The sequence below is a fragment of the Eumetopias jubatus genome, unplaced genomic scaffold (genome assembly GCF_037043125.1).
Source record: "Eumetopias jubatus isolate StellerSeaLion01/CBP00866 unplaced genomic scaffold, mEumJub1_p1.0 scaffold_10, whole genome shotgun sequence".
NCBI classification, from domain to species: Eukaryota; Metazoa; Chordata; class Mammalia; order Carnivora; family Otariidae; genus Eumetopias; species Eumetopias jubatus.
In genome coordinates, this window is record NW_028274816.1 from 57,464,101 (window position 1) to 57,530,035 (window position 65,935).

A 65,935-nucleotide genomic window follows, 5' to 3' on the forward strand; every position below is an offset into this window, starting at 1 on the left:
ACCCTTTATCTAGGGGTCGCGAGTTCAAGCCCCATGTTGAGCGTAGAGCTTATGTCGAAACAAACAAAAAAAAATTTAATGAATTAATGAATAAATGCTCTGCTCCCTGCCTGTCCACCCATCCATTACGTGGTTGACAGTTTATGTGTGACCTTTGATTTCATAGGTGTTTTTCTTACGCTTGAATGTGACTCTATTCATCACTCTGTTGCCTTCACCTCGCTGTTGGCAGGGTGAGCTCCTTGACCCTTCCCAGATGGTCCAGTTGATCCCTCTAGGCTTTTTTTTTTAAAGATTCTATTTATTTATTTGACAGAGAGAGAGAGCACAAGCAGGGGGGTTGTGGGAGAGGGAGAAGCAGGTTTCCTGCTGAGCAGGGAGCCTGAGATGGGGCTCCATCCCAGGACCCTTGGATCATGACCTGAGCCGAAGGCAGACACTTAACGACTGAGCCACCCAGGGGCGCCCCCTCTAGGTTTATCTTTCACATTCCCCGCCTCTCCCAAGCTGGGTTCCAGACTTTGACTTCTTTTCTTTTTTTAAGTAAGCTCTATCTGTGCCCAACATGGGGCTGGAACTCAGGACCCTGGAGGTTCGAGGAGAAAATCTGTTTCCTTGTTTTTCCAGCTTCTGGAAGCGCCCGCATTCCTAGGCTAAGGGCCCCTTCCTCCAGCTTCAAAACCAGCAGCACAGCATTTTCAAATCCCCCACTCTCCTTTGTTGAACCATCTGCTTGGATTGAGTTTCCTGCTTTCCTCCCCTAAGGACTTTTGTAATTGCAACGAGCCCACCACAAAATCCAGGATAATCTCTCCATCTCAAGGGCCTTAGCAATCATATCTGCAAAGTCCCTTTGACCATGGAAGGTCGCATAGTCACGAGTTCTGGTGATGAGAGCGTGGACGTCTTTCGGAGGGGGGCATTACTGTGCCTACCACAGCTTGTGTCTCTTTCGCTCACTAGAGGGTGGCAGGGAGTGGAGTGAGGTTCGTCTCTGGGCATTACCCAGCACATGACCAAGTCAAAAGTAAAAATCTTTGCTCAATGAATATGCGAGTCATGCCAGTGGTGGGTGCTGAAACCAGAAGCTGCCCAAATTAGATCTTTGTTGTTCCCGCTGTGCCTGCTGAAAACCCTTCCGTGTCTTCCCCAAACCCTTCATGACTCCTCCCCTGCCTGCCTCCCCAGCCCCATCTTCCATCCTACTGGCCCACCATCTTTTTCCTTCAACCATGCTGGCCTGTTTTCAGTTCTTAGAACATAACTAAGCACTGAGAGCTGATATGAGGGCACAGAAAGTGTCTGTCTCATTTCTGATGTGTCCTCAGGACCTAGAACAAATTAGATGCTCAATAAATATCTGTGTTCCGTCTAGGAGGACTATCTGTGGAATGACCCTGGAGGCTCTTTCTGGAATTCCTGGCGAGGAGCTGGCTGCACAGCGTCTTCCCCTCTTGCCATGATTTCAGTGTCCTCCAAGGTCTGCACATGATGTTTCCTGCAAGTCCTGGAGAAAGTGCTGGTGCCCAAGCTCAGACTGGATTTGCCACACTTCCAACACCATTGTTTTGCTTGTCTCCATAAAGACAGTAAGAGCTAAGAAGTGGGTCTCTTTCTCAGGTTACAGACCCACAGTGTGGCCACCTGAGCCCAGCCAAGCACCCCTTGCCAGCAGACATCAAGAGAATGGGTTCCTGTATATTCACTGTTGCCCTACCTGTACATTCTACATCATCTTATGCCCTCCGTTAATCCCTTGGCTCTCACTCCACGTCCCAGAAATGCTATCATGTGCTTAACACTGGTGATCCACCTCTAGTTCAGTGTCAGACCTTCTGCACACAGGCTTCTCGTCCCAGGTCAGTGATTTTCCTAACTTGATTACGAATTAAATTAAACACAGCCATCACAGTTCAGTGTGTGTACTATATACCGGTGGTGTCACTTGAGTTGTTTTGTTTTTTTTTTCCCACTGAAGTTTAAGTTTTTGAGATTCCGTGTATAAACAGTGTGGAATTAGTTCATCCATTTTCCTTGCTATGTGGTATCCCATTGCTAGAATTTGCCACTGTTTGTTCACGAGTTTTTCTACTGATGGCTCTTCCCGATTTTGAGCTATCACAGCCAATGTTGCAATAAATGTTCTTACATATGTCCTCCCAGGCACACATCTGAGAGTTTCTCAAGGGTATGTATCTTCTACCCACAATAGAAATCGCTGGATCATGAGACACCCTCCTTTTCTACTTTATCGGATATTGCAAAATGATTTCTCTGGGTACACGTACTCGCTGCCAACAATTTTAAGTCATAACATTTTATCCTGAAACCGTTTAAGAACTTACATAAGTAGTACAGCGAGGTCCTTTGTACCCTACACCTAGCTTCCCCCTGCCCCCCGCCAGCCCACCCCGTGACGATATCTTAGGTAAATATAGTGCATAGTCAAAACCAGGAATTGACATTGCTACATTATTTAATCCGGTACAGACCTGATTTGGATTTCACCAGCATTTACTCAGATTTTCATGCACCTTAAAAATTTCTAGTATACAGTTCTGTGAGACTTTATCCAATGTGAAGATTTGAGTATCCATCGCCACATTCAGGATACAGAACTGTTTCAACCATCCACGGAAACTCATGCCTGTTACCCCTTAATAACAGCACTCTGCCAAACCTTAACTCCTGGACACTGCTGGTTTGTTCTTTATCACTACTCTTACCCGGCAGAGAACCTGCTACTTGCCATTGGAAAATCAATACTCGGTAGACAAATGATGGTGGGAAAGGGAAAGTTGCTTTTTTCAGGAAGGTGGCAACCTGGGAAGATGGTGAACTAATGTTTCAAAGACTATCTTCCCCATCTTTTTTTCTTTTCCTTCACAGCAGTGATATTGTGTCCTCATCGCAACCCCTTAATATTTTTATTCAGCAGTTTGTGTGAACCTGGAAGCTCTGTGAGTGAAACTCAGACCTTTTTTATAAAGATTTTATTTATTTGAGAGAGCGCACAAGCAAGGTGTAGGGGCAGAGGGAGAGGGAGAAGCGGGTTCCCTGCTGCCCCAATGCTGGGCTGGATCCCAGGACTCTGAGATCATGACCTGAGTGAAAGGCAGCCATTTAGCCAACTGAGCCACCCAGGTGCCCCTGAAAATCAGATCTTAACTGAATGTCTACATGGGAAGAGAAGTGCACAGATTTGCTGTGGGTAAAGTTGGCCAGCCCTTTGCCAACTGACTTAGAGAACAGTCATTTGCTATATTTTACATCATAGGCTCTGGACCTCAGTTAATCCTCTTAAACAGGTAGATGCCATGTGACCTCGGTTTTCTAGAATAGGAAGGTGAGGGAGGCTCTGACAGGGAAACCCTTTGTGCAAAGCAATACAGCCAGGCAGTGGCAAGGAGGGACTGGGAACCAGTCAGCCTGGCACCAGCACTTTTAAGAAGCAGAACAGTCTGGTTTCTAAAACCATGCTCTTTGGAAGCAGCCAATTTGCAAGTCTTCACATCCTGGCTGTGAGATGACCATGGTGGCTCTCTGGGATGGTTTCTCCCTCTGTAAACAGGGAGCAAGAGAACCTAGTTCGCAGATCTGTGGTGAGAAATTAGAAATGAGGAAAGTCAAGCACGGAGCTGGGGGCCTGGCCACGACAGGCATTCTAGAAATATTAGTAATTATTATGTTTGCTATTACTATCTTGTCCCTCCCTCCGGACAATTCCTAAGGGTGGGCGGCTTTCGGAGGAAAGGAGTTGGGGGAAGGAGGAAGGGGGTCAGCTCCGAAGGTGACACGAAAGCAAGCCTCCCCACCCCCTCCTGGGCGGCCTGGCTGGCTACTGGGTAGAGCATGCAACTCTTGAGGTCCGGTGGGAACTTCAACCCCTCCGTTGGGCGTAAAGATTCAAAAAGATTTAAAAAAAAAAGAAAAGTGACGTGGTTAGAAGTCGCCGTTGGCGCCTAATGAAGTATTTCTGGTCCCATCCCCCACCCACCCTCCCAAAAAGCGGAGCCAACTGCGCGCCTTTCCGATGGGGATGCTAGATTTAAATAACCTTCTCCTTTGCATTGGGACTGAACTGAAGGGACAAGCAGGCCTACTGGCCAATGAGAAGTGGCGTAGCTGCAATGGGGGCGGAGAAATGACCACGCCCCCGGCTGGGCGGGGCGTCAGATCTTTAATTTCCAGGCGCAGGTGGCAAGACTTTGGGATCCCAGGTTTTGGCGATGGCGCTTCGCTGGGGCATCGTGTCAGTCGGCCTTATCTCCAGCGACTTCACGACCGTGCTGCGAACGCTGCCTCGCTCCGAGCACCAGGTCTACCCTCCCTCCGGAATCCTGTGGAAGAGCAGTCCCGGGAGCCGGGACTCCTGGGTCTGAGGGAGGAGGGAGCCTTTCTCCACACTTGTGTCCTGTGAACTCGGGTTTCGTTAAAGTTTGGGAGGGTTTTGTTCTGAACTACCGCGAAGAGAAGAAATTTAGGTATTAGGGGATTTAATAATCGCTTGCCCCAGATCTCTCTTTTTCAGGACCCGTGTCGGGCCCCCGTCACGCCCTCCCCCAGGACCCCTTCCCTTCGCCTCCGTCCTGGGGGACATAATTTTTCTTATCCTGGGGCTTTCTCCATCAACGTCCCTCCCATCCACCTGCCCCAGCCCCACAAGTCTGACCCTAGCGTCCCTCCAGGTGGTGGCGGTAGCGGCTCGAGACCTGAGCCGGGCGAAGGAGTTTGCGAGGAAACATGACGTCCCCAAGGCCTATGGGTCCTATGAGGAGCTGGCCAAAGACCCGAATGTGGGTGAGTGGCAAGGGCAGCCGAGGCCACCGCGGCGCTGCCTCTAGCCTGCTCCGTAGGATAAACAAGGCTCTGCCGGATGGCCCAATCCCTGTGTGCTTCTGGAAGGATCGGCGGCTGGAAAGCAGAATTGTAGGAACGGCTTTGGTCTGGGATTCACAGTCTAGTATGAAATTGCGTTTAGAAACAAGGCCTCCGCGGTTTGGGAGGGGCCTGAATTTGTAAGCGAGCCCGTTTAGGCTTTTTTTTTTAAGATTTTTATTTATTTATTTATTCATTTATTTGAGAGAGAGAGAGCACGAGAGCACAAGCAGCGGGACCTGCAGAGGGAAAGGGAGAAACAGGCTCCCCACGACTGTCCTTGGTTGGTGGGACCTGAGTTCCTAGGATGCTGGGGGCGGGGTCTCTAGGTTGTGGGCGGGTCCCGGAGGTCTGGGGTGGGCGGGGCTTCTGATCTCTCGACCTCCTACCTTCCAATCTAGAGGTGGCCTACATTGGCACCCAGCACCCCCAGCACAAGGCCGCAGTGTTGCTATGCCTGGCAGCGGGCAAGGCCGTCCTGTGCGAGAAGCCCATGGGCGTGAACGCTGCGGAAGTTCGCGAAATGGTTGCCGAAGCCCGATCCCGAGGCCTCTTTCTTATGGAGGTGAGGGAGGAGGGGACCTTCCAACCTCCAACGTAGCGCTTCTTGCCATTACTAAACATGGTTGCCAGTGGACGTTTTTTGGGGGGGAACACAACAGAAGGGTTTGTCAAGAACAAAGATGGCCACAGAGTGAACTGGGTGGGGTTGGTGTGTTTTCCAGGATGTAGTTGAGCTATGCCATGAAATCTGCTAGCAACATCGAGAGGCATTGCTTTAGCAAACGTGACTGCCTGAAAGATACTTTGTCAGCTTTTCAGAGTGAAAGTGGCACAGAATAGCAATAGGCAGAGTTTGGGTGGATTTCCAAGGATAGTGGTCAGAAGGACCGGGGCAATTTTCAAGGTCATCCTGCCTTTGCTTTTGCCCTTATCAGACATGGCTACCTATAGGGGAACTCTGACAGACAGCTGGCAGAGTGCCAGTAATTAAAATGGCTGCCCAGGCGCCTGCATGGCTCATCGTTAAGCGTCCGCCTTCGGCTCAGGTCATGATCCCAGGGTGCTGGGATCGAGCCCCGCGTAGGGCGCCCTGCTCAGCGGGAAGCCTGCTTCTCCCTCTCCCACTCCCTCTGTTTGTGTTCCCTCTCTTGCTGTGTCTCTCTCTGTCCATAAATAAAATCTTTAAAAAAAATAAATAAATAAAAATCAAAACAAAATGGCTGCCAAATGACCCCCTAGAAGCTATTTTCACGTTAAGGAGTATTGTGGTTCTTAAGTGCTACCTTGCTGTAGGTTCTGCCAGTAGTTCAACAGCTGCCTCTTACTTCCCCATGTCCTAGCTAGCTGTCCTGTGCCAAATATTGCTCCCAGTCTGCAAAGTTCTCTATGCCCAGGGAGTAGATAGTCAAGATTTACTATGGTTACTCAGTGCTTCTGGTTCTCACTGTGCTTCGGCAGTGCCAAAGTTCTGAATTTATTGCTTCCTTGTTTTTTATTGGCACCAGTTGTGTTCCAGATCCAATCCTAGGAACTGGGGATTCATAATGGGTAAGACACAGGCTCAGTTTTCAACAAGCTCAAGGTCTGCTACAGTCACAGAAATGGGCTATCACAGTGCCCAGTTGCACAAACTTTCATAGATATAGTACTGGGCAGTTGACGGAACACAGAGGCATCAGCCCAGTGAGGGGGATAGTCAAGGAAGTTTCCCACAGGTAGGGACTGATCTGAGCCTTAAAGGGAAAGTACATCGCACAGGTAAATGGACCTGAGGGGGAAAGCAGAGTTAAGACTTAAAACAAGACTGGGCAGGTCTCATGTATTTAGTGTGAACTTGACCTTGGACAGGCTTTAGAATCAGAGGACTCTAGACTCCATCTCACCAGTTCCTAGCTCTGTGATCTTGGACAAGTAATTTGAGACAGGGTCAACTCTAGGAGAAGGAAAGTTGCCTCTGGGGCCACGTGGAGGGTGGTCTGGAGTGGGGAGACCGCATGTATTAGTTTGCCAGGGATGCCATAACAAAGTACCGCCACAGACTGGGTGACTTAAACAACAGATATTTATTTTCTCCTACATCTGGAAGCTAGAAGTCTGCGATCAAGGTGTCAGCAGTGCTGGTTTCTCCTAAGGCCTCCCTCCTTGGCTCCTAGATCACTGTCTTCTCCCTGTGTCTTCAGGTGGTCCTTCCTCTGTGTCACTGTCCTCATCTCTTCCTGTTGGATTAGAGCCCGCTATAATGACTTCATTTTAACCTAACTACCTCTTTAAAAACCCCATCTCCACACTGGGAGGTACTGGGGTTGGGGGGCGAATGGGTGGTTAGGACCTCAACCTGAATTTGGTGGAAACACAATTGAGCCCATAAACATTGGGAGACTGGGGGACTAGTCCAGAGAAGAAAGGACTAAGGCCAGAGTTGGGGCCATGGGAATGGAGAGGAGAGGAGAGGGCAGAGGGACTCAGGGGCAGGACACAACCTGGGGACTGAGCGGGGCTGTGGAAGGGAGGGGGAGGGCTCCTGTGTGGAGAGTGGAGAGCAGCAGTACTCCCTCCCCAGAAGGGAGAGGAACGGATTGGTTAACTCCTGGGTCCTGACGTCTTTCCTTTTCCACTGTCCTTTCTCCCCTCTGTGGTGTGCAGGCCATCTGGACCTGCTTCTTTCCTGCTGTACAGGCTCTGAGGTCGGCTGTGTCTCAGGGAATTCTGGGGGATCTCCGGGTGGCTCGGGCAGAATTTGGGAAGGACCTCACCCATGTACCCCGGGCCATAGACAGAGCCCAGGCTGGTGGTGCCCTGCTGGACATTGGCATCTACTGTGTCCAGTTCATCTCTATGGTCTTTGGTGGGCAGAAGCCAGAGAAGATTTCAGCCGTGGGAAGACTCCATGAAACAGGTATTGTCTATCCTGGACTATACGATGATGATAAGAGTGATCCTTCCTCACTGGGAGCCCTGAGCTGGGGATAAGTCTCCTAGCCCATGAGAATCAGGTTAGACAGCTATAGGAACTTCCTGCCTGAAGTCAAAGAGGATCAGAGTTGAGAGTGTGGGCAGGCTCTGTCCTGGGATTTGCTGTGTGATTTTAGCCAAGGGACTCAACATCTCTGAGTCTTAGTTACTGGTAAAATGTTAATAACAGGGTTGTCATAGGGGCACGTGGCTGGCTTAGTCAGTAGAGCCTGTGACCCTTGATCTCGGGGTTGTGAGTTCGAGCCCCACATTGAGAGAAGAGAGAAAGAAAAAGGAAGGAAGGAAGGAAGGAAGGAAGGAAGAAAGAAGTACTGGAGTTGTCATAAAGAGTTAATGAAGTCAGTTTTGGTTTTGTTTTTTTTCATCTGGCTAGTTTGGCCTCATTCACACTGTGGGCTAAGTTTTAGGTGCAGCAAAAAGCAGGCCGTAGGGTGCAAGCATTTTTCAAACTTTTGCCTCTACCTTGTTTGCTACTGTTCTAAAGCCGGCTCAGATTTCAGAGGTGGGCAAGTAGCCGTACCTCTTGATGGAAGGAGCTGCAAACACATATTGCCAAGGGGTGCTCACAGCGGGATGAGAGGAATTCCCGTGGCCATCTCCGCAAATGGCCCCACAGAAGGCAGTGAATCACCAGGAAAATATACACGGGTGGATGTCACACTTTAGGAAAATCTTCTCAGTCTAACATCTGGCCAACTTTTAGGCTAAATAGTAGCTCCAAAAACAGATTTTCTTTATCAAGTGCTTTCTCTGTGTTAGGGTTATTAGAGGGATGATTCCCCTGAGCTGGATATATTGTAGATGAGGAAACTGGGAGAGAGAGTGACTTACCCAGGCTCACAGAGCAGATCCAGGATAAGAACTTGGGGCACCTGGGCCCATGTTCTCAGAGTCATGGGATCGAGCCCTGCATCAGGTTCTCTCTCCCTCTCCCTCTGCCTCTCTAGCTCATGCTCTCTCTCTTTTTTTCTCCCCCCTCCTTCTCTTTGAAATAAATTAATCTTAAAAAAAAAAAAAAAAAAGGAACTCGGGCTTATCTGAAAGCAAAAGAATTAGGTCAGTAGGTTCTTCCATCGAGGGCATGCACGGTGTGTTCCGGAACCAGGCCAGTACTGTATGTGCTATATTTAACTTAATGTTTAACTAGTGCTTATATAGCCTTTATTGTCATCTAAATAGCCTTCCAAGTGCTTTGTGCATTTTACATCACTAGGTGTAATCCTGTAACAACTGTATGAGACAGGTTCTATTATCCCCATTTTTAGAGCTGAGGAAACTGATTCTCACAAACCGATGCAACAGTCAAAGAGGGATGAAACGGAGGCTCTGAAAGGTTAAGTCTCTCTCTCTCTCTCTCTCTCTCTTTTTTTAAAGATTTATTTATTTATTTGAGAGAGAATGAGAGAGAGCTCATGAGTGGGGGGAAGGGGTGAGGGAGAGAATCTTCAAGTAGACGCCCCACTACATGGAGCCCTATGCGGGGCTCAAAGCCTCACCCCCTGACATCACGACCTGAGCCAAAATCGAGTCAGACACTTAACCGACTGAGCCCCCCAGGTGCCCCTACATATATGTTTTGTTTTGTTTTTCAAAGATTTTATTTATTTATTTGACAGAGAGAGACACAGAGAGAGGGAACACATGCAGAGGGAGGGCGAGAGGGAGCAGCAGGCTTCTGCGGAGCAGGGAGCCCGATGCGGGACTCGATCCCAGGACCCTGGGATCATGACCTGAGCCGAAGGCAGACACTTAACCGACTGAGCCACCCAGGCGCCCCATGCACACATGTTTTTAGTGCTTCATTCTTTTTTCACTGCTGTGTTAGAGACGAGGTCTCTTGCCCAACATTCCATAGTCAATATTTGACACCAGGCATTCTCCTGTCCTGTGCCTTCTCCAGGTGTGGATGACACTGTCACCGTGCTCCTCCAGTACCCAGGAGAGATCCACGCCAGCTTTACCTGCAGCATCTCTGCTCAGCTCTCCAATATGGCCTTTGTGAGCGGTACCAAGGGCATGGCCCAGGTGAGGCACGACTGGCCAAGCTGGGAACCGTGGCCCCTCACAACAGGAGTGGACCAGTTGTGGTTGTTGGAGCTGGCTATGGGCTAAAGCAGCCTTTTCCCCCAGCATTGCTAAGGAATCCATCATCGACCACCAGGCCACGGGATGGGTTCGGACCTCCAGGCTCCTTCCTGAGGGTGAACTTCCTGGTCTGTCAAAAATCTTTAGGCCTGAGGAGAAACTGGTTCTTATCAACCATTCCCAGAGGGCAGCTGTGGCCTTTGGAATTGCTTCCAGGACTGGATCCTGGCATTACCAAAGAGTGGCTTCACTGGGCTTCATGGGGCCCTGTTGCTAGAAAGAAATCCTGTTCTTAGCACTTCTGCTAACTTTAGACCTTGTCCCAGGCTTGGACTGCAGAATTTGGACCTTGCCTGGGCACATCTCTGTTTCCAGTTTGGCCTAGACTTGGGTATGGGAATATTGTAGGCTTCCCAGGGCTCTGGGGCCAAAAAAAGAATCAGGTCTCCGACCAGATAAGAAGGTACTGGATTGTCTAAGTCTCCTCCTTGCAAGGGAGATTCACACACATGGGAAGATAAGCTGTCCTCATGAGGCCTAAGCATCAGGTCAGAGAGGGTTTTGCCCCTGGGGAGATGCACAGGCTTCTACTGTGACAGTCCTGCTGCTGAGAAGTGAATCCTCAGCAATGGGGGTTGTCTTCCTAGTCTTCCTACCAGCCCCTAGCCACCAGGTGTGAGAGGGAGGCTCCCAAATATCATTAGGCTGGAGACCCCGGTAGCCACCTTTTCTCTCCCCCCAGATTCTCAACCCCTTCTGGTGCCCAACAGAGCTGGTAGTGAAGGGAGAGTATGAGGAGTTCCCGCTGCCCCAAACCCCAAGCAAGGAGTTCAATTTTACAAATGGAGCAGGCATGGTTTATGAGGCCAAGCATGTCCGGGAGTGCCTGCAAAAGGGTAAGGATGTGGAGGATGGGTGAGAGGGTGGCAGGGTGGAGGGGCAAACCCGGTAGTGGAGGTGGGCCACTCCCCAACCCTCAGCCACGCTAAGTAGCTGTCTAGAACTACAATTCCCAGGACGCCCTGGGGCATCCATCTGCCTAAACCACTCATTACTCTGCCTCATGGGATTCTGGGAATGGTAGTTCTTTTGATCTTGGAGGTATGAGTAGGAGGGGTCCCTAACTGTACTCTCCCCCAGGCCTGAAGGAAAGTCCTGTGATTCCCCTGGCGGAAACCGAACTCCTGGCTGACATCCTTGAAGAAGTAAGGAAGGCCATCGGAGTCACCTTCCCCCAAGACAAACGCTGATGCATGCCGTGAATAAATAAAGACATGGCTCCTACAGAGATCTTGGCAATGGTGGTTTGGTGGGAGCTGGAGCAAAGAGGTCACCAAAGGGGACACTAGAGAATAAATTTGGTAGAAGAATATGGGGAGGGGGAGGAAGGCAGGGTCAGGACCACATTTCTCACAAGCTCTTGGAGCAGACACCTCTGGGCAGATCCTTGGTTTGCCTACCATACCCTGTGTGACCCTGGGCGAGGAATTGTGTGTGGGTAGGAGGTGTGTCCCTAACTGCACTCTCCTGCAGCCTCTCCCCACCCCTGTTTCCTCATCAGCTGAGGAGAGACATAGTACTAACCACCCTCTGGTGAGGATTAAATGAGATGATATATGAACAGCCTCTGGTGCACGGTACATTCTCAACAAATGTTAACTGATGGCCCTTCACTTTGAGGTCAGGCCTTTCCCAAATTGGTCTCTAGAAGCTCCAGGCCTCCATTATGGTATAAAACTCATTTCAACTGGAAAGAAGGGATTTGTCTTCAGTCTCTTTCTTTTTGTTATTTTTTTAAGATTTTATTTGATTTTTTTTAAAGATTTTATTTATTTGTCAGAGAGAGAGAGAGAGAGAACAAGCAGGGGGAGTGGCAGGCAGAGGGAGAAGTAAGCTCCCTGATCAGCAGTGAGCCTGATGCAGGACTCGATCCCAGGACCCTGGGATCACGACCTGGGCCAAAGGCAGACGCTTAACCAACTGAGCCACCCAGGCGCCCTATTTATTTATTTGAGAGAGAGAGAGAGGCCGGCTCCCCACTGAGCAGGGAGCCCAACATGGGGCTCGAATCCCAGGACCCCAGGATCATGACCTGAGCCAAAGGCAGATGCTTAACTGACTGAGCCACCCAGGCGGCCCTTGCCTTCAGTTTCTTTCTTTCTTTCTTTTTTAAGATTTTATTTATTTGAGAGAGAGAGAGAACCCAAAAGGGGGTAGGATCAGAGGGAGAAGGAGACTCCCTGCTGAGCAGGGAGCCCGACATGGGACTCGATCCCGGGACTCCGGGATCATGACCTGAGCCAAAGGCAGTTGCTTAACTAACTGGGCCACCCACTCACCCTTGCCTTCAGTTTCAATGGCCTTATTGGCAAAGCCTGGGTCATATGCCCCTCTCTGTGGCAGGTTTAGGATGTCCGTCCCACTAAAATTACAAGCAGTTGGAGGGGGGCTATATGTGGGTGGTTGGCCAGCCAATTAGGGTTAGCTCTGTGCTCCAAGCAAGGTCTAACTTTCATATTTTCTGTAATAGTTTGTGTAGGTTAGGTTATGCTGCAGTAACAACAAATCTCAACCTAGCATAACAGATTTACGTTTCACTAGAGTTATGTATTAGCTGAGATCTATATACCTGGTATCTAGGCTGACAGAGCCACTAAAATCTGGAGTCCTGCCAATCACTGTGGCCAAGGGAAGAAAGCTTTGGAGGCTCTGGTACCAAAACTTAAATGCCCTAGCACATAAACAACATAAATAACCTCTTGTAATTCGTTCACAAAAACTAGCCACATGATCTTGATGAGCGAGAGAGAGAGTCCAGGAATCCAATTCTACCAGGTTCAAGAAGACAGAGATGGATACATTGGGTTTACACTAATAATTCTCACTTTGAGCAAATGAGACAGACTAGACATCAGTCAAATGAGTTTCCTATTATTTTCTATTCCAAGTGCCATTATACATCATTAAGCTATCACTACATTGGTCTCAGTCCTCTGCTTGCTTGGTTTTCATCTTTTGTGTGGCAAACATGGCTAATGTCTCTGTAATCATTCACCTACGATGGGAAAGTTTTCACTGGACATATGGCTGCCCAGCTAAAGACTACATTTCCCAGGCCCCCTTGCAACTAGGTTCTAGCCAATGGGATGTATGCAACATCTGAGTTAGGCATTTTTTAGGCAAAGAGGATGGTCTCCCTTTCAACCTCTCCCTTCCTGGTACTAGAGTAGAGACGTGGTGTTGGGCATTGGTGTGTCCGTCTTACACCATGAGATGGAAGCCATGTTTGCAGATGGTGGAGTTACAAGCTAGAAGGATAGAAAAAAGACACGACTATGGAGGTGGGCAGGCCCTGAGGTCTGCAGGGTGAGTTGGCAACCTGGAGACCCAGGAGAGCCGATGTTTAGTTTTGGTCTCAAGTCCAAAGGCCTGAGTACCCGGAGAGCTGATGGTGTACTTCTTGTCAGAAGGCCTGCAGCTTGAGATGCAGGAAGAGCTGATGTTTCGGTGTGAGCCAGAAGGTAGGAAGAAGGCTGATGTCCCAGTTCAGAGGCAGTCAGGCAGAAAGAATTCTTTCCTACTCTGAGGAGGGTTGGCCTTTTTGTTCTATTCAGGCCTTCACCTGATTGGATGGGCTCACCCACATGAGGGAACATAGTTTGCTTTACTAAGTCACCAATGTAAATGTTAAGCTCACCCAAAACACCCTCAGAGAAACACCCAGAAAAATGTAAGACCAGATTTCTGGATACTCTGTGGCCCAGCCAAGTTGACATAGAAAGTTAAGCACACACTCCCTGACATTGGAACTTCACTCCATATGTTCATATCGCTTGGTATTGCATATTCTTAGACTTTACATGAGAGGTCAATAAGCTTAATTGATGTTTAAGTCACAGTTATGTTAGCCTTTCCTAAAGCAGCTGAATTGGTCTGCCACCTTACTATTTTCCAAAGATCTCTCCTGTCCCCACTCACTTCCCCATGAAGAGTTGAAGTTCCTCTAGTTCCTCTCCTCTTAAAACTGAGTGTGCTCATGACTCAATCATAGCCACTGCAACATGGCAGAAGGTCAAGCCCCATGACTTGTGAGGTTGTCGGGCAAGGCAATGCAATGTCTTTCTTGTGAGCTGAAATACTCTTGTAACCTTCAGCCATAATGTCAGTAGTCCAGCTGTCCTGAAGCCACCAAGCCACAAGAAAGATCGAACTAACCCACACAGAAACCACATGGAAAGCCTAGAGACTCCATGAAGATAGAGATGCTCAATCAGCAGGTCCTGACCACTACAGACTCTACTGTTCCAGCTGCAGCTGCTGTCCGACTGAAAACACTGAGCGACCCCAAGCTGGAACTGCCCACCTAAGCCTTCCCCAATTCCATTACCCACAGGCCTGTGCAAGATAATAATTTTAGTATATGTGCTGCCAAAGCGAGCACTGTGCAAGATAATAAGATGATTCCTGTGATTTGAAGCTGTTAAGCTCTGGGATGATCTGTTACACAGCAATAGCTAACCGGAACATCTGAAACACCTGATATCACAACTTTTACAACATGAGAGATGGATTCATTTTTAACATGTCTAAGCAAAACTGGAACCCCCAAATCCTACCTGGTACTGGAGTAGAGACGTGGTGTTGGGCATTGGTGTGTCCGTCTTACACCATGAGATGCAAGCCATGTTTGCGGATGGTGGAGTCACAAGCTAGAAGGATTAGAAAGACACAAAAAACTTCCTAGGTCAGCCACCAGGGCCCACTGCTCCTGAATAACTTAGCACCCACAACATAAAGGGTTCCTCTTTTCCTGGTGGGGCAACTGGTTTCTATGGTGTCTCTCAATGACCTCTACTTCCTGGTCTTCATGTCCTTGTGTCTCCCCTCTCCTGTGGGTGTGCTGGATCTAGTGCTCTGGTAAAGGCAGAAGTGATGGGCTGTCCCTTCTGAGACTAAGTGATAATAGACTGACTTCAGTCCTGCTTGCACTCCTGCTTGCTCACTGTGATGCAGCCAGCTGCCATGCTGGGAACTGCCCTATGAAGAGATCTCATGACAAGGAAGTGAGGATAGCCTGTGCCCAGCAGCCAGCAAGGAACTGAGGTCCTCAGTCCAACATATCTCAAGGAACTGAGTCTTCCCAATAACCATGTAAGCATGCTTGGAAATGGATCCTTCCCCAGTTGAAACTTTGGATGAGACCGGAACCCCAGCTGACACCTTTCTGATAGCCTTGGGAAAGAATGTAAAACAGGGGACCCAGGTAAGCCACATCCAGATTCCACCTATAACTTATATCATGTAATATAATTCTATGACTTTAAAATATCTGTAAGTTATATTTTTCTTTGTTAGAAGGGTTTATTTTTATTTTTTATTATTATGTTAATCACCATACATTACATCATTAGTTTTTGATGTAGTGTTCCATGATTCATTGTTTGTGCACAACACCCAGTGCTCCACGCAGAACGTGCCCTCTTTAATACCCATCACCAGGTTAACCCATCCCCCCACCCTCCTCCCCTCTAGAACCCTCAGTTTGTTTTTCAGAGTCCATCGTCTCTCATGGTTCATCTCCCCGTCCGACTTACTCCCCTTCATTCTTCCCCTCCTGCTATACCCTACCCAATGTCTATCACCCAGCCACCCCATCCCTCCCACCCCCCCCACCACTCCAGCAACACTTAGTTTGTTTCCTGAGATTAGGAATTCCTCATATCAGTGAGGTCATATGATACATGTCTTTCTCTGATTGACTTATTTCACTCAGCATAACACCCTCCAGTTCCATCCACGTCGTTGCAAATGGCAAGATCTCTTTCCTTTTGATGGCTGCATAATATTCCATTGTGTACATATACCACATCTTCTTTATCCATTCATCTGTCGATGGACATCTTGGCTCTTTCCAGTTTGGCTATTGTGGACATTGCTGCTATAAACATTGGGGTGCATGTACCAGAAGGGTTTTAAAATATCAGTTTCTCTCTCTCCTCTTTGGATGTACTATAAGTAGCAGATTCTATTATCCTCATTGTCCTTTTTTTTTTTAGGATTTTGTATTTATTTATTTAACAGAGAGAGAACAAGCAGGGAGAGTGGCAGGCAGAGGGAGAAGCAGGCTCCCTGCTCAGCAGGGAGCCCAATGCAGAACTCGATCCCAGGACCCCGGGATCGTGACCCGAGCCGAAGGCAGCCACTTAACCGACTGAGCCACCCAGGCATCCCGCGTCCTTTTTTGTTTTAAGATTTTATTTATTTGAGGGCACCTGGGTGGCTCAGTTGGTTAAGCGACTGCCTTCAGCTCGGGTCATGATCCCGGAGTCCTGGGATTGAGTCCCGCATCGGGCTCCCGGCTCGGCGGGGAGCCTGCTTCTCCCTCTGACCCTATCCCCTCTCATGCCGTTTCTCTCTCTCTCTGTCTCAGATAAATAAATAAATAAATAAAATCTTAAAAAAAAAAGATTTTATTTGTCTGAGAGCAGGGGAGAAAAAAGAGAGAGCGAGAGCACGGGGGGAGGGGCAGAGTGAGAGAGAGAAGCAGACTCCCCACTGAGTAGGGAGTCCCGACCCAGGGCTCAGTCCAAGGACCCTGGGATCATGACTTGAGTCAAAGGCAGACACTTAACCAACTGAGTCACCCAGCCTCCCCAGCTTCACTGTCTTGTAATAATGTGTAAAGGGCGTCTGGGTGGTTCAGTCAGTTAAGCAGCCAACTCTTAAGTTTCAGCTCAGGTCATGATATTGGGGTCCTGGGTGGGGCCCTGTATTGGACTCCCTGCTCAACGGGGTGTCTGCTAGAGATTCTCCCTCTCCCTCCTCCTGCCCACGCTATTTCTCTCTCTCTCTCTCCAAAATAAATAAATAAATCTTTTAAAAAAATGCGTAAGAGATTTTTCATTACCAGTGAGCCATGGGAGAGCTATGAGCAGGGAAGGCCATGGTCAGCTCTTGGTATAGTAAGACCTTTCTAAGTCCATGTGGGGGATGGACTAGAGGGGAGGGACTGGAGGCTGGGAGGACATGGAAGAGGCTGGACCTATGAATGGGGCTGAGTAAGAAAGCCTTTGTCCAAATGACACAGCTGTCAAGCTGGACACCTGAGAGCACCCATGAGAACTTCTGTGCAACTTTGGAAAGTTCAGCCCCTTCTATGGCCTCAGTTTCCTCATCTGTAAATAGGTCATAATTATCCTAGATGTCTTAGTTATCTATCACTGTGAAATGAATTGCTCCCAAACGCTGCAGCTTAAAACAACAATAAATATTATCTCACACAATTTCTGAAGGTTGGAAATCCATGAGTGGCTTAGCAGGGTGCTTCTGGCTCAGGGTCTCTCCTGAGGTTGCAGTCAGGACATTGTTAGGGAGTGTTATCAACTGAAGGCTTGACTAGAGCTGGGGCTTGTGTTTACAAAGTGGTTCACTCACAAGGCTGACGGACTTGGTTCTTCATCACGTGTGGTTCTCTGGAAGATGACTGCTTGAGTGTCCTTACAACATGGTGGCTGGCTTCCTCTAAAGCGAGTGATCCAAGAGAGAGCAAAACAGAAGCTGCAGTAAATTTTACGACCTAACTTTGGAAGTCACACTCTGTCATTTATTTCCACTATATCCTATTGATCACGCTGCTCAGCCCTCTTCAGTGTGGGAGGGGACTACACAGGAGCATGAATACCTGGAGACTAAAATCGTCAGGGGCCATCTTGGAGGTGGGCTTCACAGTTCCAATGTAGCATCTTTGTTATTATAAACAGTTTTGACTTCAGAACTAGCTAAGTTTTCTCCCCATTACTCAACGGCTGTACTGTATAGAGGTCTGTAGCTGCATTAAAAGCCCTTTCTTCTCTTCTCTGTAATTAAGGCACAGGAAAGGCTAATTCATTGGACTGGAATAACGGGCAAAGACAAAATTAGCTTCAAAGTTAATAGTAAAAACGATTTCCCCCAAGAACATGCTTTCTTTCTCACAGAAAACTTTGTTCCCTAAAATAATAAAGTGTTGAAAATTCTATCAGTAAAAATGAAACATCCCACTCTTGCCTGTAATCATTTGAAACAGAGTAGCAGCTTCAATTTCCAATCTAGGTGCAGAGCTTCACATAAAGGCTTTCTGGACCCAGTACTCCACATCTAGATTCACCTTGTAGTTTCCAAGGGTACAAGACCCTGGTTCCTCTTCAGTCTGCACCTGATGTTGACCTGCCTTGCTTTGAGCCTATCATTTAGTTGTCATCTAAATTCTATCCTTCCTGCAAATCCTATAATAACTCTACCTTTTCCTTTGTTTGTCAAAATGCTCCACGGTTTCTCTCTTGTGTGGGCTCCATCATCACTATGGGTCAATAACTTGACTTTGTCAGACTATGTTCCTGGTGGTATTAGGCTGATGTATTAAGACTCCTATGATCTTCCATTGCTATGGCTCCCAGCCACCCTTGGGACCTAGATCCTGTCTCTTATATGCCCCACCCTTCATTATCTGACCCCAGCCTATTTTCTGAGTTTTTTCTTTTTTTTTTTTTAAAGATTTTATTTATTTATTTGAGAGAGAGAGAATGAGAGACAGAGAGCATGAGAGGGAAGAGGGTCAGAGGGAGAAGCAGACTCCCTGCTGAGCAGGGAGCCTGATGTGGGACTCGATCCCGGGACTCCAGGATCATGACCTGAGCCAAAGGCAGTCGCTTAACCAACTGAGCCACCCAGGCGCCCTGAGTTTTTTCTTTTCTTTTTAAAAAGAGATATAATAATTTCCATGCAGTAAAGTGCGCATTTCGTATGTACAGTTGCATGATTTTTTCAACATGTGTATACCCAAGTAATCATCACCTAGATCAAGATACAGCTCATTTCAGCACCCCCCACCACCACAGGTGCATGTCTCGGGGTCTTTCCCCTTTCATACCCTGCCAATCTATCAGCATAGATTAGTTTTGCCACTTTTTGAATTTTATATTCCCTTTATTTTCACAAAAACAACTCACAGACTTTAATCATCTGAAACGTCCTGCCTCAGTGAATGATAATTTTGGCCTCCGATGTTCCTTCTGCCCTGGGGAGGGCTCAAATCCTACCTGAAACTTCCGAAAATGCTGCACGAATGAATGAATGAAAGTTAAAGCTGCCATGAAACGGGTGGCCCGTAGAAGGGCGCCACGACCGGTTCCTACAGGGAAGTACGGATTGGACGGTTACGTGGAAGGGGCCGAGGGCTCCCCCGCAAAAGAGGCCGGTGCGCTCACGTGACCGCACGGCCCTGCGGGGCGACAGCGGGCGGTCGCCATTTTGCGGGGCGGTCACGTGAGAGGACGCACGCTCAGTGGGCGGTCACGTGACCAGGGGCGTGCTGCGGCCGCCCGGGCGGACCCGGCGAGAGGCGGCGGCGGGAGCGGCGGTGATGGACGGGTCCGGGGAGCAACCCAGAGGCGGGGGTGAGGCGGCAGGCAGACGGGCGGGAGGAGGGCGAGCCCCCTCGCCGGCCGGCCCCACGATCCCTCCTGCCGGTCTGGGGCCGTGAGATCTCCAAGCACTCCGGGGCAGAAACTCCCGGATCGGGCGCTGCCAGCTTCCAGCCCCCTCCCTCCCCGGGGGTTCCCGGCTCTCTGGCCTCCGTGCCCCGATTCCTTCCTGCCTGGTGCTCTCGGACCGCCGAGAAGCTGGAGACCACAGAATCCAAGCCCCCGGGGCAGGCCCGGGCTTGTCGCCGGCACCACTTCCTGGTGGGAGGGGCGGGTCTCTCTGTCCCCTCAGGCCAGGGGTCTGGATGCATGAAGTGTTCCCTCAGCCGCCTCCGCCGGAAGAACTTAGGATACTGGCCTAGGCTCCCTGCCTTTTTCTCCATCAGGCACTCAGTTGTCCGGGCCCCTAGCCACTGTATCTACGAGGAACCCAGAAATGCAGGATCCCCTAGTGTTGTCCTCCCTCAGAGATCATGAGCCACCCTGGTTCCCTGGATCCCCTAGGACCCAAGAGTCCAGGCACCTCTTCCCTCCTTTCTCCTCTAGGGCCCACCAGCTCTGAGCAGATCATGAAGACAGGGGCCCTTTTGCTTCAGGGGTGAGTTTGAGGTGTGATTATTGCCGAGCGGATTTGAGGAGTGATGCCCCATTCTGATTCTGCACCCCCCACACTCCATTCCCACTCTAGTTTCATCCAAGATCGAGCAGGGCGAATGGGGGGAGAGACACCCGAGCTGGCCCTGGAGCAGGTGCCCCAGGATGCATCCACCAAGAAGCTGAGCGAGTGTCTCAAGCGCATCGGAGATGAACTGGACAGTAACATGGAGTTACAGAGGTGTGGCCCCTGGGCCCCAGGAGTCCAGCCACTGGTCCCCTTCTTCCTCAGCCCAGGGGTCCAGCCCCCCCACCCCCAACTCTGCTCAGCACCCTGGACTCTCAGCCCTTCCCTCCTTTAGAATATCGAAACCCTTCCTCAGGGAGTCATTTTTCCCACATTCCTAAGTGTCCATCTTGTCCCTTTCCCCCATGTTGGCCCCTTCTTTTTCATGTCAGCCTGGCTTGGGCCTCAGTTTCTTTGTCTTTGGTATGAGGTAGATGCCAGGGTCTCCACACCCTGCCTGATCTTTCCTCCCCAGCACTGGCTTTCCTCTTTTCCTGCAGGATGATCGCAGCCGTGGACACAGACTCCCCTCGTGAGGTCTTTTTCCGAGTGGCAGCTGACATGTTTTCCGATGGCAACTTCAACTGGGGCCGGGTTGTTGCCCTCTTCTACTTTGCCAGCAAACTGGTGCTCAAGGTGGGCGGCTGCAGGGCAGTGAGCCCAGGGAAGCTCCACTCAGACCTATGAGGACCTAGGGGTTGTGAGGTCAACCCCTGTGGCAGCCCACTCACCAAAGGGAATGGAGAGAGCCATGGGCTGGTTGTTTGCTCCTTCATTTATTCATGCAGGATTTATTGGCCTACTATGTGCCCAACCTGTACTCGGCACCCGAGATGCAGCACCAAACAGCAGGCTAGATCCCTGCTCTCTTGGAGCTCACATTGTCCAATGGGTGCTGAGAGAAGTAAACTAGGATGATGTAATGCAAAGTGGTCAGAACGACTTCTAAGAGCGAGTGACATTAAAGCCAACATTGCGGTGATCTATGAAGATCAGGGGGAAAGACATCTGGTGGTGGCCACAGCAAGTGGAAAGGCCACGAGGCAGGACCAAGGCTGATGCGTTGAGGGCAGATTGCAAGGGGTCTTGTGAGGGGCCCCCCCACGATTGATGTTAAAGATGTTAACTTTGCCATGAGCGAGAGGAGAGTGACTGGCTGGTTTTAAACAGGAGAGTGAGGTGACCCGATTTATAAATTTAAAGGATTGTTCTAGTAAGCAAAATGTTAATTGTACAATCTAGGCTGTAGGCATATGGCTGTTCACTGTGAAATCCTTTTAACTTTAAAATATCAGGGGAGGGGCGCCTGGGTGGCTCAGTTGGTTGGGCGACTGCCTTCGGCTCGGGTCATGATCCTGGAGTCCCCGGGTCGAGTCCCGCGTCAGGCTCCCTGCTCGGCGGGGAGTCTGCTTCTCCCTCTGACCCTCCCCCCTCTCATGCTCTCATTCTCTCTCTCAAATAAATAAATAAATAAAATCTTTAAAAAAAATAAAATAAAAAAATAAAACATCAGGGGAACGGAAGCCTAACAATTTTGGGGGGGCCATTGTGGGTAGGAAAAAAGATATGGGGCAAAAGCTGGGAAGCTGGGAGGAGGCACCTGTAGTAGTTCTGGTGAATGATGACTGACCTGGCCTCCATTGGTAGCAGTGGAGGCAGGGAGTAGATTTCTTTTTTTTAATTATTATTTAAAGATTGTATTTATTTATTTGACAGAGAGAGAGACAGCGAGAGAGGGAACACAAGCAGGGAGAGTGGGAGAGGGAGAAGCAGGCTTCCCACTGAGCAGGGAGCCCGATGCGGGGCTGGATCCCAGGACCCTGGGATCATGACCTGAGTTGAAGGCAGCCACTTAACCGACTGAGCCACCCCGGCGCCCCCGGGAGTAGATTTCTTAATGTCTTTGGCAGATTGAGCTGATGAGGCTTGAATGTTGGAGGTGAGGGGGACAGCAGTCACAGTGATGGTGGGGCTATGTAAGGTGCTGGGGACAATAGGGGGGAAAGCAGCCAGATAAAGAGTGGGAAGGGGAAGTTCAGGGAGTTGGAGAGTCATGGGTATGTCTGGTCCTATCTAGCCTGGAGGTCAGAAAAGCCCTCTCTGGAGAAATTGACATTAGACCTGACATGAGAGCTTTGAGGGAGGAGTAAAAATTTGCTTTGTTGAAGCACGTTTAGGTAGAAGAATCAGCATGTGCAAAGGTCCTGAGGCAGGGAAGAGTTGGTGGGAATGAAGATATGGAAGAAGGTAAATGAGACACAAAAAAGAAGTGGAAAACTGGAATGCGATCAAGTCAGAGCCTTCATACAGGGCCTTGTGGGCTAGGATATGCCTTTTGGTCTTTACCACCTGGGGAGCCATGGAAGGTATGTGAGCAGGGCAGTTGACCGTGACAAGATCCAGTTTACAATTTATGAATCTCATTCTGAGTATGAGTGGAAGGAGACTGCAGTGGGGCAGGAGGGGAGGCAGAGTTGAGAAAGGAGGCTTGGGGCCACTGTCCCCAGACAGTGGGGACAAGGTTCAGTCCCTAAGGCCCACCCTACTCCCTGCAGGCCCTGTGTACCAAGGTGCCCGAGCTGATCAGGACCATTATGGGCTGGACACTGGACTTCCTTCGAGAGCGGCTGCTGGGCTGGATCCAGGACCAGGGTGGTTGGGTGAGGCCCCTAACCCTTCCCGTACTCCTCCGAGACCCCTGGGTCTTCCTGAGCCCACCAGTGTTGCCCTCTCTGACTCTGGATCATCAAATGGAGTCTGTAATGCATTTCCTCTCATGTCTGATCAACTCCTAATTTGTCTGCTATCCACTGACCTGTTGGTGACCCCTGACCTCCCGGTGACCTGTGACCTCTCAGTGACCTCTGACCTAATTAGTACCTTCTGTCCTTCCTGGTGCCTCCATTTCCTCTGGAGTCCCTCAAGTTTTTTGATAGCCCTTTGATGCCAGCTGTTTGAGATCCATTCGTCTTAGGCTCTTGCCCCCACTCATGCCCTATGACCACTTCACTCCCTGATTTCCTCCTGTGCTGGCCCAAGGGCTGCACCTTGGCCCAGCTGCTGAAGTGACTGATGTCCCTGTCTACAGGACGGCCTGCTCTCCTACTTTGGGACACCCACGTGGCAGACAGTGACCATCTTCGTGGCTGGAGTGCTCACTGCATCACTCACCATCTGGAAAAAGATGGGCTGAGTCCACCAGCTGCCTTGGACTGTGTCTTTTCTGCATAAATTATGGCATTTTTCCGGGAGGGGTGGGGATTGGGGGTCATGGGCATTTTTCTTACTTTTGTAATTATTGGGGCGGGGGGGGCACGGGGAGGAGTGGTCCAGGGGGGCAATAAACCTCTTTCAGGCCACACTTCAGAGTCTGAATCACTGGGAGCCCACTCCCTGGCTGTCACAGGAGACCAGGCTTCATGTGCTCACAAATCTTTTTCAAAGGAGCCTGGTGCCCTCTGGGTTACTGAGGAGTTAGGTCTCCACTCTGCCCTCCAGGAGCATGCAGTCCTGAGGGAACTGAAGATCACTGTGTGGAAGCCTACAGTGTTGTGTTGGGAGGCAGCACTGGGCAAGGCCAAGCCAAGCAGTGGATCCTGGGGCTTTAGGGAAAGAGAACAGTGCAGCAGGCCCTGGAGAACTAGGGCTTGGAAGTTTCCACCACATGGGACCAGACGAAGTTGCACTTACCGAGGTGGAGAATTGGGGGGAGAGGGGAGAGATGGGAGGCCTTGGGAGGACTTACTGGACCAGGAGAGAGCTCTAGAGCCCTGTGGAGAAGCTACTGGAGGTCAGAAGGCTGGAATCTGGGGTTCTGAGAGAGAGGACAAGGCCTGAGCCAGTGCTGTGTGGCCTGAGGGGACAGGGCTGGACACCTGTTGTGTGGGGAGGGGCTGGCCCAGTAACTGGGTGGGACCCTCCAGGAAAGCAGGCCCTAGTGAAGATGCTGGAAAGCTGCCTTGTAGATTGGACACAGAAAAGGAAATAGAGATTAAGATCACTTGGTCTTGGGCGCCTGGGTGGCTCAGTTGGTTAAGTGACTGCCTTCGGCTCAGGTCATGATCCTGGAGTCCCTGGATCAAGTCCCGCATCGGGCTCCCTGCTCGGCAGGGAGTCTGCTTCTCCCTCTGACCCTCCCCCATCTCATGTGCTTTCTCTCTCTCAAATAAAATAAAAAAATCTTTAAAAAAAAAAAGATCACTTGGTCATAGGGTCTGTTGTACCTTCTCTCTGGGTCTCTTCCCCCCTCTCTAGGTCTTTCTGTCCTCTGTCTCTCTGGGCCTCTTGTTTTCCCCCATCCCATGATCTACCCCTCACCCCCAAGATCTCAGTCCTTTTTCAGATCATTTTTGTCTCCCCACTTCCTCTCCCTCTACCTGTGAGCACTTGTGAAGAAGCCACCTCTCTGCCAATGGGGCCTACTGGAGGCTAAAGGTCTCTAAGCTGAGGTATGAATGAGTGAATGAGTAACTCAGGCCCTATTGTGACTGTGTGCCTGGGGCAACTGCCCCTCCCCCAGAGACTTTCCCCAGAGACACCAAGTAGGGGGAGAGCTGACAGATAAGATAGCAGTGAGGGAAGACTGAGTCAACTGCCCAGAGAGAGGGGCCAGTGTGACCACAGGCAGGAGACCAGGGAAAACATCAAGGCAACTAAAAAGACTGTAAGACTCAGAGACAAAGCACACTCGCATCTTGGGGGAGTGGGCCACACCTGGTTCCCAGCCAGGCTTAGTTCTCAGGGTCCCAGCCACTTTGCAGTCTGCCATGGACACGAGGTCAGTCAGTGGCCCCACCCCGCCTCTGCCTGAGACCCTTCCTGCTGAGTTCAGCATGACTCAGCACTGCCGCTTCCCTGGCCACCGGCTCACGTGCCCCTTAAGGACCCCAGATACCAGCCTGGTCCAGCAACCCCTGGGTCAGGAGACACCCCCCTGCCTGGGCTGTTTGGAGTGGCCCCCCCCCTATAAAGCAGGCCTCAGTGGCTTCAGCTCCCCTGCCCAACCCACTGGCTACCCTCATTAGGGCACTGAAAATAGGGTCAAGTTCCTGTCTTTCTCTCCTTTCCCCCCCTCTAGGACGGGGAGTTCCTTGAGGGCAGAGTCCTGGTTTGAGCCAGCTCTGCTTCCCAGACACCAGCCTGCAACTGACAGACTTAAAAAATGTACACTGGTTAAAGACACATCCCATCCACAGGTCCGCAGACCCTCCTTGTTTCCCCAGGACCCAGGGCTTCTCTTTGGGACCTTCAAGAAGCATGTGTTAAGCAAGGCAGGGACTGCTTCAGAGCCAAAGAGAATTCCAAGTCTCCGGCTGCCCTCAGAATAGTCTCCAGGAAAAGCAGCCTGAGAGAGACCCTAAAGCTTGAGTGTCATTTCAGCCTTACCTTATGCATATCAGCTTCCAGAAAAACAGGCCCCTGAAATAGCCCCAAGGTATTCCAAATGGCCCAATCTTTCAAAGGCTCCAAAGACCTCCTACCTCTTAGAAAATCCCTTACGAGGCTTCCAGAAATAGCCCAGTCCCCTATTGGGGGGGGTTGCAGGAGGACCCCCCAAGGGACTGTCCTTTTAATCTTGAAGATCACTTCATGAGTCTAAAGACACACACACACACCGCCACCCCTCTCCCAGGGTAAGAGTCCAGAAAATAAGGACTTCCAACCTGAGCTCTAGTGCTACAGAAATTCCCAATCCTTGAGTGAACCCCAGGGCTCCAGGTCCCCCCTTTCAATCCACCTATCAGAGAGAGCCCCAAGATTCCAGAAATATCTCACCGCACCGCCTTCCAAACTTCTTAATGATCCGGGGACCCCTTATCTTCCAGAGCAAACCCCAGTCATCTGGAGGTCTCCGCACCTCTGAGAAACCTCCCGGGCTCCAGAAAGGTCCATGCTCTAAGAGACAAGCCCAGAATCCAAACTACTTTCCTGAGACAACCCCAAGGCTCCAGAGTCATAATTTTCCAGGGCTCCCAGTGTCCCCATCAACCTTCCACCTACCAGGGAGACCCCCACAAACCCCACGCCCCAGAATCAGCCCCAGGACCCTTACACCCCGCAACCCACCCCCCACCTCCGCTTCCCCATTTCACAACAACCTCGCGCTACTGGCGCGTGACTTCCCCACTTCTGGGCGGGGGTCTGGGACTCCTATCAGCTCGGATTGGTCAATAGCTGGTCCTAAGCCCCGCCTTCCAGCACCGCGGGTTGGCCGATCGCTCTCCCTGAGCGCCCCACCTCCGATGGCCCGCGCGCTATAAAAGAAGCCGCCTTGGCCACGGCCTCTAGCAGTGCGCCCGGCGGTCCTGCGGATCTGATTCTTGCTTCAACAGTGTTTGGACGGAACAGACCCAGGGACGCCCCTCCAACCCGCCAACGACCACTCTCCAACCTCTTTTCCAGTCGCAACCTTGGGAGCCATCTTCTTGGCCACCCGCTGCCTCCGGGACCAGCCAACAGCCAATTTCGAGCTTACCTTACCACCAATCAACCATGAGCTCCCAGATTCGTCAGAATTATTCCACCGAGGTGGAGGCCGCCGTCAACCGCCTGGTCAACATGCATCTGCGGGCCTCCTACACCTACCTCTCTCTGGTGAGGGTCCCCAGGACGCCCCCAGCCTAAGTTGCCCCCAAGTGCGCACCTCCGGCCCTCTGCGCACGCGCTGGCCGCCTTTGTCCCATAGGGTAGTCGGAGGGCGGAGTCCGGGCTCCTGGCCGGCCTTTCTTCCCGCTAAACTGTTTTTCGCGCGTCCCTTCCCGCAGGGCTTCTATTTCGACCGTGACGATGTGGCTCTGGAAGGTGTGGGCCACTTCTTCCGCGAGTTGGCTGAGGAGAAGCGCGAGGGCGCCGAGCGTCTCTTGAAGATGCAAAACCAGCGTGGCGGCCGCGCCCTCTTCCAGGACGTCCAGGTAAGTAGTGTGCGGGCAGCGGACTACAGGTCCCGGTAGTCCGTGCGCGCGCCCAGCGCCTTGGTCGTAACGGTGTAGGCCCCGCGTGGGCTTCTGGACGATTGTGTTCACTCTCGTGCGGCGCAAAATGGAGGCGCGCGCACTTTCCCGAAGACGTAGCTGTCCACACCGCAACGGGGTCTCCTGGGATGGGTAGTTGTAGGAGCCTGGGCGCGATAGATGCAAGCTCTTAGACGCTTTTGCGGTCTATTTATCTAGTCCTGAGCCCTCTGTCCTCTGTACAGAAGCCGTCCCAAGATGAGTGGGGGAAAACCCTGGACGCCATGGAAGCTGCCCTGGTTCTGGAGAAGAGCCTGAACCAGGCCCTTTTGGATCTGCATGCCCTGGGTTCTGCCCGCGCAGACCCCCATGTAAGTACTCCCTTCCTCCGCACTTAATTGGGCAAATTTCCCTTTGAACCTCATTTCCCCATCTGTCACACTGTGGATGCGTAAGTGGCAACGTTTTCTCCTCTTCTGGCACTCAGCTCTGTGACTTCCTGGAGAACCACTTCCTAGATGAGGAGGTGAAACTCATCAAGAAGATGGGCGACCACCTGACTAACCTTCGCAGGCTGGCCGGCCCCCAGGCTGGACTGGGCGAGTATCTCTTCGAGAGGCTCACTCTCAAGCACGACTAGGAGCCTCTGGAGACCAGCAGCCTTTGAGGGGGCCCCTCTGACAGCCCCCTGGTGCCAGAGCTTGTGCCTCAGCCTCTCCCTGCAGCCACGAGGCAGCTTTTTAACCACCCTGGAGCCCTCTCCCAAGCCGTGGACCAAGTGGAAACAATAAAGCTTTTTGCAGCAGCTGGTGGTTTTGGGTGTGTTTTTGTTGTGCTCGCGTGTATGGTGTGGGAAATGAGGTGGTATCTATTTTCACAAGGCTATAGTTGGACTGCCCTGGCAGGGAGCCGGGTGTTGCCCCCACCTCCCATCTTGGCTGTTACTCTAAACTCTAATCTTAACCCAGGGGTGGGAGGGTGGTGGAGTAGCAGCTTCTCTGCTTGGCTGGGCTGTTAACTGTCTTTCCTACAGGGCAGAGCCTAGACTCCAAGGAGAGTCTAAAAGACCTAGGCTTGGTAGCTGGAAGCGGGCACTGTTGGAAATAACAAAGTGTAACCAGATAACGGCATCTGATGAGTAACAGTTGTCAAGCAACAGGAGCACATGATAATGCAAGAGGTGCTGAGCTAGGGGTTTGGAGCACAGGACAGAAACGGGATGTGAAACTCGGGGATTAAATTCTCCCAAGTGGGAACTGAAGGCTTAGCCGGCAGCTGCTGGATCCAAGCTACGGGACTGAACTCTGACACCCTGCCCCATCTCTGGTTTTGGTTGAAGAATCTAAGAGGAAGTGGCTCCTGGACATTTGTTCTTTCGGACACTCAGTACCTGCTGTTGTCACCACACTTTGGTGGCCACTCATGATTCTGGCAGGGGAGGGGGCTTCTGTGTGTTCATCACCACCAACACATTTAACAGGAAGAATGGTCATACACGCAAATCCAGTTTTCTACTCCCCTGAAACGTGATTGGCTTGGAGGTACACTCCTAGCGAAGACTAGAACTGAAAACAGATTTTTCCTGGAAAATAGAGCCATTCAGGGGACAGTAGGGCTAAAGTCCAGAGGTCAGTGTCCTTGAAACATGTTCTAAGCTAGTGCTGTCCAACAGAATTTTTTGCAATGATGAAAATATTCTGGGGGCGCCTGAGTGGCTCAGTCAGTTAAGCCAAAGGCTCAGGTCATGATCCTAGGGTCCTGGGATCGAGACTCATGTCAGGCTCCCTGCAGTAGGGAGTCTGCTTCTCCCTCTGCCCCTACCCCCCTCATGCCCTCTCTCTCTCTCAAATAAATCTTAAAAAAAATAAAATATTCTGTATTTGCACTGTTCACTTGTGTAGCTATGACCCTTATGTGGCCACAGTGACTACTGGGCAGTTGGATGTGGCTAGTGCTACTGAGGAATCTGGTTCATTTAAATAGCCACACAGGGCTTGTGGCTACCCGTGGGTCTTTTTTTTCTAGTGACACAGCCCCTTTGAGCCAAATTTTTGCCCGCCTGCAAGTCCCAACGAATCAGAGGTGCCTTCCCTTGAAATAAAACTAGAATCTAGAAAGGCAATCCAAGTCTCTCCAAGACAGCTGAATGAGACAAGGTATTAGGGACTCGGGTGGGCAGGCAGGGCCGGGGGGGGGGGGGGGGGGAGGGCGGGGCGGCGGAGAATAAAGGAGGTAAAGAGGTAGAGAAGCCAAGAGGAGGCAGGGGCTGGGAGCGAGGCCCCTTAAGCCCTCACAGTGGACCAAACCTGAGATTCTTAAATATAGATGTATTTTTTTCATCTCTGGACACACATCAATCACACCCCATTCTGCCCCCCCCAACTGCAAACCAAGTGCATCAGACACAGCACACATGAAGGGCCCCTCCCTTTCACCAAAGCTGGGGGCAGGGCACAGCTTAAGGATGGAAGAGCCTGGAGGTAAATATGAAAGTTCTAGAACCTAGTGGGTTCAGTTCTAGACCAGGGGAAAGGGACCAGGAAGGAGCACAGTGGTAAGGTTCTAGATCCAGCAGCCGGGACCTAGAACCCAGTGTTTCGTGGTGGGCCTAGGGCTTGGGGCTTGGGGCTGGGGTAGACAGCCAATTCTGTCTGCAGCAGGGGGATTCCCTGGAGGGAACAGGAATCTCAAGCATATTCTCCAACAGGAATGAGAAGCCAAGTGGTTCTGCACCACCACCACCCCATTGGCCAAAGTAAGGAGAAAGAGGAGAGCAGGGGTGGAGGGGCCCTCCAGGCAGAACCAGACACACCAGGAAGAGCCAGATCAGAGTAAACAGGGGAGTGCCCTGGTCTGGAGCCTGAGTTCTGGAGTTGAAATGGAGGACCTTCTGCATTCAGTTAAGTCCCTGAAAGTGCGCCAGCTTTGGACTTGATTGTCCCATTAGCAGGGAAACCACATGGTTTCCAGGGCTTGCTGGCCCTTGGGCCAGCCCTGAGCGTGGATTGGTTTGTGGGCTATAAAATTAGCAAGCCACAAAGGGCTCTAGGAGCCCCCGCCCGGAAAGCAACAGACCGGGCTTCCTAAAACCTCTGGCACCATGGCAGGGAAATGGCAGGTTCCTGGCCCCTGGTGCCCGGGGGCCAGGCCTGAAGGACTCCAGGGCGCATATTATGCATTCTGGAACCCAGGAAAGGCACGGCGTTGTGGATTCTGGAGTGTTGGGGATTCCGAGAGGGGAGCTAGAGAGGCTGGAGTGTATGGCGGAGGGGGCGGGGCTGTGGACCCCCAGGGAGGGTTCGGGATCTGGAGTGGGGTTTCGGAACACCGCCTTTCCGCATCCATCCTCTGGACGAGGGCGGCAGGACGGGCCGGGAGTGTGGGGCAGAGGACTTAGTTGCGCTCCTCGCCCAGGGAGCTGGCAGGGCTGAGGGGCTCGCTGGGAGTGCTGAGCGAGCTGGAGGGCGCCGTGTCCACCGAGCTGCGCTTGCTCCCGCCGGTGGAAGAGGCGCAGGAGGCGCGGCGCGGCCACTCGGGGGCGCGGATGTTGCGCCGGTCCTTGGCTGCCTCCTCGTCCTCGTCGTAGCGCTCCCCGTCTACGTCAGGCGGCCCATCCCGGGGCTCCTCCTCATCCTCACTCTGGTGCGGGCTTGAGTGTCGCGACAGCGAGGGCGATGGTGGCACTGAGGCCGGCCGTGGGTAGCGGTAGCCCTGGGTCTGCGTTACGGGGGGCGGGAGGGGTGGGCACAAACCGCAGAATGAGCAGAGGCCTCCTACGGTTCCCCCCTCCCCCGGATCTTCCCACGCCAGGAGGGACGCGACCCTACCCCAGCCCTCTAGCTCCGGGCGCATCAGAGATCGGGGTCCACTCACCGCGTCAGCCTCGTGGGGCTCATAGGTGAAGTGTTCCGGAAAGGCCTTGGCCAGCGCCATGTGGCGTGCAGACATATAGTACTTGGGGAAAAGAATGGGAGGGGGCGTCAGGGAACGCGAGCCAGACCCCGCCCCCGGCAGAGATAGAAGGAGGCGGACCCTAGCCACACTCTCTATGCAAATGAGCACACTCTGGCACGTTCCAGTTGGCCCCTACGCCAATTATCCATCTTTCTGGCTCCACTCCTTAAGTAGATAAGCAAAGCTGTGAACGGACTGTCTCTGAGCCACACCTCATTAACAGGGGCATAATTCTTAAGTAGGTTACCTCTTTCGCTATACACTTATGCGAGGAAGGTAATTGCCACCAATGTGGTCTACCTGCAAAAGCTGGTTAATTTCTTAAAGGGACAGCGACTGTTACAGGCGGAAGGAGGCTGCCTCCCGCGGCAGCCTTGGAAGCTGAGGAATGAGAGACCCAGAGCCGGAAGCGGCCGATTCACCAGCAGAGGACGTGGGAGGGAGTCATACCCGGCCTAGGTATTTCCAGTCCAGAAGGTCTGAGAGGCGCTCCGTGCGGTTTCGCTGGATGATGCGCTGCCGCCGGCTCTGCTGGCAGAAGCTGTAGAGGAAGGAGGTGAGCTGCGAGCAGGAATCATCCAGACTGCGGAACCGACGGTCCAGAATGTAGATGCCTGTGGGGGCCACGACGGGGGCTCAGAAATGAGACCAAGGAAACCTTCATTCTTCCAGGGACTCTCTGGCGCCAGGACTCCTCCTCCCCCCGGGACCAGGAGCCCACCCCTTCTTCCCCCTGGATCCAAGAGTCTCGGCTCTCAGTCTGGGCACCGACCGTAAGCTGAGGGGTCTGCAATGTGTTCCTCCATGAAGCAGCCGAAGCCGGAGAGGTTGGTGGAGATACTGGGGATGCCCATAACCGTGCACTCAGCTGCAGGAAGGCGAGAGGAGGAAGGTCCACTTAGCTTTCCGCTTTGCAACCTCTTAAATCGCAATAAAAGCCCCAACAGCGCCCTCTACTGACACCTTAAGCAAATCACTGAGCCCACAAAACCAAGCTGCACGTTAGACTATCGATCTGTTTCTTCCTTTTTTTTTTATGTTCTGTTTGTTTGTTTTTAAGACTTTTTATATTTTTTTAAGATTTTATTTATTTAGGGGTGCCTGGGTGGCTCAGTCGTTAGGCGTCTGCCTTCGGTTCGGGTCACGGTCCTGGGATCCTGGGATCGAACCCCGCATCGGGCTCCCTGCTCAGCGGGCTGTCTCTCTCTCCCTCTCTCTGTCAAGTATGACAGCGAGAGAGGGAACACAAGCAGGGGCAGTGGGAGAGGGAGAAGCAGGCTCCCCGCTGAGCAGGGAGCCCGATGTGCGGCTCGATCCCAGGAGCCCGGGATCAAGACCCCAGCCGAAGGCAGACGCTTAAGGACTGAGCCACCCAGGCGCCCCTGAGATTATTTATTTATTTATTTGAGAGAGAGAATGAGCAGGGAGAGCAGCAGAGAGAGAGGAAGAAGCAGGCCCCCCACTGAGCAAGGAGCTGGATGGAGGGTTCGATCCTAGGACCCTGGGACTCTGGGACCATGAGCCAAGCCAAAGGCAGATGCTTAACCGACTGAGCCACCCAGGTGCCCCTATCATAGTCTGTTTCTCAGAGGGGAAGCTAGGAGGCTCAGAAAAGGGAATTTATTTGTCCCAAGGCTTCAGGATGAGGAAGAGTCTAGAGTTCGGCAATAGGATGCTAAATTATTAAGTATGGACTCTGTTCCCATGTCTACCATTTTACTTAGTCCTCACAACCTGTAAGATATTTTCTTGTGCTAGACAGAGTGGGCTGGTTAATCATAGATTTGGTCTACTTTTTTTTTAAAGATTTATTTATTTGAGAGAGAGAGAGACACAGCACGTTTGGGGGGAGGGGCAGTGGGAGAGGGAGAAAGAGTCCCATACAGACTCTGCACTAGGCACAGAGCCTGAGATCAGGGCCTGAGCTGGAACCAAGAGTCAGTCACTTAACTGAGCCATCCAGGCGCCCCAGCTTGGAGGGTAAAAGAAGGGCTCTCATTCTGCCTTGTTTAATATCCTAAACAAGCCTGAGAAATGCTTCAAGCAGTTTATTATAATTCAAATGTTAAGTGTTCCTAAAAACCCGCGTAACCTGCAAACGCAGGCTTCAGACATAACAGGGCTTATGGGGAAAAACAGGGTTGGGGCCAAGCACACAGAACCTCGGCATCACTGTAACCACGACAGAAATAAAACTGGGAAAATCATCATCCTAATTATCATGCAAGCACGGTTTAGGAGATTTTTTTTTTAAAGATTTTATTTATTTATTCATGAGAGACAGAGGGGGAGAGAGAGAGAGAGAGAAGCAGAGGGAGAAGCAGGCTCCCAAGGAGCAGGGAGCCCAATGCGGGACTTGATCCCAGGACCCTGGGATCATGACCTGAGCCGAAGGCAGATGCTTAACCATCTGAGCCACCCAGGCGCCCTAAGAGATTTGTTAAATTACTCAAAATTAAGAAAAACTACAGCAAATGTGTTATTTTCTTAGCCTGAAAAACATGAAGGTAGCTTGATTGAAAAGTGTGTGAGATAGGGTTGAGTTTGGGGCCACAGCAGAATGTCCCTAAATGAGGGAGAACTGCAAATAAGGTCCAAGTTGGAGTCTGTGTCTCTAAAGGGAGCCAACCAACCCCTTCCTAAAAGAGGAAGGTGGAGCGGATGGGCCCTGGGGACATCTCAGGGAGCCTTGGCCACATTCTGTCGTGTGAGTGAACTATGCATTCAGCTGTTATTATTTGAGGGGCCAAATATCAGCCAATGGGGGGAATCACATGTGACCTCTAATTATGCATCACATGGGCTACTGTGTCACAAAAACACATTCTGCAGCGAAACAGACTGTTGACATCATCCCTGTTTTGCATTGGAGAGCTTGGGGCACAGAATGGGGCAAGTGCCTCGATCGATCATGCCTGATCAGACCTGAAGCCCACCACCATGCTGCACTCACCCGGCGTGTAGCCCCAAGGCTCATAGTAGGAGGGGAAGACCCCAAGATGGCAGCCACGGACAAATTCCTCATAATCCACGGGGAGCAGAGGGCTGGTGGAGGAGAGGAACTCTGGATGGAAAATCACCTAGCCACGAGAAAAGAAGAGTTCAGCCCAAGTGCCTCATTTAGCTACTCCCTGGGATCCCGGAGTGGCCCAGAGAGGGTGAAAGATTTGTCTAAAGTCACCCAAATCAATGGGAGGACAAAGATTTGAATCTAAGTCGGCCTGCTTAAAGAGCGAAGATACTTTCTAAACACAGCAATCCTTTGATAAACTAGGGGAAAGGGGGGATGTGAGGCCCAGGCTCCCCCTACCCCCACACCACCCCACCATGCTTAACCCTCCCTGACCATTGCCCTCACCTTGACCCTGTCAGCACTACTATTGAAGAGCCCAATTCGGCGGATGGTGGTCAGGATAGGGTCCGAGGAGTCATCCAGCATGTTGTGGGTGCACACAGGGGGGAAAGACTGCCGCTGTAGGGGCCACAAGTGGAACGGGGGTCAGAGAAGGGGCGGGGGCTCCTTAGCTCCCTATGAGCCATGCTAACCCTGGGGGGACCACAGTTCCCACCAGGTTGTGGGAACCACAAGCCCAAGAGATTAGGAGTGGTAATCAATGGGGCAGAGACTTTGCCAATATGGTAGCAAGCTTCAGGGGCTGCTGGAAGTTGCAGGTTTTTTGGTTTTGGTTTTGTTGGTTTGTTTTGAGAGAGAGAGAGAGAGAGATGGGAGGGAGAGGGAAAGAGAGAGAGAGAATCTCAAGCAGGCTCCATGCCCAGCACGGAGCCCAACGCAGGGCTTGAGTTCACAACCCTGGGATCATGACCTGAGCCGAAATCAAGAGTTGGATGCTCAACTGACTGAGCCACCCAAGTGCCCTTAGTTGTAGTTTTCTTATGAAAATCCTGGCTCGCTTTCTCTCCAAGTTCCCTTTACTCTCCATCCTATAATTCCTTCCACCTCCACTCCCAACCAAGGCCCAAAGAAACCACAATTCCCAAGAGCCACTGGAAGAGGCCAGATCGAGGAACTCCCATGTGCTGGGACAGATAGTTATTGGCACCTCTTCCATCTCATGAAAAGTTCCGCTCACCTTCAGCTGCCCTCCAGGGGCTCCAAGAAACTACAACTCCCAGCAGCCCCATGGCAGATACATCCTCAGGGAGACTGCCTTAGGGACTACTGGAAATTGTAGTTTGGCCAAAAGCACATCACACCATATTTGTGCATCCTGGATTATCTAGGTTTCCACTCCCCAGGAAATGGCTCACCAACCCTGACCACAGGTACGAAAGATTCTTGACTCCAGAGAAGAAAAGAACTCTACCTCTCAGAAGCCTCTGGGGCTAGGGAAGACGCCATGAAGCAGGGGCTGCTGGGAGTTGTAGTTCTCATTCTGTTCTTACCACGTTCCTCTATGGTTTCCCATCTGCCTAACTGCATTAACCTCAGGAATCTAAAGAAGCTACAACTTCCAGGAATGTTTGGGAACTAAGACACAGCCAGTGGGATAAGAAAAGCAGGGGCTGCTGAGAGTTTCCAGTGTTCTTCTGGTAATGACAAGTGTTTTAGCAGACCTTCTGGCTCTAATGAGTATGCAGCTAGTTTGCAGCAAGACCCAGAGATGGCAGGGACTTGTTCTCCTTTTGTGGCTTGGTTGGCTTCCTAAAGTTTCCTTTCACCTTTTGTCCTTTGACCCCAGAGACTCAAGGAAATTACAACTCAAAGAAAAACAAAAAACAAACAAAAGAGAAAGAAAGAAAGAAAAGAAGGAAGGAAGGAAAGAAGGAAAGGAAGGAAGAAAAAAAGAAATAAAGAGATAAAAAAGAAAGGAAGAAGAAAGAAAGAAAGAAAAGAAAGAAAGAAAGAAAGAAAGAAAGAAAGAAAAAGAAAGAAAGAAAGAAAGAAAGAAAGAAAGAAAGAAAGAAAGAAAGAAAAAAAGAAAAGAAAAGAAAAAAGAAAGAAAGAAACTTCAATTCCCAGCAGCCCGTGTAGCAGGATAAGCTATGGGAAAACAGGCTGCCCTCAGGAAACTGAATGTCTACCAGTCAGTTCACACCTCCGGTGGACTTGAGAATTGATTCCCTGAAAAGGGCTGCCAGCTCTAGGTTGAGGGTTCCCAATCATACCTGCGTAGCAAAGATGGCTCTCTTCATCATGGTGAAGTCCTCCTTATCCAGCATCTTGTTCATGTCCGGGAGGCTCCCCCTGCAAGGTGAGCAGGGTATGCGTCTGGGAATCAGGGGCGAGGAGAGCAATTAGGGCCCAGGAGGATGCAGGGCTGGGGGTGGGACACTCACACCAGCAAGGACTCGTAAAGCTTCCTTCCAAACTTCTCTTTCACGGTGTTGGCCGTATCCCTAGAAGAAGCAAAGCCACAGCATCATATACACATACCAGCTGCCATATGTTGTTAGGTTTGTGGGGCAGCTGGAAAACTGAGGTCTGAGCAGAGAGGCCCTGGGAATTCTGAGCTGGAGGATGGGGAGCTGGCAAACAGGCCCTGGAAGGCTCAAATCCCTTGTGCCTTGCATCAGCTGTGTGGCCAGGGACAGGTGGCCTTCCCTCTCTGACTTCAGTAACTCATCTGTTAGACAGGGATAAAAATAGAACCAACCTCATAGCTTTGCAGTGAAAACTTGATGAAGTCATGACAAAAAGTGCACAGTGCCTGGCACACGGCTAGCCTTCCAGAAATGTCAGCTATTTTTAGGAATTGCACTAGTCCTGACAGTGGCAATGCTAAGCACCATTTTATAAAAAGGGAAAATTGTGTTCTGAGAGAGGAAACTTGAGGTATATGAGGGAAGCTAGCAATTAGTGGCACTCTACAGCTTCCTTGACATTCCTCGGCTCATAATCATCTCGTAGCTCGGGCCTCATTTTCTACCCCATCTCCCTACAGCACACTGCTCCAGCCCCACTGGTCTCCTTGTGGTTTCTCAAACACACCCCAGGGCCTTTGCATCTGCTGTCCCTCTGCCTGAAATGCTATTCCCCAGATATACACAGGGCTCCCTCACTCACTTCCTCTGTTGGGCTCTATCCAATGGCACTTTCTCAGTGTGGCCTCTCCTGACAACTCCATGTCCTGTCTCATATTCCAGTCCTGCTTTATTTTCTTGCCAGAGCACTTTTCAAAAGATTTTATTTTTAAGTAATCTCTACCCCTGACATGGGGCTTGAACTCACAACCCCAAGATCAAGAGTCACATGTTCTACTGACTGAGCCAGCCAGGCGCCCCAGAGCACATTCTGTAGAACTTTCTAAGAATGTGAGCTCAGTGGCGAGGGCAGGGATCTTCTCTTGTCCCCAAGGCCTGGAACAGTGCCTGGTACATGGTAGGTGCTCAATGAATATCTGCTGGCTGATGAATGGGTTTTGCATTTGAGGAAACTGAGGCTTGGAGAGGCGAAATTATTTGCCCAAAGTCCCAAGTGGCACAAGGTGGACCTCGCCAGAGCCCTGGTTGTACGGTCACACTTGTCCTGCCTGCAACTCCTTACTACCCCTGAACTGGAGGCCTCTCAAGCAAGCTACTTCCCTAGGAATTGGTGGGGCGAGTGGCTTGTGTTCCAGAGAACAAAACTGAGCCTCCCGAAGCACAAAGCTGGAAGTGGGAATGGCAGGGCTCCCAGGCCCAGGGCTGCTGACCAGAGCTGCTTGCGCACAGCCTGGCCCTTGAGGGTTTCCACGTTGAAATTGTTGGTCCGAGCTGGCATGATGAAGAAGGCGACCACTGTCTGCTCACTGCCGTTTACCTGGGCAGAGGAAAAGGCGTGGGGTTGGGGGGAGGGGGGTCAGAATCACCCCCTGAGGCCACCTACCCTTTTCCACCCATCAAGACCACTATGGCCCCACTATGCCTCTTCCTGTCAAGGAGAATTGAAGTTACCATCCCCATGGGGACTCCGGTCTGCTGTCTGGGTCTCGACACTTCCCCATTCACACACATGGGTATCCCCCCCCCACTTATGTCCTGATTTCCTCGTCCTCTTTTCGTGTCCTCACAGACAGCCCGGGCCTTACTCTGAGCAGATAGTTGAGCCGGGCCAAGGCCTCTAGGAAGACGTCGGCCCCCTTGTTAGAGAACTCGTAGCGGCCGGCGATAAAGAAATACAAGGTCTTGTCCAAGTTGAAGTCCAGGTGCCTAAAAAAGCCATAATAAGGCAGGGTGAAGCCAAGGGTGGGGACCCTGTAGCCCTGGCCTTGAAACTACAAACCCCAGCAGCCACAGGGGCAAAGAACAGCTTAGCCAGAGCAGAGGCACCACGGGGACTCCTGGAAATTGTGGTTCTTCTTTCCTTGGATGGGGATTGATTCCTCAATACTCAGCCATTGTTCTGGGGTTCAGGAGCTCAAGAGGCTGAGCCACCAGCTATTCTGTCTCTTACACTCAGGACATGGGCTCCCAACCCCCTCCTCTCTCAAGACCTAGATATCTGGTCCACGTACCCATAAAAATGGCCCCGCACAAACTCCTGGATTCGAGCCTTGCTCTGAGCATGGAGATTCTGGAACTCATGCATGGCAGAGAACTTCTTCACATTCAGCCCATTGGGGGTCACGATATCTGGGGTTGAGGGAGAAGGTCCACATTTCAGATCTTCATTTATTCATTCAGATCAGTGTGCCTGAATGAATAAACAAAGGAAAGACTCCTTTCCTTGAACAATGTCTTTGCTTTAGAAGCTCCAGATGCCCTGCCACTCGGATGCCTTCTTGCCCAAAGTTACCTGCTTCTGTTCACAAGCACAGCTACAAATCCCAGCAGCCCCTGCAAATGGCTAACCCCATAGGAAAATGATCCACCTTGGGGCCTCTGGGGGTTGTAGTTCTCACAATACACCCATTGAGAATGGGTACCATAACTCGGTTAGAATAACTGGTTCCAACGCTGCTCTTCTCAAAATCAAAACCCAGTGAAACTCTGTTCACTTCCAGAAGACCGAAATCTACATTAGCCAATAAAATAACTTTACCATTTTGAAATTAATGTCAAAGAAACGACACCTCCCATTAGTCTCTAGGGCGTACAGCCAGGCAGCTTCATATTCAGGTCACCAACTTAGGGTCTTCTGGGAGGTGTAGTTCTTTGCTCTCTATAGTTAAAAAAACTAGTCTAGGCCTTAGCACAGACTACCTCATTCACGTCTAGGGACCCCAGCCTATACCCTACCTGGTTTCCTCTTGAGTAGGTGCTGAGCCTCGATGGCAGTGATCTGGGACACAGTAGTAAAGACGTGAGCGCAGTGGGCTGCTGCCCGCTCCATGCAGTAGCGGTGATAGATTTGCCTCTCACCTGCTTCCTTGTCCACATTGAACTGGGTGGGAAGGGAGGGCAGTCAGGGTGGAAGAACTGGGGAGAAGACTGGAGGTCTAGACTCCAGGGTCCTGGGGGTGGTTGGGGCTGGAAACTGAACACCTCCTGGGTGTGAGGGAGGAGGGGGCTGAGGACTTGGACTCCTGGGTCATGGGAGAAAAGGAAGCTTGACCCCCCCTGGGCTGTCCTGAAACACTCGGAGCCCCTCTGGGCCACATTCCCGGCTCACATTCTCCAGGTTGTTGTAGAAGTCCACGGCACCTGCACACAGGTATCGTCCCAGGAGCGTGGCATGGGTGGTGAAGATTGTAGCTACAGGCAGCCGCCGGGCCCGGCAGAGGCAGAGTCCAATGCCCGCCAACCACTCGTGGAAGTGTGCAACCACATGTGGCTTCTCCTCGTTCTGGGCCAGGAACTATGGGGCAACAGGAACAGCGCCACCATGTCTCCGTATGTGTCGTGTAGGCAATCGACAAGCCCCCAAGGTGGATGAGGAAGCAGGGGAGTATCACCACTCCTGCACAGAATGGATGGTCACCCACTGCCATCCCCTTAGAATAAGGAACTATAAATCCTTGAGACGGCCAGACCAGCTGACCCCATCCCCAAAAGCTGATGGGAGCTGGAGTTTTGGTGGGGTTTTTTTGGCCAGTCTTCTAAGTCCCAGCAGGGCTGAATTGGAAAGCGTCCCCAGGTCCTGCATGTAATTCCTGGAGACTCTTTTATCTCAATCAAGAGTAGAACAGTACCCAATACTGGCTAAAGGACTACAACCCCCAGAATGCCCCAGGAGTAGCCAGTTCCTAGACTGTTTTCCCTGCGGCAGGAGAAGTTTCCTGAGCCTTTTAAAAGCTGAAGGGGGGGTCAGAACCAGGATTCCTGGTTCTCATATAGGCTGGAGATCCCCAAACATCCAGGGTCCCATCTCAGAGCTAAGTCCAGCCACTATCAGAATAGAGAACTACAACTCCCAGAATTCCCTGGCACAAACCCTCCAGCCAGGCCAGCACCCCCAAAAGCTAATGGCTCAAAAATCTTACACTTGGGAGATTAGAGTGAATGATGTTGGGGTTGGGAGTTTGAGTCTCTGAGGAAAACAAGAGTCTGGGTCCCTGGATGTCCATGTTGCCAAAGTTCAGAGCTCACGCTTGGAAAAGGACCGACAGCTCCCAGAATGCCCTGGGAGAAGGCAGTCAGTCCCTGGCCCCCACCCAGCCACCCCCTGGCCAGGGGCTGATGACCAATGCAGTTTGGGGCCAGGATTGGAAGGAGTGACATGGAGACGGGCAATGGGGCCTACCTCACCCAGGAACCAGGTGGTGAGGAAGCCAAAAAGGACAGCGTCGTTGGCCTCACGGTCGTACCAGGGCACCCCGATGTTGCAGGTGTCCCAGAGCTCCCCCTTCCAGCGCTCCAGGGCCCAGGCTGAGGCCCCCACGTCCAGGAGCACCACCAGGGGGCCCCCCTCGATCAGCCAGCGACCAAAATACACCTGTGGGGCCCCCGCGGGAAGGCTCAGGGCTGTGGCCACACGCCTCTGGGCTCAGCACCTGGGGCTCTCCTGGCCACAGGCAGCTGCCTTCCCAACCTGGTTCTTCCACCCTCTTTCTGTATCTGCTGCTAATTTCTCACCCGCTGCCTTATTTCTCTATGTGCTGTTAGGTATTCCCACCACGATCTTTTTCCATCAGTTATATCTACCCTGTTCCTTGCTCAGTTTCTATAACCACTACCCTGCTCCTCCCCACTGCCTCCTTCCTCTACCTCTAACCACGCATTTGACACGTCCTCTCTGCGCCTCCACTGCCTTGTTTCCCCACCCTTATGATGTCTCCAACCTGCCGCCTTGTTCCCATGTTGGCTGCCACTTCTCTCTTGCCGACCCTCGTGTTGCTTTCTCCCATGATCTTTTCCTTCTGCTGCAAATTCCTTCCACTGGATGCTTCTTTTCCTGTTCTCCCCGCCCTATTTCTTCCACACCCGCTACCTGGCGTCTGACCCTTTCACCCTAAGTCTGTCACCTGCTGCCTCCTTGCCCTGCCCTGAGGCCCGTTTTGTACTCTGCAGCCACCCTTTCGAACACCGGCTGCCCTCTTTCCTTCCCCAGGGGCCGCATTTTTCTACCCACGGCCCCATCTCTAAACCTCGCTGGCACATTTCATTCTGCATCTGCCACGTTCCTCTGGTGGGTGACTGCTTTCCTCCCGAGATGACAGCTTCGGGTTCTGGGCCTGCTGCCATGGCCCTATGCAGGCAGCGAGCAGTCCTATGCCTCCTGGACCTGGCTTTTCCCAGCCCCGGGGAGCCTGACTGTGATGCCCTGCCCCTCCCCCTCCCAGCTGTGGTCTGCCCTTTTGCTGGGGGGGAGGGGGGCTATTCTTAGGCCCCCAGCACGTGGGGAGCAGCTGCCACGGGGTAGGGCTGGGCTGTCCTAGGGCTCCTTAGGGACACGGCTGGGCCTACCTGGACTCCAGACCCCACCCCAAGCCAGAGGCTGTGAATGAATGCAGCTACCACTGTACTTCCTCCCTCCCAGACCCCAACCTGTCATGAGGTTGAGGCCTGCTACTTCATGGTCACCTCTGCCGGCAGCAATCATCAATCTGTGCTCATCCTTCGGTCCTCATCCGGAGCCCTGGGACGAGATCTCTCCTCCTATCTTTAATTCCTGGCTCTGCCCCTCTGAATCTCTGCCCCTCTCCCCCTACCCCCACCCCGGGTCTGCTCGCCTAGCTCTCTTCTCTTCATTGGCACTCCATCTTCTTCTCCCTTCTAGGCCCTTCTCCCTGAAACATCAGGCTGTTTTTCTTCTTCTCTCTCCCTATGGCTCTAGCCCCTGGGCCTATCATCATCTTTTGGGACACTCAATCTCTCTCTATCCGTCTCTCTCCCTTGGTCTGCCTGTCCACCTCATTGCAAGCTTGGCTGTTTATAGTAATGATGATGATGATGATGACAGCCATGATCACAGTAGCTCATACACAGTACTAACTGAAGCCAGGAACTGAGCTGAAGACTTTATTAAGTACTGCATCCTCCCAAAACCCATACAAGGTAGATGCCGTTAGCAGGTTTATTAGCCAAGGTCACAGAGGCAGAGAGTGGAGAAGGTGACTTTGAACTTCAGGCTCCGGAACCCCTACTCTGGCAACTCCTGCCTCACCCCAAGCCCACCTGCCCTGGGTTCTATCTTGCTGGCTGTCTTTCTATCTAGTTCTTTTTCTCTCTGTGGGTCTGACGATCCTGGCCTCTAGGAACCATCTCTCGGTCTATCTTGTACCTGCTGTCTGTCTGTCCATTCACCAATGTCTTATAGCTTGGGGCTCACCCACCCATTTCATGGGGTCCTGCATCTGTCTGAGTGTCTGCTAATCTTACCTCCTCTGTGTCTGCTTGAGAACGTACTGGGTCATCCTGTGTTTCTGTACATGCCTCTCTTTCCCCAGGGGGCTATCCCCCCCATTCCCCACCATCCCTTCTCCATCTGCTGCTCCCACCCGAACTCTGGGCACCCACCTCCCTACCCTCAGCCAGGCCATGTCCTACCTTGCAGCCTTTGCTGTTCATGGAGTCCAGTGTCTTCTTCAGGGCCGGGGTTGGGGGCTCGAGCAGTTCCACCTGGGTCCTCACACCCTGCTCCGTGTAAGGTCCCACCAGGTAGTAGTTGTCACCCCACTCATCCCCTGTCACCTTCGCCTTCGTCTGCAGCACCGTGTAGATGCCTCCCACTGTGGGCCCAAGTGTGTGAGGGCAGGCCCCAGCCGAGGTCCACAGGTCTGGGACCTGGGCTGGGGGTGGGGAGCATGGGAGGTGCTGGGGCCCTGGACTTCTGGCTTAGAGGGAGGAGGGGCCTGGAAGCCCATACTTCTCAGTCAGAGGAAAGTAAGGATAGGAGTTCGAGGGCAGTACTCCTGGGTCTAAGGGAGAATGGGGCTCAGGCTAAACTTCTAAGTCAGATAGGAAAGGGCTAGGGACCTGGGCTCTGGGTCTGAGGGAATTAGGGACTGGGGTCCCAAGGATGAGAAAAGCTGACAAGGATTAGCAGGACCCAGATTCCCGAGTTCTCAGCTTACAGGAGCTGGGTTTAAATTCTTAGTCAGGCTCTAGGTCACAGTAGGGGAGAATCTCTCTTCATGGCCCTATTCAGATTCCCACGGTTGCCTAAGAGAAGGCTGAATTGTCATTCGGTGCCCCCCCAGGGGCTCTGCTGAACTGTCCCCCAGTCTCCTTTCCCCAGTTGGGGACACACATGCAGGGCCCTGCTCCTCCCATGACTTCATTCCAGACCCAGGAGTCTGGGCTCTCAGCCTCCCTACCTACTGGAGCCTGGGCCCTGGTGATACATGGCTCCCAGTTTGAGGGCTGCCTGCCATGGTGTAAGACCCGGTCCCATTCTCTCCCAAGACTCAGCAAAGCAAAACCCTAGCTCCCCCCAGCCCCAGCTGGTTTTCCAAACCCAGAACTTTAGGCCCTTCGGGGCCTGGGACACAGGAATCTAGGCCCCCAGCCCCTCCCATCCTTGGGCCCAGCCCCTGACCAACTTAGGACTTCCCAGCCTTCCCTCATTCCAGTACGCATGTGTCTGAGGCCCCAGGCTCCCCTACTCTTAGAAACCTATAGCTCACACCCTCGGCTCCCTTCAGAGCCTAGGCATTCAGACCCCAACTCTCTCTGACCCAAAGATCTAAGAATTAGAGTCTGCAGCCCCTCCCATCTTTACTCTCAAGTGGCCAGCGCCCAAATTCTGCCCCCACAACTCATGCATCCTCTCTCCCAGTTGGCTCTCTACCAAATCTGGAGTTATATCCCCAGACTCTTCCCCCAGGGCCGCGGATCTGAAACCCAGCCACTTCCCAGGTTGGCACTAGGAAGTGCCAACCCCCACCCCCCATCTCCTCCCCTGTTCAGGACCCAGGTTCACTGGTCTCTCAGAAACCTCCCTCCAGGACCTAGGAATCTTTCATTTTAGCTCCCTCTTCCCTAGGACCCAGCAACTGGACTTCCAGCCTCTTTTCCTTTTAACAGTGAGGCGGCTCATCCCCCTCCCCCCCCCGCCAGGGTCCCGGAGATATACCTCGGCCCCTCCCCAAGGACACAGAAGTCATAGGCTCCTTGGCCAGAACCCAAGAGTCACGCTATGTAGTCCTGTCCCCGTATTACTCAAGAGTGCCGGCTCCCATCCCCGACTGCCCTCCTCGTCCGCGACCCACCGCCCGGCGTGCTCACCCTTGTTGGCCACCTCCCAGGCCACCTCGAAGAGCACTGTGTTCTCCAGGTCGAATTCATTCTCCCAATCCTCCAGTCCCGGCAGGGAGGACATGGACAAAGTGCGACTTAGAGGCATGGCCGATGCGTGAAGGGGGCTCCAGGGGCCACAGGAGGGGGCTCCAGAGGTGTCTGGGGAATGCAAAGGGCAAGGAGCGGGGCCAGGTAGCTAGTGCCCAACGGGAAGCTTGCAACGCCCTCGGCTTCCTATTGCACGACCGCACCCCCGCAAGGGAGGGCCAGGCCCTACGCAGGAGGCGGCCGCGGCGTCTCTGAGCCTGGTGGGGCCCCTGCAGTGAAATCTTGCGGCCGCCCGGAGGTGGGGCCCGCCCCCCGACCAGAGCCATTGGCCTGTGCCCGGGGGAGGGGGCTGACGCATCTCCTCATTGATGAACAAGGTAGGGTTTACTCTGCCCCGCCACCTTAGCGGCCAATGAGAGCTCTAGGGGGCGTGGCTTCTCCCTGCGCTAGCCGATTGGCCCTCAACTCTGTCAATCCTAATCTTGAGGCCCCAGAGTTAGCGGGGAGGGAAGAGGGTGGAAGAGGGGGGGAAAGGGAGCGTGGGGGACGTGTGGTTGCCCAAAGAAGTCTTAAGAATTTTGCAATCCGCCTCAGCAAGGAGGCCTGGGTAAAGGGAGGGGCCAGGAGGCGTTGGGAACCGACCCAGGATTTCCGGGAACCCCTTTACCAGTTCAGTCTCGGCGGAGGAGCGGGGCCTAAAAAGTGACGCCACGCCCCCACAAGGAGAGTTTGCATATTTATGAGGAAACGTCGAGATCTTTGGAGGACCTGGCCGTCTAGAGGGACCAGAACGCCTTGTTCTAGCGCGTTTCCGTTTCCGCTAGGATATTGGCGGTTGGTGAGCATCATGGCAACCGTGGTAAGTGCTGGCGTGGGGAGAGCTGAGGAGCGAACCCGCACTCCCGAGACTGAGCGGGAAGGGTGCTGGGGGTCCGGACCCCTGGGCCTGAGGGAGGAGAGGGCCTGGGGGCCAGGACTCCCGGGTCTGAGGGAGGAGGGGCCCGGGGCCCCAGGCTCCTGCGTCTGAGGGTTGAGGAGACTGTGGGTGAAGATTCCCGCATCTGAGGGAGGAGGAGGCTGGGGGCGAGGACTCCTGGGTCTGAGGAGGAGTAAAGGGGCTGGTATCCTGGAATCCTGGATTCAGGTGGTATTCAAGGTGTCAGTGGTGCGATCTTCCAGTCCTTTGGGCACAATCAGCAGCCAGTTCTGCAGACTTTTGCCCTAAAGTTTGATGAGGATTGTAGTATCTTGCGCTTCAAGCCATTCAGGGGCCTTGGGTTGTTGATGGTATGAATGGCACCTGAGTACAGGAGGAAGCTCAGGTGAGGACCTGCCCTGTGTGCTTGAGAGTGTGAAATTGCTTCGCCTTGAGCCACACACAAAAGTGTTGAGAACCTGGAGGGTGTCTTTGGGGAAGGGGACCTGGCTGGGGGTCCAGAGGCTGGGGATCTTGTCATGGGATTGTTTGGGCCATTTTCATATTTCAGCACCTAATAGTGCGGATGCTCGGTAGGTTATCACTTGAATGTTTGAATGAATGAATGAATGAATGAATGAGCTCTGTAAAGGAGAGACCGGGTACAGTGGCCCCGGCACTTGCTTGAGAAACATCTGAATGAAGAAGGGATGTGGCCTTAGTTTGGGGGTTGAATTGGGCTTCCGGCTACCTTGGTTCCCATAGTGACCCTGGTCAGGATGAGGAGGGGTGGGGGCGATAGTTACTGGTGTGGGGGGTGGGTTGGAATTTGAGTCTGTGGCTGCTGCCATGGCAAAGGGCGTGGATTGGGGAGCAGAAGCAGCAGAAGAAAGGTAATGGCCACACTCCTGAGACCCAATTCCCATGGACATTGATGAAGTATTGGAAGTTTGAGGGGATAGTGGGTGCCGAGTTTTAAAATGACCTCTGCTTCCATGGGGTCAGTGGGCAGCACAGTGTAGGGGAGGCTTCTGGTGAAAAGGAAGGCCTGGTAGGAGGCAGGTCTGTTTGTGTTGGGATTGCTCAAGAGTTGGGATTTCTGGATCCATGCCCATTTATTGCCACAAACAGGGTCTGATAGGATGTGTCGCGATGTGTAGGGGTATGTTCTGAGTCTTCTGATGGTGTTTGGGACCAGTGTCCACTGCTCTTGGTTCTAGCCTTTTATGAGAGGATAGCTGGGAGGGAAGCTTGTGACCATGTGGTGGCTATGGTCTAAACTCCAGAGACGAGGCTTCCACTGGGTTGGATGCTTTCCTCTCCTCTCCTGGTGGAAGAAGAGAGACCTGTGGGAGGGAAGAAGGGTTGGGGGCAGGTGACCAAGGGACTGGGTCAGCAGGCTGGCTGCTTAGGCTTTCCTTTCCTTTACTAGAAATCGTGAGGGGCACCTGACTCAGTCAGTGGAGAGCAGGTGACTCTTGATCTCAGGGTCATGAGTTCAAGCCCCACGTTGGGTGTAGAGATTCCTTATAGAAATAAACTTAGAAAGAAAGAAATTGTGAAATACTCCAGTGTCAGGTAATAATACAGCCTAGGACCCACCACCCAGATTTTTTTTTAACAGCCTTATTGAGATATAATTCACATACCATACAATTTTTTTTAAAGATTTTTTTTTTATTTATTCATTTGATAGAGAGACACAGCGAGAGAGGGAACACAAGTAGTGAGAGTGGGAGAGAGAGACGCAGGCTTCCCGCGGAGCAGGGAGCCCGACACGGGGCTCGATCCCAGGACCCTGAGATCATGACCTGAGCCGAAGGCAGACGCTTAACAACTGAGCCACCCAGGCGCCCCTCACATACCATACAATTTACCCATTTAAAGTGTACGGTTTAGGGGAGCCTGGGTGGCTCAGTCAGTTAGGCGTCTGCCTTTGGCTCAGGTCATGATCCCGGGGTCCTGGGATCGAGTCCCACATCAGGCTCCCTGCTCGGCGGGGAGTGTGCTTCTCCCTCTCCCTCTCCACATGTGTGCTCTCTCAAATAAATAAATAAATAAATAAATAAATAAATAAATCTTAAAAAAAAAATAAAGTGTATAGTTCAGTGACTTTTAGTATGTTCACAGTTGTGCAACTGTCCGCTCAATCAGTTTTAGGACATCTTGATCCTCCCAAGAGGGAAACCCTGTAGGTAGCTCTTGGCCATCATCCCCTACTCCTCTCATACCCCCTCGCCCTAGGCCACCACCAGTGTACTTCCTGTCTCTATGAATTTACTTATCCTGGACATTTCATGTCAGTGAAATCATACTATATGTGACCTTTTGTGTCCACTTTCTTTCACTTCGCATGATGTTTTCAAGGTGCATCCACACTACAGCATATGTTGGAACTTTCTTTCTTTTTATGGCTGAATAATATTCCAAGTGTGGACGTAACCATGTTTTGCTTATCCATTCATCCTTTGATGGACATTTTGGATTTTCCCACCTTTTGGCTTTTGTGAATAATGCTGCTGTGAACACTTGTGTGAACCTTCTGGGGGTTCTCGAATTGTCCCAGGGGGTACTTCTCTCTCTCCCTTATATGAGAAGAAATGGTGGCTGGCTCCTCTTTTCAGAGAGCTGGGGACACCAGAGGACTCGGTCCCTGCTTGTTGAATCAACTCAAACATCATTCATCCAAACCCCAAATGTTGAACCCCAAGTGAACAAGCAAGATGTGGGCTGTGCCCTTCATGGGACTCCCATCCACTGGAGCCGAGAGCACTGATCGGACAGTCTCCCTCCTAAATGTGAGATTACACGGGGAGATCAGGCTCCCAAGGGAGACCTTTCATTCTGTCCAGACATCCAGAGACCCTGGAACGAGTCAGGCTGGGCAGAGGCCAGGGAGGGCCTGTCTTCATGAGCGTCGCTTGATCTCATTCAGTGAGGGAGGCGGGGAGAGCAGGCTGGGCTCTGGGGCATGCGCATGCAAAGGCCTAGTGACAGAGATTCAGGCAGCGCGGTATAAGGGGGCTGGGCATTTGGGGGCCAAGCATTGGTGTCTGTCCTTCCAATCATGGGAGCTGGGAGTTCTTCTTCTTCCTTCACCAAATAATTCCTGGGCACCAAATAATGTGCTAGGCCCTGGGGACAGAACTGTAAATGAGACAGACACAGTCCTTGTCTTTCTGGGACTCAGTGTACTGGGGTCAACCAACCGGTATTAGCTGGTGACAAACGAGAAGGGTGGGAGTGACGGATGTTTGGGCTCTTGGCCCACCTGTGGGGCAAACGAATGGAGAGGCCTGCCTCCCGGGACGTGGGCGGGAGGGACAGAGGAGGAGGTGGTGAAAACTGGGATCATCTGACTCTTCTGACATGTCTTCATCCGCTCCCAGACGGCCACAACCAAGGTCCCAGAGATCCGAGATGTGACGAGGATTGAGCGTATCGGTGAGTGAGCACGTCCAGACCCTGCCTGCCCACAACAGAGCCAGCCTGCCCAGGAGCCCTGATGTTTGCTGAGTGCCTGCTGGGCTTGGCCCAGAACTGACTGTCCCAGGCACTCAGCACACACCGTGGCATCCGCTCGATGAGGGCAGGGACGAGGTCTGGCTCATTTCTGGCTGTGCGCTAAACAGATAACCAGCAGACGCATGAGTTCGTGACTGCCAAGTGCTCACAGCCATCCCGGGAGATGCACATAGCGACTCGGGATGTGTTTTAGCCGAGGAAACCGAGACTCAGAGCAGTCAAGCCACTGGTCCCGGCTCACACATGGAGTAGGCTGTGAATCCCAGGGGCACGAAGTTGGGGTGTAGTGGGCCAGAAGGGTGTAGCCTCCACAAAGAGCTTTACCTGCGTGAGGAGACTGTACTCGTTCGTGCACATTTGTGCACTCCGTGCCTACAAGAGAGGCCCTGAAGTAAAGAGCTTGTGGCTAGGAACATGGGTTCTGGAGGCCCGCTGCCGGGGACCACTTACGTTGCAAGAGGCTAGTTGCTTTTGGTGTCCTTATCTGCAAAATGGGGCCAAGGTGGTTCACCTCATCAGGTGATATAAGATTCCATAAGGTCAGGGCATATAAAGCCCTTAAAGTGCAGAGGCCAACACTGTTTCAGCTATCAGAGGGCCAGGTGCTGTTGGAGCTGAGGACCCCCTAGACACTAACTGCACCCAGTACCTGGCCTCAGGGTGCTTACAATCTAGCGCTGGGGTCAGCAAATCTTTTCTTAAAGGGCCAGACGGTAAACTCTTCTCTGTGGAAAATACTCAGTTCTCCTGTTGCAGTGTGAAAACAGCCACAAGCAGTGTGTAAGGGAATGGGCATGGCGGTGTGCTGATAAAACTTTCTTTGCAAAAACAAGTGACTGGCCCACAGGCTATAGTTTGCCCAGCCCCGGTCCAGTGTGAAACATTGAAATCCTATGTCTTTACCTCTTGCTGGGCTGTGTGGTCATGGGCAAGGGGCCTGACCTCTCTGGGCTCCTTCCTCAACTTCATGTCAGTGAGGGCCTGAGGAGGTTATTGAACCCCAGAAGCACTCTGGGGTGGTAATAGCTAGCACTCTGTTTCTCAGGGTTACGTGGAATGAAGTAAGAATCTGTGGGGCCCCTTAGGCTATAAACGTAAAGTAATGGTGATCGTTAGCTGTCACAGTTAGATCCTGATCTGATGATGTGGTTAACCAGATCTCAGTGATTCTGGGCCACTATGCTGTAGCCTAAGGGCAGCTCCAGTTTATTAAGCATTTACCCCAACCAGCCATCCTCCCAGTGAGGTAGAGACTCGGACCCCCCCATCTGACCAAGGAGGAAACCAGGGCTGAGAGACGAAGTCCCTTTCCTCTGGCCACACATTATCCCGAGCTGGCTGGTAACTGTGTCTTCTGGTTCTTTCCCCTGACACAGGCGCACACTCCCACATCCGGGGGCTGGGGCTGGACGATGCCTTGGAGCCACGGCAGGTAGGGCTGAGGGCTGAGGGCGGTGGGGTGGGAAGGTTGATCCAGGGAGGCCTCAGGCACGGGGTCCCCAGGGCCACAGGGCCCCAGGGAGTGTAGGGTCTCCCAGACCTTTGGCTACCTATCTATAAAATTTAACCACGTGTAGAGCTTTATTAGTTTTATTTTTATTTATTTACATATATATATATTTTTGGGGGGGTTGCAAAACGGTTTATTAAAGCATGGGGACAGGACCCGTGGACAGGAAGAGCGGCTGCCCCGAGCTTTATTAGTTTAAAAAAAAACTGGGGTGGAAAAGGTTTTTGGGTTTTTGTTTTTGTTTTTGTTTTTGTTTTAGCTTTTTCCTGAAGTCCTAGCCAACAGCATGCCCTTTTGTCTCCCTGGCCTGGTTGGAGGTGGGGGAAATGGGGGTGGCAGCCCAGTAGGAAGTCCCCTGATGTGCTCTCGCCTCCCACCCCACAGGCTTCCCAGGGCATGGTGGGGCAGCTGGCAGCCCGACGGGCAGCTGGTGTTGTACTGGAGATGATCCGGGAAGGGAAGATCGCGGGGCGGGCAGTGCTCATCGCTGGCCAGCCGGGTACCGGGAAGACAGCCATCGCCATGGGTAAGAAGCTTCTCGGGGCAGGAGCTCTTCTACCAGACAATCCTTACTGTGTAAACCCAGGTTGGGTTCAGCCACATTTAACAGATAGCCACAAATGGCAGGGGCATAAACACTCTGGTTCATTCTCTTACATAGAAGCATCTGAACATAGGCCACCTAGGGCTTGTTGAGCAGTTCCGTAAAGTATTCTGCCGTCCCACCTCAACATCTCTGTACTTGCTTCCAAGTCAGGGTCACCTCATGTTCCAAGAGGGTTGCCTAAGCTCCAGCCTTCCCATCCATACTCTCCTGTAGGAGGAAGGAGAAAGGCATCTTGCAGTGATTGTGTACCTCCCTCCCTTTAAAGGTAGCTCCCTTTAAGCAGCAGTCTTGGGACTCCCACACACTTTTGCTTATCTTATTAGCCAGAACTTAATCGTATCCTAACATTCTGCTGCGACGTGATGAGACATGAGCACATTTCTTTTCTTTTTTTTTTTTTTAAGATTTTATTTATTTGGCAGAGAGAGACACAGCAAGAGAAGGAACACAAGCAGGGGGAGTGGGAGAGGGAGAAGCAGGCCTCCCGCCGAGCAGGGAGCCAGATGTGGGGCTCGATCCCAGGACCCTGGGATCATGACCCGAGCCGAAGGCAGATACTTAACGACTGAGCCACCCAGGCGCCCCACATTTCTTGTTTTAATGTGGACCGTTGCTTCTTTAGTGAACTGGGGGTCCTGGGCCAAACACTGGGGACACTTAGATGAGTAAGACCAAAGCCTTGACTTTAGGGAGTTTCTAGTCTTGGGGACACAGTTCCTTCCAGGGTGGTGTGTGCTGTAATGGACAGAGGAGACTCCTGACCCTCATGAGGGAGCAGGGAGGGATGCAGTGACAGTTATCAGGAGAGCCCTCCCAGATAAGTCAGGTCCTGAGCCAAGACTTGGAGGGTGTCTGGGAGTCTCCAGGGCAGACGATAGGGAATGGGATTGCCCGGCACAGAGTGTGGCCCACGTCTGTAAAGGGGACCAGGAAGAGTCCCCACCTCACACTGGTTGGAAGGGTTCAGTGACTTCCTGTCTGTGAGACTTGGCGTGGTGCTTGGAGTGACCGCAGGATCAGCCCCGCTGTCTGCCAGCCAACCCCAGACCAGACAGAAGACCCGTCCCTGGGCTGGTTCCCGGTCATGTGACAGGTTCATGGTTGAGCACCAGTGCCTGCCTGCCGCCCCCAGATCGCTTCTCTGCAGGGTGCCTCCCACGCCAGCACTTGTTCTGTTGTGGTCCCCATTCTACAGAGAGACAAACAGGCTTGGAGCAGACAAGGCTTCTCAGGATCACACGGTGCTAAGCGGTGGAGCCAGGATCCGAACTTAGGTGGTCTGGCTTTGGAGCCACCACCCTTGACTTTTTGTTTTGTTTTGTTTTTAAGATTTTATTTATTTGTTTGACAGAGAGAGACAGCGAGAGAGGGAACACAAGCAGGGAGGGTGGGAGAGGGAGAAGCAGGCTTCCCGCCGAGCAGGGAGCCCGACGCAGGGCTCAATCCCAGGACCCTGGGACCGTGACCTGAGCCGAAGGCAGACGCTTAACAACAGAGCCACCCAGGCGCCCCCACCCTTGACTGTTTCAACCCTCTTTGTGCCTCTACTCCTGCTCATTACCCCCGAGCCTGGAGGCTGAACAGCTCCTAGAGGTTGGGAGACAGGCGTGGCAAGATTATAGGGTCATGAAGTTGGCCCTCTGGGCAGCATGGGGTTCGAAACCAGGCCTCCCTACGCAGCCCGCCGTCCCTAGCTTTCTCCGCGTCTCCGTGTCTGCCCCCAGCGCTGAGCCCATCTCAGCTACGCTCCTTCCCGAGGAGGGAGAGAGCTGGTTTGCCCCAGAGTAGGTGTTGCCTGGTGCCAGGCTGCGCCCACCTACCCAGACCACCTGTTCCCCAGGCATGGCACAGGCCCTGGGCCCTGACACCCCGTTCACAGCCATCGCGGGCAGTGAGATCTTCTCGCTGGAGATGAGCAAGACAGAGGCGCTGACACAGGCCTTCCGGCGGTCTATTGGCGTTCGCATCAAGTAAGCACAGGACCCAGCGCAGGGGGTGGAGCCAGCTCCCAGCGGCCTCGGGATGACCCCTGCCCTATTCGACTTGTTCTCTGCCCGAGGGCTCATGGGAGTTAGCCATTCCCGAGGGCCCAGGCATTGGGCTCTCTGCTCACACCTGTTCTCTGCCTAGGGAGGAGACTGAGATCATTGAAGGGGAGGTGGTGGAGATCCAGATTGACCGGCCAGCGACAGGCACGGTGAGTCTGCTGTGAGCCTGGGCCTCCTCCAGGACTGGAGGGTGGGGCGGCAGAATCCGTGGAATGTTTGAGCTATACGTTGGGAGCCCTCTACGTGCCTACAGTCGGGGGGGGGGGGTCGGTAGAGTGACAGTTTATCCACTTTCAAGTGATACCGTGAGCAGTTAAAACCAAGTGGTGTCATGATAGAGAAGGTCTGGAAGTTTCTCACAGTTCATTCTATTTTTTTTTTAACTTTTATTTAAGTAATGTCTATGCCCAACATGGGGCTCGAACTCACAATCCCCAGATCGAGAGTCGCATGCTCTTCCCACTGAGCCGGTCAGACACCCCCTCTTAACAGTTAATTCTTTTTTTGGTGCAAAATGGTGGTTTCATCAAAGCATGGGGACGGGCTCTGTGGGCAGAAAGAGCTGCTGAACTCTCTCACAGTTAATTCTTAAAGGTCAGGCTTAAGAACCTGTTCTGTGAGATTTTATGCAGCTTAGCACTAAAAGGCATTTCCTCTCCAGCTTACGTGGTTGTTGTAATTCGCTCCCTTTTTTTTTTTTTAAGCTGAGAATAAAAACATCCTCATAAAATAAAACAGATGTAAAGAAGTACGTGAAATAATCGTGTGGTTAGTAAGTTATTATAAAGCAAATCCCCTTAGAACCACAATCAAGATAAAAAAGTAGAACTTTGCCCGGCCCCCAACCCCTGGTAGCCCCAGATCTGCTTCCCATGTCCGTGGATTTGCCGGTTCTGGGCGGTTCTTACACACGGGGTCCTGCAGCAGGGGACTTGCCGCGGCTGGCTTCTCTCACCTGGTGCCGGGGTCTCCAGGCTGTGCTTTTCTCCGTCTGTAATTCTCCTGTACACGTCACGTTGTAGTTGGTGGTAACATGCCAAATAATGGAAAGCTTAAACATGCTTCAAGCCTGTTGACGTCACGCCGAGTCACCTTCTGTTCCTGTGTCTAGTCCCATGGACACAGTCCTCTTCTTCCATTTGCTCGTCATTCTCAATGGAGATAGGTTTCAGATGCATGATTGCATTGACTTGCAATTTTTTTTTTTAAAAAGATTTTATTCATTTATTTGAGAGAGTGAGCAAGAGAGGTAGAGCACGAGCCGGGGGGTGGGGGCGGAGGGAGAGGGAGCAGCAGACGCCCCGATGAGCAGGGAGCCTGACGACAGGCTCGGGCCCAGGACCTTGGGATCATGACTGAGCAGAAGGCAGATGCCCAACTGACTGAGCCCTCCAGGCGCCCCTCAACTTGCACTTTTAACCCCTGTCCACAGTCTCCTAAATTAGTCCCATCCATCGGCAATTATGTTTTGAATTTTAAAAATATGATAGAATATTTAAACATAGAGATAGCCACTCCCAAGATAGTTCTTTTATTGTGTTTTTTTATTTTATTTTATTTATTTTTTTAAAGATTTTATTTATTTATTCATGGGAGACAGAGGGACAGAGAGAGAGAAGCAGAGGGAGAAGCAGGCTCCCAAGGAGCAGGGAGCCCGAGGCAGGGCTCGATCCCAGGACCCTGGGATCATGACCTGAGCCGAAGGCAGACACTTAACCATCTGAGCCACCCAGCCGCCCCAGTGTTTTTTTATTTTAAAGTAAATTCTACCCCCAACATGGGGCTGGAACTCAACAACCCTCAGATCAAGAGTCGCATGCTCCTCTGACTGAGCCAGTCAGGTGTCCACCCCCCACAAAATAGTTTTGATTTTATTTTATTTATCTTTTTATTTTTTTTAAGTAGGATCCACGCCCAGCATGGAGCCCAAGGTGGGGCTCGAACTCACGACCCTGAAATCAAAACCTGAGCTGAGATCAAGAGTCAGACGCTTAACTGACTGAGCCACCCAGGCACCCCCCAAGATAGTTCTTTAAGTTAGATTTCTATTACAGAAGAAATCCATGGCTGCATCCTCCCTTCAAAAATGTAAAACCAGGGGTGCCTGCCTGGCTCAGTCGGTGGAGTGTGCTTCATCTCCAGGGTCATGAGTTTGAGCCCCACGTTGGGTGTAGAGATTACTTAAATAAATAAATAAATGTATAAAAAATACACAGGGCTCTAAGGTAGGCAAGCTGACCCTCAAGACCACAGAGATGGAGACCATATACGACCTTGGCACCAAGATGATTGAATCCCTGACCAAGGACAAAGTCCAGGCCGGGTGAGTGGCAGGGGCCACACTGGGTGGCCAAGGTGGGGGATCTTGGGCCCTTTCCCTGTTCTCACTCCCACCCTCCTTCCCCCCCACCCCCGCCACCTGCAGGGATGTGATCACCATTGACAAGGCCACGGGCAAGATCTCCAAGCTGGGTCGCTCCTTCACACGTGCTCGAGACTATGATGCCATGGGCTCTCAGGTGGGCCAGGGCTCTGGGGGTCCCCGTGCTCCAGGCACCAGGATGTTTGCATCTCCTCCATCAACCCCCATGGCTCAGAGGGTCTGGATCCTCCAGTCACCCCAACCCCATGTCCCTGGCACTCCTGGTTCTTCCCTGTACCCTCTGGGACAGCCAGGGCCCTTCAACTTGGCCCGTTTGCTCATGGTTTCCGAGGTCCTCCGGGAACCCCCAATCCTGCAGTGCTCTTGCATCCCCTAGTGATGACTACTCTTGGACCTGGGGTTTCTGGATTCTCAGCTCCATTCCAAGGAGTCCGGAGTCCGATCTCCCCCTACACAGGCCTCTTTGAGCTCTCTTTCATGCTCTTCTCTGCCCTTATCTCTTCCTCCTCCCCCCACCCCGGCTCCATAGACCAAGTTCGTGCAGTGTCCAGATGGAGAGCTCCAGAAACGCAAGGAGGTGGTCCACACCGTGTCCCTGCATGAGATTGATGTCATCAATTCCCGCACCCAGGGCTTCCTGGCTCTCTTCTCAGGTGAGGCCCCTCAGACTGGTGCTCTGTGCAACCCCCCTTCCTCGCCCTCTAGCACAACCCCCCGGTTCGTCTCTCCCACTCTGTTGCTGTCAGTCCCTCTTTCGGGTGGTCCAGCGGGGGCCTGCATGTCCTGCCCTCTCTTCTTCCTGGGTTCCCTGTCTCTGGTCCTCCTTCTCTCTGCGATGTTTGGGACTCCCAGCCCTTCTGTCCCTTTGCCACTCCAGTCTTGGTCTCTCTTCCCTCTGTCCCTGGTGTCCTGTCTTTCTCTGTCTTTGTCCACCCGCCGGCCCTGGGTCCCTGTCTGCTGCCTGATCCTCCCCGCGCCACCCCTGCCTCCCTCAGGCGACACAGGGGAGATCAAGTCAGAAGTCCGAGAGCAGATCAATGCCAAGGTGGCTGAATGGCGTGAGGAGGGCAAGGCAGAGATCATCCCTGGGGTGAGTACTGGGGCATGGCCGGGGCGGGCGGTTTGTGGTGGTGGGAAATAGGAGGAGAGAGTCTCAGGTGGTGGGTTTGACATACTCCCCAACGGCTCTCAGGTGCTGTTTATCGACGAGGTCCACATGCTGGACATTGAAAGCTTTTCCTTCCTCAATCGGGCCCTGGAGAGTGACATGGCGCCAGTCCTCATCATGGCCACCAACCGTGGCATCACCCGGTAAGCCAGCTGCTGGCCCCCTTAAAGGCCTCTGGGAAAATGGGATGCTCCAGGCGGTGGGTATAGGCACAGGGTAACCAGGGCATGTTTGTGGAGCTCCCTGCTAGGAAGGGTATGGGCTTAGGTGTTGCAACAAGGCTACCCCCAAGTACCGGGGCCCAGACAGAAGGCTGTGCTTCTCCCTCAAACAAGGTAGGCGGATGCTCAGGGCGGGTAGGCAGGCAGCTCTGCTCCATAAGAACGCTGAGGGACCATGTTCTTTCTGTCTTTGTTCCCGGAACCCCTGAGGCTACAGTTCCCAAACCGTGTGCCGAGGCATCCCAGCATGCTGCAGAAGACACAGAGTGCTGTGGAATGGTTTAAGTTTCTGAGGGATGCACAGAGATGTGTGTTGGACACTGCATAAATCACTACGCTTAGTTCACTTTGCCCTAACCACTTTACAGAACAGAGCTTAATATTACTTTTGGCTGAAGAATGCCTGGGAAACATTCCCGAGCCGTGAAGCGCCCCAGGTTCTGGTAAAGCTTGGGAACCTCTGCTCTGGGGTGTTGCCAGCACCCCTCGCCCTGTTGTCCCGGCTGGCCTTCTCTGCCTCATCTGTGTATGGGCGGACAGGGAGGAGGAAGTGGGGGGTAAACAGCCCCCGGGAGGCTGAGGCCCGTCATCACTGCAGGGGGCAAATGGGCAGATTGTTCCTGGCTTGTTTCCCGGGTGAGCCGCTTAGACCCTTAAAATAAGCTCGGGAGGTGGATATTGTCTCAGCCCCATGTTACAGATGAGGACAGCTAGGCCCCGTGACGTGCACGGAGAAGGTGTCAGGGCCAGAGTTGGATCTCTGAACCGGGATGGGGAGAGACCAGCCGAGGGCGGGGCGCCTCCCGGGCCAGGCCACAAACCCAAGTCACTCCTCGTTATCTGCACATCATGTATTTGGGAGTCTGCATCTTCTCACGAACATTGATTTGTAAACCCCCCCCCTCCGCCCCCCGCCAATCAGTACTGCCGACACTCTGGTGCTCTGGTGCAGACGTGCGCGGAGAGGCAGCACATTTGAGTCGCCCGATATGGACACTCCAAACCAAGGTCTTGCAAGGTGACACCCTGCCTGCCTTCTGGTTTCAGCTCACCTGCTGTAAATGAGTGTCCTTTTCCTGATCTGTTTAGTGTCGCATTTGCCACATTTTATGCTTTTTATTGGGGATTTCGTGTCTAAAGGGGCCCGTCGCTGTCCAGTGTCCCTAAGCAAAAGCCTGGGGTGGCTGCGCCTTATAGAGAAAGTGCGTCTGTGCTAGATGAGCTTCATTCAGGCTTGATGTAGACTGTTAGCCGTTAGCCATGAGTTCAAAGGGGGTGAGTCCATGACGTTTGTTAAATAAGATGTCTTTAAATAGAAACACGTAGAACCAAGTTATATGTTGGTTGGTTGACAAAAATATTGTGATCAGAGGCTCACAAGAACTTAACCATGTACGTCCCCGAGAAGCGGTGGTGCATGATTTGCTGCTGAGCGTTTGCCCCACTTTATAGAACGTAAATACCATGAATAACGAGAATCCACTCTATCTCCCGGGCCCTGTGCTGGGCCGGATGCAGCAGGGAATAGCACCGGCCGTCTCCTCCCTCTGGAGCTCTGCGTCACGCAGAGGAGTGGGACCTTGATTCAGTAATCCCAGATAGAGATACCTAGCTAAAACCCAGCCAGCCCTGTGGGGGAGTGACGCAGCTGGGGGGCGGCTGCACCGTCGGTGGTGACAGCAGCCATGAGCTGAAGGTTAAATGGTATTTGCCCAGTGAGTGGGCTGTGGTGGGGGTGGAGAGGGGAGGAGATGGAGAGGTGGTTCTGGGAGCATCTCCCTGACAGCCCTCCTTACCCCCTCCTCCCCAGGATCCGGGGTACCAGCTACCAGAGCCCCCATGGCATCCCCATCGACCTGCTGGACCGACTGCTCATCGTCTCCACCTCTCCCTACAGTGAGAAGGACACAAAACAGATCCTCCGCATCCGGTATGGGCAGAGCCACTGGTGTTCTGGGGCAGGTCCAGGCTGCGGGCCTGCGAGGCGGGGCTGGCACCCACCCTGTTTGGCAAGTGGGGGCAGCAAGGTCTGAGGGGGAAGGTGTCTGGGTCTGCAGGAGGTAGGGCTGGGCTGCACATCCAAGTAATGGCCTCTGATCTGGGGGTGGGGAAAGAGCCCTGGCTGGGGAGGGTCTGGGGGCCCAGGCTGCAGGGCCAGCCTGTGCCTCAGTGGCCCTTCTTGCTCAGCGTTCTGTGGTTCTGAGGACGTAGACTCCACATGTCCCCCAGGATGTCCCACAGTGCCCCGGGGAGAAGGGCCGGCCAGGCGCCCTGGCCGACACCCCCATCCCCCACCCCCGCACCTGCCCACAGGTGTGAGGAGGAAGACGTAGAAATGAGTGAGGATGCCTACACGGTGCTGACACGTATTGGGTTGGAGACCTCGCTGCGCTACGCCATCCAGCTCATCACGGCTGCCAGCCTAGTGTGCCGGAAACGCAAGGTCAGCCAGTGAGCCCTCAGGGCCAGCCCGAGTGAGTGAGTGAGTGCCCCACTCACTGCTCCAAGAGCTCGGGGTGCATTGTTGGATTTAGTCCTGGAACGGGTTTTCAAGGGCCGGAAACTTGGGTCTGTGGGGTTTATACCTGTATTTCCTGGCCTGACACATAGTAGGTGCTTCATAGATGTCTGTCAGCTCCAAGTTAATGCCATCCAGTCCATCTTCCAGATGAAGAAACCCAGGACTGGAGGGGTTGGGCCCTCAGCCGGGAGGTGGCCAAGGCAGGATTCGAACCCAGGCAGTCTGGCTCCAGAGTCCCCATCCTGACCCACCTCCCAGAGAGGGGGCCCCACTGAGGTCTGGCCATCCCCTGTCAGGGCACGGAAGTGCAGGTGGATGACATCAAACGGGTCTACTCGCTCTTTCTGGACGAGTCGCGCTCCACGCAGTACATGAAGGAGTACCAGGATGCCTTTCTTTTCAACGAGCTCAGTGAGTGTCCCCTGCTGCGCCTGTCCCCAGGGTCACCCACCCCGGAGGGCAGGCGGGTATCTGATCTGGAGATCTCAGGCCCTGCCCCCTGGGCCACACTGACCACCTGGCCTTCCTTCTCCCCACAGAAGGTGAAACCATGGACACCTCCTGAGCTGTCACCCTCTCCCCACCCCACCCCACCCTGTTTTCTACTAGAGTTCTGACACTGTAACTTTGTATAAAATGGTTCTGAAACTGGACCCATTCTCTCTGTCTCTTTTTTTTTTTTTAGAGAGAGAGAGCTCACGGATCGGTGGGGGTGGGGTGGCAGTGCGGGCAGAGGGAGAGGGAGAAAGAGAATCTTAAGCAGGCTCCAGGACACCCAGCGTGGAGTCCAATGCGGAGCTATTCCCATGGCCCTGAGATCATGATGACCTGAGCCGAAATCAAGAGCCAGACACTTAACGGACTGAGCCACCCAGGCGTCCCTGAAACTGGACCCATTGTGTGTGTGTGTGTGTGTGTGTGTGTGTGTGTGTGTGTACACGTGTACACGCGTACATGCGCCTTGAGCCTGACAAAAGACAACCTGAGTGCAGTTTGAGAAGCCTTTATTATTAGCAGGGGAGGAAAGAAGCATCTGCTGGCTTCAGGAGTTGGGGTGTGTGGGGGGGAATCCTTAGAGGAACAGGAGGCCCGGGAGTGGGGGGCGGTCACAGGCCAAGGGTTGGGCTCTGGGACCCCCACAGTCGGAGTTGCTGAGGCGGCAGGGCCCGCAGCGACAGCTGAGGGCCACAGGGAAGGAGACCATGGGATCCACGCCAGGCGGGCATCCAGGGAGCCGGATGGAGGCAAAGCGCAGCTCGTGGTACGTGCACACCGGCTGGGGCACAGGCGGCAGGACGGCCGGCAGCACTCGCACCTGTGGGCCAGGGGGTGGGGGATGGGGGGTGCAAGGCTATCCACCTGTGGTCAGGGCCCCCCCCCTGCCGAGCTCCCCCGCTGCCCTCCACAGGTCGCAGACTCAGGTGTCCAGCAGACCCCCTGTGCTCTCCCTCCCTCCCACATGCCCAGCTCAGACTCCCCAGTTCCCCAGCCCCTGCCCAGGGGGCAGGCCACCCTTCCATGCCGGCTGCTGCTTCCCATCTGATGTGGGCCCGGCCCTGAGTAACCCACCCGGAGCTGAGGTGGTGGCAGCACCTGTTCCCACTCCAGCAGGGCTGCGCCCCCCCCCCCCCCGCCGAGCTCACCAGGCTGGGGCAGTAGCCGGCACAGATGGTGGTGGTGAAGGTGATACAGACCGGGCAGGCCTCGTTCTCGGCAGCCAGGGTGGCGTTGATGGGCCGGCACAGCGGCCGTAGTGGCCCCCTGGATGCCCACACCCCACCCACGTTCAGCAGCAGCCACAGCAGCAGCCCCTGGGACAAGGCCAGAGTCTCAGGGCCAGCCAGACCCTTCTACCCTGAGCCCTTGCCCTCCCATCCCCCACACAGACACCTTCGGGACCCAGCTCCCCTGCCTGACATCTTCCATTCGGGACCATCCCTTCCACTTTGATCCCCTGTTCCAGTACTCAGGAGTCCCAGGTGCTCCCTACCCTCGGGCCCTGCTCCACCTGCTGCCCTCCTGGCGGGAAGCCTGCTGGCCGTCCACACCCTTCTAGAAGGAAGCCTCCTTCATCAGGTCACAGGACTCTCCCTCTTTGTGCTAGCTGTGGCCTGGATGGAGTTGCACGGTGCCTAGGGGCGTCTTACAGTCTTACCTGGAGCATCTCCATTCTCAGTGCCTCCCCTATCGTGTTTACCTGGTCTTATACTTGCAGGCTGTGGGGGCGGCAAGGCCACTGGGGGTGGCGGCATGATGGGGTAACCTGGACACTAATCTTTCCGGGGGCGAGAAGCAGAAAAGGTCAGGGAGGTGTGCAGGAGTGGCTCTGTGGAGTGCCCCTTACCCCCACTCCCTGAGTGGCTCCCACACCAAGAAGCGGGAGACGCCCAAGGTGAAGCTGACTTCACGGACTCAATCCTCAAGTGCTAGCGAAGTCGTGCTGCCGTCACAGGGAATAGGCTACAGGGAGCCCTTGGCCTTGCCCCCGGCGGTGTAGCCTCGCCTCTGCCCATCACGGTGGGAGCTAGGGGAAGGCTGAAGGTCGCCCCTTCTAAGGACCCTCGAATGGTGATCCCCTGAGCCCTCAGCCCCCCTCCATCTGCCATAGACTGAAAACCACCGTGCCAGTCTAACCTCTTCTGGGGGGCGTGGCTTCAATATTGGATTCTGTGCCCAGAGGCGGGGTTCCACCTGCACGCAGACGGGCCTCCCTTCCACGAGTGATTCAGCGGGAGCCGCATCTCCCCCACACTCAGGCCCCCAGAGCCGAACCCAGCAATGGGCATGGTTTAGGCTATTTAATTCTGTCGTGGACTAAGAAGCTCCGCCCCCTCTGTCGCAGAGGGCGTGTCCCGCCCGCGAGCCCACAGCCCCAAGGTACGTTTTCCCGGCTCAGCTCCCACCTCCCTCCCCGACCGGGACAACCCTGCGGTCAAGTGTGGGATTCGCCCCGCCCACTGGGCCCTGGCCTCCGTCTCGCTCCCACGGCATGGGCGGGGTTCCCGACCTTACCCCGCCCCGTGTGCCCCCTGAGGCCGTGCTCTCGGCTCGGCCCGCGCCCGGGGGGCGTGCCCGGGGCGGGGCTGGCGCTGCCGGCTCACGGAGGGGCCGGCTTCATGCTGCCGTAGCTGGAGTTCTCAGTGCCATAGGCCTGCGGCACGCTGTAGATCCCCGACATGGGCTTGAAGTGGGGGCCGCTCCAGGGCAGCTCCAGCGGGCAGAAACGGTCGAGTCGGAGGAGCGGGTGCAGCGGGGGTCTGTAGGACTCCTGAGCCAGAGACAACGCCCCGTGGTGTGGCACGGCTGTCGTCCCCGGATGGACATGGGGCACGCGCATCGCTGGCGGCCGAGAGGGGCGCGGCCAGGGTGGCCTCTGTGGGTCATGGCCCCAGGCCTGAGGCGCCTTCTCAGAGCTCCAGTAGGTCCGCGAGTCCTTGCGGGGATATCCAGACAACTCCTTCCTCTTGGTGAGGGAGGCAGGAGAGGGAAGACCCAGTTGGATCCTAGGGACAAGGCTGAGGTTCAGACCTCGCGTTCTGAGGAGTCTGTAGACCTGAACTCCTGCGTTTCGGGGCAAGAACACATTTGTAGGATTCGGGGACCCCTCAGGAAGGATGGGGGCTGGGGACTCCTAACCTGGATTCCTGGATCCCGAGGTCCTTAAGGGCCTGGAATCTGGAGTTTTCGAATCCTTGGGAAAGAGTATCTGGGAACCAAAGTAGGCCCCGCCCTAGACCCTTAGGGCCCCGCCCCTGGTCCCGAACCCCTTCTGGGGCAAGCGGCAGGTTTCATATTCCTGAGAGTCGACACTAAGGATACCTGGGTGCTAAAAAAAAAAAAAAAAAGGTGCGGTTTGGGGTCTGAACTTCTGGTTCTTGAGCGTGCGGGAGCTGAAGGCTGAGGCTCCTGAGTCGGACAAGGGGGAGCCGACACCCGGGTTCGGCGTCGCACCGGCCTATGCTGGGGGCGGTGCCGAGCGAGGACCCAGGCTCACTTTGGGTAGGCCCGGAAGTCCTTGGCTGAGGTGGTCAGATAGAGCTGATGACGGTCCAAGACGCCCTGGTCAGATACCGTGAAAGACCGGCCGGCCAGCTCGGGGTTCTTTGTCCAGGCGATTAAAGCCTGAGGAGGATCCGGGAAGGACAGAATGAGCTAGAAAGAGGTTTCATACCGCACTGTAGGCCCTGGGTCCCAGACTCAGGATCCCTTCTCCTTCGACCCAACAGCCCTCACACCCGCCCCCGGAATCCGAATCCTTCCCGACCAATCGCAAGCCAGCGCACTTTAGCTTCGCTCCCCAAATCAGAACCCTTATTAGGGTTACTCCAAAATCCAAACGTGCGGGTCATCGGACACAAAGCCCAGCCCCCAACCACAAAAACAAAACAAAACAAAAAAAAAACCTTCCCAGCTCCGCCCCCAGACTCCTGGCTTCCACCTCCCGCCACTGGAATTCAGCCGCACGTCCCGCAACCGTTCCCCTTAGCTCATCCCCTCGGGGAAAGCCTAGCCCCGCCTCCCGACCTGGGCTCGGAAAGTTCAAGACCCGCCCCCACGTACCGTCCGCCGCCGAGCTCGGACCCGGGCCTCAGAACCCCCCTCCCAGCCCCGCCCCAGGATTCACTGGTCGTGGCCCCAGCCTCAGAGGTGGGATTTCGGTCTCCAACCCCCTCCTTCTCCTGACCCTACCTCAGAAGGTCCAAGCTCCACTCCCAGACTCTCTAACCTGATTCCGTCCCAGACCTTTTGGCCACGACCCCAGACTCAAAATTCTCCACCCCAGGGTCTCCTAGCCTGGTCCCTAGCTTCAGAGCCCCTCCCGTCCCGCCCCAGGCGCTATGAGCTCTGTCCCACGGCGGCAGCGGGTCTTCTCCGCTACCTGGGAAGGGCCTTCGCGAAGGTGCTCCGCAAACTCCAGGGGCTGGGGCCCGACGTAGAAGGTGGGGCGCTGCTGATCCGGGTCGGGCCAGCCCGTGTACTGCGCCCTGGTCTCGCTGCACTGGTGCTTTGTGATCAGCGGGAGGCGCCAGCCGCGGTGTCTGAGCTGCGGGAAGGCGACGCGGGGATCCACTGTGAGGGCGCGCGGTACTCCAGGGCGAGCCCCAGCTCCGTCCCCTGCGGACCTCTGCATCCCAGAACCTTACCTTTTCTTCTAAATCCTTGATCCCCACAGTCCGCGTGGGGTCCGAAGGCTCTGGGGCCCTGGGCTGTGCGTAGGGCCCGCCGTGGGTCTTAGGCACGTAAGCCGAGCCAGAGGTTGTCTCCCATCTGCTGATGACCTCGTCAAAATCCCAGATGTGCAAATCCTGCTGTGCGGCCGGCGGCAGGGGCTCCGCGACCGTGGACTGGGGAGAAGGACGTCAGCTAAAACGGTTCAAGTCCAGCCCGCGAGCCCTGATCTCTCCCAGTCGGCCCCCAACCCTTTGCTCCCTCCAGGTCCACGCATCCAGGTTCCCCGGCCCCTCTTCTTTCAGACCCGGGACTCGGGGAACCTCCTCCTTCAGTCAGAGAGGAGTCCACGCCCCGAATCCACTTTTCTCTCAGCAGGTGTCTGGACCCCCAGGCCTCTCCTGCAGACACGGGAGCCTGGGCCCCCAGTCCCCTCCTGGCCAGGAGCCTAGCGTCCTCTCACCTGCACAGTGGGCGGGGGAAAGGGCACAGACGGGATAAGGCGGTGGGCGACACCACTACTGCTGAGATGCCCGTTGGGCCAGGAGCCAGGCACCTCGGTCCCAGAGACTGGGGGCCATGGGGGACCGTAGCGCAGAGCCAGGGCCCGACCCGCCATGGTCCCACCCCTGAAGCCACGCAGGGGCAGGCTTGTTGTTGCTGTTGCCCCAGGTAACAGAACCCGCCCCCCCCGCCCCCGAACTCAGCCAATGGAAGGCCTGCAGGTGTGCGGATGGTTGGATAGAGAAAGAGACCCCAGCACAGAGGGACAGGGACTTTGAGGGAAGGGCACAGAAACTCAGAGAAATGGGGGAGGGGAGTCCCAGAGAGAGAGAAAGGGAGAGAAGGGCAGAAAGAGGGAGGCGGGAGGAAGGGGGAAGAGAAGCTCAGAGTTGCAGGGAATTTTAGAGACACAGAGACTCCAGGTTGGGGGAGACAGAGACCCAGAGGGGGAGGAGGACAGAGACCACCCACCGCCATCAGGGAATCCATGAGAAACAGCCCCCTTTCCTACAGGGTCCCAACTCTCTTAGCCCCCTCCTCCCTCTGCCAGTCCTGCCTACCTCAGGGGTAACGATTTCCAGACTTCCCCAGGGCTCTCCCTCCCTCCCTCCCTGTGTGCGCTGAAGGAGTCAGCCCGGGGCTTGGGCTTCGTCTGTCCTGCCTGCCTTTGATTTGGTTGAAAACTTCCACCTGGATATGGGGGTGGGTGACGAGGGAGAGACCCACAGACACATACACAGGGAAATACTTAGCAAAAAGAGAGGGGAGGGGATGTCGAAAGAGCTTTGAT

The 65,935-nt window shown here is 53.4% G+C and overlaps 7 protein-coding genes and 1 long non-coding RNA gene across 10 annotated transcripts; 4 read left to right on the plus strand and 4 right to left on the minus strand.

Moving 5' to 3' along the window:
• Positions 1 to 3,017: 3,017 nt before the first annotated feature.
• LOC114199628 (uncharacterized) lies at positions 3,018 to 17,456 on the minus strand. Its single transcript, XR_003607322.2, has 3 exons — positions 17,374 to 17,456; positions 14,556 to 14,648; positions 3,018 to 3,597 (listed from the first exon to the last, which is right to left on the minus strand). It is a non-coding gene; the product is annotated as an uncharacterized LOC114199628 (long non-coding RNA).
• On the plus strand, positions 4,204 to 11,189 carry DHDH (dihydrodiol dehydrogenase). Its single transcript, XM_028091609.2, has 7 exons — positions 4,204 to 4,319; positions 4,689 to 4,800; positions 5,280 to 5,443; positions 7,525 to 7,777; positions 9,755 to 9,879; positions 10,682 to 10,835; positions 11,080 to 11,189. Exons 1-7 carry the CDS (start codon positions 4,230 to 4,232, stop codon positions 11,187 to 11,189), a joined length of 1,008 nt encoding a protein of 335 aa, XP_027947410.1. The 5' UTR covers positions 4,204 to 4,229.
• A 1,820-nt stretch (positions 17,457 to 19,276) lies between the features above and the next one.
• Positions 19,277 to 23,315, plus strand: BAX (BCL2 associated X, apoptosis regulator). Of its 3 annotated transcripts, XM_028091612.2 has the most exons (6): positions 19,277 to 19,373; positions 19,947 to 19,998; positions 20,089 to 20,235; positions 20,562 to 20,697; positions 22,617 to 22,721; positions 23,150 to 23,315. In XM_028091612.2, exons 1-6 carry the CDS (start codon positions 19,340 to 19,342, stop codon positions 23,252 to 23,254), a joined length of 579 nt encoding a protein of 192 aa, XP_027947413.1. In that variant the 5' UTR covers positions 19,277 to 19,339; the 3' UTR covers positions 23,255 to 23,315. The 3 variants fall into 3 exon arrangements, with proteins under 3 accessions (XP_027947413.1, XP_027947414.1, XP_027947411.1); XM_028091613.2 differs by lacking the exon at positions 19,947 to 19,998 and having other exon boundaries at positions 19,306 to 19,373; XM_028091610.2 differs by lacking the exon at positions 19,277 to 19,373 and having other exon boundaries at positions 19,405 to 19,998.
• Positions 23,316 to 26,331: 3,016 nt separating this feature from the next.
• FTL (ferritin light chain) lies at positions 26,332 to 27,823 on the plus strand. Its single transcript, XM_028091616.2, has 4 exons — positions 26,332 to 26,655; positions 26,826 to 26,972; positions 27,257 to 27,382; positions 27,499 to 27,823. Exons 1-4 carry the CDS (start codon positions 26,554 to 26,556, stop codon positions 27,649 to 27,651), a joined length of 528 nt encoding a protein of 175 aa, XP_027947417.1. The 5' UTR covers positions 26,332 to 26,553; the 3' UTR covers positions 27,652 to 27,823.
• Positions 27,824 to 29,708: 1,885 nt separating this feature from the next.
• GYS1 (glycogen synthase 1) lies at positions 29,709 to 44,858 on the minus strand. The gene is made up of 16 exons (XM_028091464.2): positions 44,514 to 44,858; positions 42,834 to 43,015; positions 40,588 to 40,779; positions 39,517 to 39,702; positions 39,144 to 39,288; positions 38,420 to 38,537; positions 37,994 to 38,114; positions 37,619 to 37,725; positions 36,264 to 36,323; positions 36,093 to 36,171; positions 34,324 to 34,437; positions 33,919 to 34,045; positions 31,738 to 31,833; positions 31,416 to 31,579; positions 30,885 to 30,965; positions 29,709 to 30,728 (listed from the first exon to the last, which is right to left on the minus strand). The coding sequence occupies exons 1-16, from the start codon at positions 44,629 to 44,631 to the stop codon at positions 30,405 to 30,407; spliced, it is 2,214 nt and encodes a 737-aa protein (XP_027947265.1). The 5' UTR covers positions 44,632 to 44,858; the 3' UTR covers positions 29,709 to 30,404.
• Positions 44,859 to 45,120: 262 nt separating this feature from the next.
• RUVBL2 (RuvB like AAA ATPase 2) lies at positions 45,121 to 60,119 on the plus strand. The gene is made up of 15 exons (XM_028091641.2): positions 45,121 to 45,432; positions 48,879 to 48,933; positions 50,391 to 50,446; positions 50,909 to 51,050; positions 52,972 to 53,101; positions 53,262 to 53,328; positions 55,396 to 55,502; positions 55,605 to 55,698; positions 56,092 to 56,215; positions 56,558 to 56,652; positions 56,755 to 56,873; positions 58,762 to 58,881; positions 59,265 to 59,394; positions 59,769 to 59,883; positions 60,012 to 60,119. Exons 1-15 carry the CDS (start codon positions 45,313 to 45,315, stop codon positions 60,035 to 60,037), a joined length of 1,500 nt encoding a protein of 499 aa, XP_027947442.1. The 5' UTR covers positions 45,121 to 45,312; the 3' UTR covers positions 60,038 to 60,119.
• A 425-nt stretch (positions 60,120 to 60,544) lies between these two features.
• Positions 60,545 to 61,642, minus strand: LHB (luteinizing hormone subunit beta). Its single transcript, XM_028091637.2, has 3 exons — positions 61,628 to 61,642; positions 61,116 to 61,283; positions 60,545 to 60,787 (listed from the first exon to the last, which is right to left on the minus strand). Exons 1-3 carry the CDS (start codon positions 61,640 to 61,642, stop codon positions 60,545 to 60,547), a joined length of 426 nt encoding a protein of 141 aa, XP_027947438.1.
• A 927-nt stretch (positions 61,643 to 62,569) lies between these two features.
• Positions 62,570 to 65,260, minus strand: SAXO3 (stabilizer of axonemal microtubules 3). The gene is made up of 5 exons (XM_088026952.1): positions 65,105 to 65,260; positions 64,617 to 64,817; positions 64,352 to 64,516; positions 63,467 to 63,594; positions 62,570 to 62,933 (listed from the first exon to the last, which is right to left on the minus strand). Exons 1-5 carry the CDS (start codon positions 65,258 to 65,260, stop codon positions 62,570 to 62,572), a joined length of 1,014 nt encoding a protein of 337 aa, XP_087883078.1.
• Between the last annotated feature and the right edge of the window lie 675 nt (positions 65,261 to 65,935).

Excerpts from the sequence above, each read along its gene's own strand:
- BAX (XM_028091610.2), top strand. The coding sequence starts at position 19,874 with ATGAGCCACCCTGGTTCCCTGGATCCCCTAGGACCCAAGAGTCCAGGC. Across the intron at positions 20,698-22,616 it reads CCAGCAAACTGGTGCTCAAG|GCCCTGTGTACCAAGGTGCC; the intron begins GTGGGCGGCTGC and ends TACTCCCTGCAG. Across the intron at positions 22,722-23,149 it reads TCCAGGACCAGGGTGGTTGG|GACGGCCTGCTCTCCTACTT; the intron begins GTGAGGCCCCTA and ends CCCTGTCTACAG.
- LHB (XM_028091637.2), bottom strand. Across the intron at positions 60,788-61,115 it reads CCGGCTACTGCCCCAGCCTG|GTGCGAGTGCTGCCGGCCGT; the intron begins GTGAGCTCGGCG and ends CCTGGCCCACAG.
- RUVBL2 (XM_028091641.2), top strand. The coding sequence starts at position 45,313 with ATGAGGAAACGTCGAGATCTTTGGAGGACCTGGCCGTCTAGAGGGACC. Across the intron at positions 53,329-55,395 it reads ACCGGCCAGCGACAGGCACG|GGCTCTAAGGTAGGCAAGCT; the intron begins GTGAGTCTGCTG and ends AAAAATACACAG. Across the intron at positions 59,395-59,768 it reads TAGTGTGCCGGAAACGCAAG|GGCACGGAAGTGCAGGTGGA; the intron begins GTCAGCCAGTGA and ends ATCCCCTGTCAG.
- DHDH (XM_028091609.2), top strand. The coding sequence starts at position 4,230 with ATGGCGCTTCGCTGGGGCATCGTGTCAGTCGGCCTTATCTCCAGCGAC. Across the intron at positions 4,320-4,688 it reads TGCCTCGCTCCGAGCACCAG|GTGGTGGCGGTAGCGGCTCG; the intron begins GTCTACCCTCCC and ends GCGTCCCTCCAG. Across the intron at positions 10,836-11,079 it reads CCGGGAGTGCCTGCAAAAGG|GCCTGAAGGAAAGTCCTGTG; the intron begins GTAAGGATGTGG and ends ACTCTCCCCCAG.
- GYS1 (XM_028091464.2), bottom strand. The coding sequence starts at position 44,631 with ATGCCTCTAAGTCGCACTTTGTCCATGTCCTCCCTGCCGGGACTGGAG. Across the intron at positions 38,538-39,143 it reads CCTACTCAAGAGGAAACCAG|ATATCGTGACCCCCAATGGG; the intron begins GTAGGGTATAGG and ends CCTCAACCCCAG. Across the intron at positions 38,115-38,419 it reads GTGCGGGGCCATTTTTATGG|GCACCTGGACTTCAACTTGG; the intron begins GTACGTGGACCA and ends TGGCTTTTTTAG.
- FTL (XM_028091616.2), top strand. The coding sequence starts at position 26,554 with ATGAGCTCCCAGATTCGTCAGAATTATTCCACCGAGGTGGAGGCCGCC. Across the intron at positions 26,656-26,825 it reads CCTACACCTACCTCTCTCTG|GGCTTCTATTTCGACCGTGA; the intron begins GTGAGGGTCCCC and ends CCCTTCCCGCAG. Across the intron at positions 27,383-27,498 it reads CTGCCCGCGCAGACCCCCAT|CTCTGTGACTTCCTGGAGAA; the intron begins GTAAGTACTCCC and ends TCTGGCACTCAG.
- SAXO3 (XM_088026952.1), bottom strand. The coding sequence starts at position 65,260 with ATGGCGGGTCGGGCCCTGGCTCTGCGCTACGGTCCCCCATGGCCCCCA. Across the intron at positions 64,818-65,104 it reads TTCCCCCGCCCACTGTGCAG|TCCACGGTCGCGGAGCCCCT; the intron begins GTGAGAGGACGC and ends CCTTCTCCCCAG. Across the intron at positions 62,934-63,466 it reads GACTTCCGGGCCTACCCAAA|GAAGGAGTTGTCTGGATATC; the intron begins GTGAGCCTGGGT and ends CCTCACCAAGAG.